The 72089-nt window shown below is 38.1% G+C and overlaps 1 protein-coding gene across 6 annotated transcripts; it reads left to right on the top strand.

Annotated features, from left to right (window-relative positions):
- The first annotated feature begins 1134 nt into the window (after positions 1-1134).
- FAM199X (family with sequence similarity 199, X-linked) lies at positions 1135-57995 on the top strand. Of its 6 annotated transcripts, XM_053657517.1 has the most exons (8): positions 1230-1319; positions 1394-1592; positions 25863-26082; positions 43574-43723; positions 43965-44126; positions 45472-45738; positions 49655-49821; positions 50131-57995. In XM_053657517.1, exons 2-8 carry the CDS (start codon positions 1396-1398, stop codon positions 50177-50179), a joined length of 1212 nt encoding a protein of 403 aa, XP_053513492.1. In that variant the 5' UTR covers positions 1230-1319; positions 1394-1395; the 3' UTR covers positions 50180-57995. The 6 variants fall into 6 exon arrangements, with proteins under 6 accessions (XP_053513494.1, XP_036996924.1, XP_053513492.1 ...); XM_053657519.1 differs by having other exon boundaries at positions 1135-1592; XM_037141030.2 differs by having other exon boundaries at positions 1307-1592; positions 49655-49863.
- The last annotated feature ends 14094 nt before the right edge of the window (positions 57996-72089 follow it).

The raw sequence follows: 72089 nt of genomic DNA on the forward strand, positions 1-72089 counted from the left end.
AACCAAGAGGCTTCTCTCTGAAGTTCAGTTTGTAGTGAGAAGTTCCCTGTGCAAAAATAGCTGCGAGGCTCTGCTTTTTTTTTTTTTTTTTTCCGTATTTGTTTGAGCCCAGTTAGCCACCAGGAGCCAGGCCGCTTAGTCCTCAGGTTTCACATTTTATATGATACGTGCTTCCTTTTACCAAATAGTAGCAGATACTTTTTAAAATTTTGCGTTCAGTTGGCAAAATAAGAAATTGACAATTTTGTGTTTCCCTCCGAATGTTTTAAAAAATGTATACACCTAAGAGATGGAACCACTTGTCTGGAATACAGAGAAAAGAGGAAGAACAGTATATAATCTCTAGTAAGTTGATTTAAATTAAACAAGTTAAGAACTCTTTCTATGGGAGCATTGGCAGTACTCTTTCTATGGGAGCATGCCTACGTCTCCTTTGAGAGTCAGGGAAGGCTTCACAGAGAAGGTAAAGTTTGAGCTGGAGCTTTAAGGATTAGCAAGGGAGAAACCGCAGGACATTCCAAGCAGAATGCAAAATGCAAGCCACAGCACAGAGCACAAAATAGCTCTACGTGTTCATCAGCTCTGAGTAGCCTGGTAGCCATCATCTATAATTCTCAGGGTTTGGTGACCTGAGATGAGGTAGGGACTATTTTTCTCTACTTGGCTCACTTTCCCTGAAGTTTATTGCACAGTGCTGGGCACACATATGCAGGAGCTCAATAAATACTTTCTGAATTGGGACAGGGTGATCAAGTGTGCTGGGAACCAGGGCATCTGGATTCTTTCTCACGCAACCACTGTGAGTCAAGTGCCTTTTCGAAGGTCTGCGGCTTGCTGTTTAGTAATCAGCCACCAGTGAGAAGGAGGAGGAGGGGTTTGACCTGCAGTGCCTGGCGTTTTAGCGCCTGGAATCCGTAACTGGCCACTTGGATGATGAGGTGGGCGGTGCAGCGGCGCAGGAGGCAAGGCGGTTCAGTTCCTCCTCCACTCCAGCAGGGGGCGCGGGGAGCGGCTTCCCGCTGTCCCCGCCCCGCCCGCCGCCGCCCCCCCCCCCCCCCACGGCAGACACCCTGCGGATTGCTGCAGTCACGGGTGGCTGCGCTGCGCTGAAGGGGCTGGGCTGGGTAGCAGCAGTGGCGGCGGCAGGCTGAGACCACTGCGGAGGCCACTGGGGACCAACTCGTTGGCAGCGGGTTGCAGAGGCCTGGAGCAGCCTCCTCACGCAGCGCCGCACTGCCGGGAGTTGTAGCTGGCCGCGGCGCTCAGCTTGCTGGTGAACTGTGGCTGGCACACCCAGGCGCGGCGGCGACAGCAGACAGGTTAGAGTGGGGGCAGGGGCGGACGTGGGAGCAGCTCGGGCCCAGAGAGGTAACCCGAGCCCCGACATCTCCAGCCATGTCCGACGAAGCGTCGGCCACCACTTCGTACGAGAAGTTTCTGACCCCAGAGGAGCCCTTCCCGCTTCTTGGACCTCCTCGCGGGGTGGGCACCTGCCCGAGCGAGGAGCCCGGCTGCCTGGACATCAGCGACTTCGGCTGCCAGCTGTCCTCTTGCCATCGCACCGACCCACTCCACCGCTTCCACACCAACAGGTATGTACCGCCGCTGGGGTAGGGGCAGATTGCCCACACCCCTACCTCAAGTCTGGGACCCGTGGGTCGTCTCTTAGCCTGGCGCTTCGCCCTGGGTCTGCACTTCCATATGCCCCATCCCCCACATTTCTCTTCTACCAGCGCTCATTCCCGGGCTCCTTCCCTCTCACCCTCCCTCTTTTCACCCCATGCCCTCCCGATCTTCCGTTCGGCCGGCATTTTACTCTCTTCCCCCATTCATTTTCTGACCTTAGCGACTCCTCCCTTCCCTTTCCCCGCACTCCTGTCTGTCCCCTGTGAATTCCAAACCCCATTTTTGATTTTTAACTGTTCTTGTTTCTTATCACCCGCAAAAGTTTAATCCCTTCCATTTCTGATGGCTCAAAATCAATCCATGGATTTTTTGAAAGGTGGCACTTTTAAAGCTATAATCTTAATTTCTCCCAATTTCTAACCTGTTTCACAACTTATTTCCACCCCTCCCCCATTTTTTGTGAAGCTGTAGGAAACCGGACAATTCTCTCTTTTCTTTCTTATTTATGAACTGTTTGCCTTCATGCTGTAGGCCCTCCCAAAATGTATAACCTTAATTAAATCCGGAAGATTCTTGATTCCCTCATGTAGTACATCCTTTGATTTGTTCCCAGGTGGAAGGATGGAGCGAGGCTTAGAATAGGCTTGCTTAATACAAATTTACCCGGAAGGTGCATCTCTTAACTGGTTTTATTAGAAGGGAGTATTCTGGAGAATTCTTTCATGCAAGCATGTAAGTGTTACACAGAATGTGGGGAGGTTGAAGATGTTTTATAGGTATTCCCAACCTTTTATATGTTCAAGATACATATGCAAAGGCCCGGGAGGGTGTGTGGAGAAAAAGAAAGGAGGAAAGGGGTTCAGATATGGAAAATATTGCAGATGAATTAAGGAATTTAGTTCTGATTTCTGATCCAGTTTATAATATGAGCATTAACAAATCCCTCCACATTTTAATGTCTTTTGTATGTTCCTTGACATCTCTTAAATCAGTCTACAGATTTACTGAGCTTATGCCAAATACAAGGAATGTATAAAACATGATTCTTACCTAAAAGACAGTTATGTAGTCTGGAAGTAAGGTGCGGTAGTTAAGCAATCATCCAGAACATTAGTATGACACATTTGGAAAGAAAGTGGTAGTAAACTGAAGCTCAGAAAGAAAAGACTAAGTTCAAGGTCATGAAATTGAGTTAGGCAAAACCAGGATTACTCCTTTGGAGCCAATGCTGAAACTTGGGAACAGAGCTAATGGCTCCAATGATTGTTACAGTTTTTTAGACTAACTCACAGAAGTCTATTTATTCTGTGAGGTAACTATAACATGAATGTCACATACTCATGAAATCAATTGTCCTTAGAATTTTTTGCATTGGAAAAGAGCATAAATTGAATACTTTTGCATACATTTGACATTTACATTTTGCAGCATTAGATCAAGTTAAATACACAGGAAGGTAAAATGATTTCATAATTAGCTTGCTCTGATGATGAGGGCAAGGGAGTATGGGGACAGAGCCTCAGGGTAAGCACTGCCAAAATAGGTTGGGATGATAGGGAGTGAAGGAGAAGAATACATTTCTTACCGCTTTCTCCTCCCCAGTTTCATTTGTGGTTTCCCACCACTTTTCTCAGAGACCATGGTAAAATCAATGTTGTTTTGCAGAATGGGGCAATGAAGATAGAGGGGGAAGTTTCTGTTCAGCCTCAATTTTTCAAGCCAAGCATTATTTTTCCTAGTTACTGCTTGCTTTTTAAAAACCTTCCTCACCTACCCTACTTTTTGTAAGGCTTGAAATGACTATAGGAGGTCTAAGGTATCTTGCTCTGTATCTTTTTCAGCAGAGATTAGGGGAAGCAGAATTAGCAATATTTGCAGCAGATGATTTTTCTGCCCTGGGCTACCATGCCTTCTAAATCTTTTCTCTTTCTGGAATGTTCTTTCTGCCTTCTTACCCCTTCTCATAATGGTGTTCAAGAGTACCATATGCTGTAGTTATTACTTTTCAAGGAGAAGCAAACAGCTAAATCACGTATATGGGCAAGGATTAGGGAGTACTTTTATTTTGGAGTTTTATGTGTCACTTTTTTTTATTCACATCACATCATTCACCAATTCAAGCAGGAATCCAAAAATCATATCTGTATAGTTGAGTACTGATATTCTACTTTGGGTTTAGTAATTATAAAGCAAATTTCATTGAAGGGACAAAGCTTGTCAGCAGTTAGACACTAGATTGACCTTTATTTTGCTTCTTCATTGTTGCCTGATAAGAAAAATTGGAAATTGTTTAAATAATGCTGTTGATAAGGGCCTTAGGATGATGACAATTCTGTACCTGTTCATTTATTGGACTTTGGGCTATATTTCCAACCTTCATTAACCAGGACAGTGAGGTGGTATTATTAATAATCCCTTAGGTTGAATTTTGTGGTGTTCAGGTTACAGTCACCTGTGACTTAGGTTGGTGTGTCACTGGTCTAGGTTCAGTGGAAAGTAAATTATGTGAACACAACCGGTTTTGTACAATTCACTTTCCTAGTAGTATCTTTTAGGATTTTATGACCAAATAAACATTGTCTGGAATTTTGGGAGAATGAATGAATTTCAATAAGAAAAAAACTTAAATATTAAAAAAATATTTAATTGATTATGCTATTACAGTTGTCCCATTGTTTCCTCCCCTTTATTCCTCTCGGCCCTGCACTTCCCCCACCAGCATTCCCCTTCCTTAGTTCACGTCTATGGGTCATACATGTAAGTTCTTTGGCTTCTCCATTTCCCATACTATTCTTTTTTTTAAATATTTTATTTATTTAGTTTTGGAGAGAGGGGAAGAGAGGGAGAAAGAGGGAGAGAAACATCAATGTGTGGTTGCCTGTGGGGGGGGGCGCTCTGCCCACAGGGCCCACCTGGCTGCCAAATATGAGAATAAGTCTACTAAGACATGATCTGCTTGGGGAGGAAACGTGGCCAATCTCTGAAAGGAGAAAGACCAAGAGCTTTTTCCTCGTTGGGCTTTTATTGGGTTCAATTTGCACAGGAATACAGGTAAAGCTCATTAATCATCGTCAGGCAGTAAAGATCAAACAATAGATAACAAAGAACTCTCAGGGTCCATTCTGAGTTAGGGTCTGTTAACTCAAGGGCTACAAAACTTTGGGAAACAAACTCATTTCCTGCTTGGGCCCTTATTTAATTGAGAGCATTCTTAGCAAAGCAGGTTTCAGAGGAGTTTATGTATTCTTCCTTAGGCCTGATCACCCTGGGGAACCTGCCCTTTCCAGCACAGGGCTGCACTGCCCTCTGTCATTGTTTCTGGCTTAAGTCAGGCAAGTGAAATAAGGCAGCCAAGAGGTTAGGAGACTTCTCAGACAGAATGAGGACTCAGGCTATGTCACAGCCGAGGGGCAAGGGTCCATCACCTCCTTTTGCTGTAGCCCCCCAAGTCCTTCCCTGGGGCCTCTCAGTGATCATGCCTGTCTTAGGTTGTTATCCCACTGGGGAATCTTACCCGTCCTTGGCTAACCGATCAAGCATTGGGGGCCAGTTATGGATGGAAGTAAAAGGAGCAGAAGCTGCACTCCTGCCAGGGAGATAAGCTTCATCTCCTTAGTGGCTTATGGTCCAAAGGTCTCTTACTCAGCCATACCCATGGGGGTGGGTTACAGCTTCGGAAACCAGGCAGGGCAGTTCCTAAAAGTTGCCTCTGGAGGGCCCACAAAGGGGACCTGGCCTACAACTCAGTCACATGTCCCGTCTGGAAATCAAACTGGTGACCCTCTGCTTCACAGTCTGGTACTCAATCCACTGAGCCACACCAGCCAGGGCTCCCATACTATTCTTAACCTCCCTCTGTCTATTTTGTACCTACCAATTATGCTTCTTGTTCCCTGTACTTTCCCCTCCATTCTCTCCCCTCCTATTCCCTGCTGATAACCCTCCACACGATCTCCATTTCTGTGATTCTGTTCCTGTTCTCGTTGTTTCCTTAGTTTGTGTGTCTTTTTTAGGTTCAGTAGTTCATAGTTGTGAGTTGTCATTTTACTGCTCATATTTTTTATCATCTTTTTCTTAGATAAGTTCCTTTAACATTTCATATAATAAGGGTTTGATGATGATGAACACCTTTAACTTGACCTTATCTGGGGAGCACTTTATCTGCCCTTCCATTCTAAATGATAGCTTTGCTGCATAGAGTAATCTTGGATGTAGGTGCTTGCATTTCATGACTTGGAATACTTCTTTCCAGCCTCTTCTTGCCCGCAGGGTTTCTTTTGAGAAATCAGCTGATAGTCTTATGGCAATTCCTTTGTAGGTAACTGTCTCCTTTCCTCTTTCTGCTTTAAGATTCTTTCCTTATCTTTAATTTGGGCAACTTAATTACAATGTGTCTTGGTGTGTTTCTTCTTGGATCTGTCTTCTTTGGGACCCCCTGAGCATCCTAGACTTGCATGACTATTTCCTTTGCCAGACTGGGGAAGTTTTCCTTCATTATTTGTTCAAATAATTTTTCAATTTCTTGCTCTGCCTTTTCTCCTTCTGGCATCCCTATGATTCAGATGTTGGAATGTATAAAGTTGTCCCAGAGGTTCCTAAGCCTTTCCTCATATTTTTGAATTCTCGTTTCTTCATTCTGTTATGGTTGAATGTTTATTTCTTTATTCTGGTCCAAATCGTTGATTTGAGTCCTGGTTTCCTTCTCTTCATTGTTGGTTACCTGTACATTTTCCTTTATTTCACTTGCCATATCCTGCACTCCTTCCTTCATTTTGCAACCATACTCAACCATTTCTGTGAACATCCTGATTACCAATGTGTTGAACTGTGCATTTGATTGGTTGGCTGTCTCTTCATTCCCTAGTCCTATTTTTGGAGCTTTGATATGTTCTTTCATTTGGTCTATATTTTTTTGCCTTGGCATGCCTGCTATGTAGTAAGTGGTGGAACCTTGGGTATTCACCAGGGTGGGGCAACCCATGTTGCTGTTTTGTGGCACTATATGTAGGGGAGGAGTCCCAGAGGGAACAGTGCTACTTGCTTGGCTCTTGGCTGGCTTTCAGTCACTTCCCCTGCTACCCGCAAGCAAATTGGGCCCTTCTGGTGCTGATTCCCGAGTGGGTGGGTTTGTGTATGTTCTAGGACCCTGTGGGTCTCCCCAGTGAACTCTCCTGTGAGGCTTGGAGTTTCTCCCTTTGTTGCTGCAATCCACAGAGGTTTTTACAGTCAAAGGTTTTGAGGCTTATTTCTCTGCACCGGAACCCTGGGTTGCATGGTGTGTCTCGCTTCCCAGTTGTTTCTCCCAGTTTATCTGCATGAGAATGTGGGACCACCTACCTGGTCCACCAGCTACTGCCTTGTTATGTGTCCTCTCCATCCCAGCTGCACCTCTCCACCCCTCCTACCAGTGTGGGTGAATGTTTCTTCTTGAACTCCTTGGTTGTTGGACTTCCATACAGTTGGATTTTCAGGAACTTCTGTTTTTTGTCTTTAGAGTTATTGTTGTCTTTCTTTTGGTGTGCAAGGGGTAAAGTGTATCTGCCTATACCTTCATCTTGGCTGGGAGTCTAAATTTTTAAAAAGATTTTATTTATTTATTTTTAGAGGGGAATGGAGAGAGAAAGAGAAGGAAAGAAACATCAATGTGTGGTCGCCTGTCACGTGCCCCCACCCCTGCTGGCAACCCAGCCTGCGCACCCAGGCATGTGCCCTGACCAGGAAGTGAAGCAGTGACCCTTTGGTTCTCAGGCCGGCACTCAATCCAGTGAGCCACACCAGCCAGGATTAAATATTTTTTAAATCGAAATGTTGATGTGGAATGTATATAGTGATAGAGACTTTCTTTTTGGTTTTGGTGACAGGATTTTTCTGATGTAGTTGTGGGTTTTCTCTTAGCAATTATTCACTGCAACCTCCACCATCATAAAAAAAAATGGATGTTTAGCAAATTTAAAATAATTATAATGCTACTGGTAGATCCTGTAATTGTGAGATGAGATGAAGGGGGTTAATGTGAACTTCTTGATGTGTTATTTTCTTCATCTTTCTGGAGTTCATTAGTACTTTGACACTGAACAATTGTGAAAAGTGTGTGGGAGGATAGTGCCTCACTTTTGTACACCCTATTGGCAGGATACAAAATGAGCTGTTGTATAAAGTAGTTACTCGTTTGAGTGATTTTAGAGCCCTGTTTTCAATCACCACTAACCAGAAAAACCCAAGACTACTGTGTTTTTTGTATCACCCACATTTTTCTATCTCATTATAGAAATAGAGGTATAGAAGAGCTGTGAGTTGGAGGTGAGAGAACCACGTTCCAGGAAGTGAGATAGGGTAAAGAGGCAGGAGGAATTTGGTTTGAGGACTTGTTGAGGTACGTTAAGAATGGGGATCAGGCTTTGGAGAACTACCAGGTTAGAAATGTAGATTTGGTAGTAATTACAACAGAAATTCCAGTAGTGTGACATGAGTGGAACTGTGGTTAAAACAGTTGAGACAGTAGATGAAACTTTTCAATAAATTTTGCAGTGAAGGGAGGAGAGGAGATGTAGTAATATTTCAAAAGAATAAAGATTTATTGTTTTCTTCCTTGTTTAGTTTTGTTTTTCCAGGAATGGAGATTTTAGCTCCTTAGAAGTAGCCAATAGGAAAGGGAGAAATTGAAAATACAAGAGAGGGTAGTATGACAGGAGATGGATGGGAGGAACTTAGAAACCCAAATGCAAGAAATGGCTTTAAAAATGACCTGGAATGTTTTTATTTTCAAGACTGTAGATGGGGTATGAGGGATGTGTAATGATTTCCAGACAACTGAGGTCACTGGGAGGAGAGTTGGGAATTAGCGTGCGTAGAGTTAGGGGGCTCATGTCATCTGGTCTCACTTGGGACCTTGGGGCTCCAGAGGAGTAGCCCAAGTCAGGGTTCTATGCGGAGTCTGACAGGGAGTCAGTGATGAATACTCATGATGTTAGGGGAATGTTCCCTGAGAATGAATGGTATAGATTTGGAATGATTTTCATCAGCCTTATAGAAGGACTTTATTCCACAGGTCTCAGTGGCTAGATTCTCATCTTGAGAGGTAATGGTTAGGTCTACCTGAGAGAGAAAGGGCTGCAAAGGAATGTATATTGTGCACATGCTTTTCTTTTTTTTCTTTTTAATTTTTTAAATTTAATTATTGTTCAAGTACAGTTTTCTGTCTTTTACTCCCATCCCAGCCTACCTCCCCCAGTGCTTTTTGTTCTTTTTTTAACTTTTTAAATTGTTGACAGTGTTACAAATGTCCTCATCCCCCATCCCTTTGCCCACCTCTACCCATCCTACTTGTCCCCTTCCTTCTGCCTATCAGTACACTGTTGTCTGTGGGTTATGCACATATGTTCTTCACCTAATCACTTCACCTTCTTTCATCCATTTCCCTTTCCTCCCTCCCCTCTGACAGCTGTCAGTGTGTTCCATGTATCTATGCCTCTATTTCATTTTGTTCATCATTGTATTTTATTCATTAGATTCCACATATAAGTGAAATCCTATGGTATTTATCTTTCACTGACAGGCTTATGTCATTTAGCATAATAATTTCCAGGTCCATCTGTACTGTTACAAAAGGTATGAGTTCCATCTTTGCTACAGCCATGTAGTATTCCATTGTATAAATGTACCACAGGTTTTTTATCCACTCATCTACAAATGGGCACTTAGGCTGCTTCCATATCTTGGCAATTGTAAATACCGCTGCAATGAAATATAGGGGTGCATATATTCTTTCTAATTGGTGTTTTGGAATTCTTAGGATATATTCCCAGAAGTGGGATTACTGGGTCAAAAGGCAGTTCCATTTTAGTTTTTTGAGGAAATTCCATACTGTTTCCCACAGTGGCTGTACCAGTCTGGGTTCCCACCAACAGTGTACTGGGGTTCCCTTTTATCCTCATCCTTTCCAGCACTTGTTTGTTAACTTACTGATTGTAGCCATTCTGGCAGGTGTGAGATGATACCTTGTTGTGGTTTTAATTTGCATCTCTCTGATGATTAGTGATGTTTAATATTTTTTTCATATATTTATTGGCTTTCCCCATTTTTCAATTGCATTGTTTGTCTTCCTGGTATTGAGTTTTATAAGTTCTTTATATATTAAGAACCCCTTGGATATTAACCCCTTATCTGGTATATCATTGGCAAGTATGCTCTCCTATACAGTTGGTTCCCTTTCCATTTTGTTGATGGTTTCTTTTGTTGTTCAGAAGCTCTTTAGTTTGATGTAGTCCCATTTGTTTATTTTTTCCTTTGTTTCCTGTGCCCTAGGAGATACATTGGCAAAACTGTTGCTACAAGAGGTGTCTGAGATTTTACTGCCTATGTTTTCTTCTAGGAGTTTTATGGTTTCATGACTTTCATTTAAGTCTTTTACCCATTTTGAGTTTATTCTGGTATATGGTGTAAGATCGTGGTCTAGTTTCATTTTTCTTGCATATACTAGTCCATTTCTCCCAACACCATTTATTGAAGAGACTGTCTTTGTTGCATGCTCCTCCCTCCTTTGTCAAATATTAATTGACCATAATGGTGTGGGTTTATTTCTGGGCTCTCAGTTCTATTGCATTGGTCTATATTCCTGTTCTTATGCCAGTACCAGCCTTTTTTTTTCCCCTTTGCTTTTTAAAAGTTTTTATTTATTTATTTTTAGAGAGAGGGGAAAGAGGGAGCAGGAGAGGGGGAGAAATGTCAGTATTTGAGAGAAACATGGATCAGTTGCCTCTTGCATGCTCCCAAGTGGGGACCTAGCCCACAACCCAGGCATGTGCCCTGACTGGGACTTAAAATGGTGACCCTTTGGTTTTTGGGCCAGCACTCAATCCACTGAGCCATACCAGCCAGGGCTTTTCTTTGTTTTTTTTCTTTTTAAACTTTATTTATTTACTTTTTAGAGAGAAGGGAAGGGAGAGAAAAAGAGGAAGAGAACATTGATGTACAAGAGAAACATCTCAATTGTTTGCCTTTCACAGGCCCCCGTTTGGAGGCCTGTCCAACAACCAAGTCATGTGCCCTTACCAGGTATCGAACCAGGACCCTTGGGAGTGAGGGATGATGCCCAACCTACTGACCCACACCGGTCAGGCCAGTACCAGGCTGTTTTGATTACAATGGCTTTGTAGTATAGGTTGATATTAGGTAGTATGATACCTCCAACTTTGTTCTTCTTTCTCAAGATTCCTGAGGCTATTTATGTCTTTTTTTGAATATTTGTTCCAGTTGTGTGAAATATGCCATTGGTATTTTAATAGGAATTTTGTTGAATCTGTATATTGCTTTGGGTAGTATGGACATTTTAATGATGTTAATTCTTCCAATCTATGAACACAGTATATGCTTCCACTTGATAGTTTCTTCAATGCCCTATAGTTTTCCAAGTACAGGTCTTTTGGTTAAATTTATCACTAGGTACCTTATCTATTTATTTATTGCTGAAATAGTAGCATGTGCTTTTCTTAATTTTACCAAAATACCATTGAAAGTCCTTTGTCTATTTATTATTAGTGAAAAACTTGTGGATAAATATTCTTGACTGTACCTTTCTTTTTTTTAAGAATATTTAAAAAAATATTTATTTTTAGAGAGAGGGGAAGGAAAGGAGATAGAGTGGGAGAGAAACATCAATGTGTGGTTGCCTCTCATGTGTCCTGTACTGGGGACCTGGCCTGCAACCCCTGACTGAGAATCGAACTGGTGACCCTTTGCTTCACAGGCCCGTGCTCAATCCACCGAGCTATACCAGCCAGGGCTGTACCTTTCTTTTTTGTAAATAAATTTGGGGCACCAAGCCTAGTCGTTGACTTAAAACCCATTTCATTGGGATTCTTTTCTACATTTTTCTTTTTACAGTATGGAGAAAGTCTCCTTTGTGAATAATGTTATGGTTATGGTTATAGCTAAGATGTTTGTCTTAGGTAGCTTTCTCTTAGTGGAATAAGATATAAAGGCTTTGTAAATTTGAATAGTTAAGTGCTGAGCACATGTACACAGTGATTTTTACACATTTGAAACTGACAGAACAGTCTAAAAGAATCATTCAAAGTTTTATTATGAAAACTCATAGAAAATTGTGGACATATACAAAACTGTAATGACCACTCGTGGTCCCTTTCACTAAAGATAACTGTCAACATTTTGATGTTGTTACTTTCTTAAACATTTTATTTTTCTTGCTTACACTGTTCCAATTGTTTCCTCATTTTTCTCCCTTTTCCCACCTCCATCCAGCCCTACTCTTCCCTCCCTAAGCCCATCCCCATATTGTTGTCCTTGTCCATGGGTTGTGCATATATGTTCTTTGTTAATCCCTTCACCATCATTGACCCTTTCACTATCTTTCACTACCCCCACCTTTCTGGAAGCTGTCAGTCCGTTTTAGGTATTTAAGCTTCTGTTACTATTTTGTTCCTTAGTTTATTGTGTTTGTTAGATTCCACATATAAATGAAATCATGTGGTATTTGTCTTTCACTGACTCACTTATTTGACTTAGCATAATCATCTCCAGGTCAATACATGCTGTTGCTAAAGGTAGGAGTTTCTTTCTTTTTTCTTTTTTAACTGCTGCATAGCATTCCATTATGTAAATTTACCATAGCTTTTTTCACTCATGTTCTGATAGACACTTGGGTTGTTTCCAGATCCAGGCTATTATAAATAAGACTGCTGTGAATATTGGGGATCACAGGTTATTTTAAATTGGTGTTTCAGGATTCTTAGGGCATAATTTTAGCAGTGAATTGCCGGGTCAAAAGGCAGTTCCATTTTTAGTTTTCTGAGGAAATCCCACTGTTTTCCATAGTGACTGCACCAGTCTACATTCTCACTAATAATGCACTAGAGTTCTCTTTGCTCCGCAACCTCGTCAGCATTTGTTGTTTGTTGATTTGTTTATGATGGTCATTCTGAGCAGTGTGAGATGATATCTCATTGTGCTTTTAATTTGTATTTCCCTGATGATTAGTGAGATGATTAGTGGTGTTGAGCATTTTTTCATGTCTCTGGGTCCTCTGTGTGTCCTCCTTGGAGAAGTGTCTATTCAATTCTTTTGTCCATTTCTTTTTTTTAAAATTAATTTTATTTAGTTATTTTTCAAGTACAGTTTTTTGTCTATTTTTTCCCATCCCAGCCTTCCCCGCCCCTTGCTCCCCACCTCCCTCCCATTTCCACCCCCTGTCCATTTCATAACTGGGTTGTTTGTGTTCCTGGTGTTGAGTTGTGTTAGTTTTTTGTATATTTTGGAGATTAAACCCTTGCCATATTTCTTTTTTTTTTAAATTATGTTGTTTTATTTGATAGTTTCAGATAGTTTTTCTTTTTTTAAATTTTTATTTAGTTATTTTTCAAGTACAGTTTTTTGTCTATTTCTCCCATCCCAGCCTCCCCGCCCCTTGCTCCCCACCTCCCTCCCAGTTCCACCCCCCCTAGTTCTCGTCCCTGTGTCCTTCCTATTTGTTCCTCCAAATCCCTCCCCCTTTTTCCCCTTAACTTCCCTTCCTTCTCCCCTCTGGTCACTATCCCCTTGTTCTCTATTTCAGTGTCTTTGTTTTTTTTTTTTCCGCTTGCTTGTTTGTTTTGTTGTTTAGCTTCCTGTTAAAGGTGAGATCATATGGTATTTGTCTTTCAGCACCTGGCCTATTTCACTCAGCATAATGCTTTCCAGTTCTATCCATGTTGTTGCAAATGGTAGTAGCTCCTTCTTTCTCTCTGCTGCATAGAATTCCATTGTGTATATGTACCACAATTTTTTGATCCATGCATTTACTGATGGGCACCTAGGTTACTTCCAACTCTTGGCTATTGTAAATTGTGCTGCTATGAACATTGTGGTGCATAGGTTCTTTGATATTGATGTTTTAGGATTCTTAGGATATAATCCCAGCAGTGGAATTGCTGGGTCAAAAGGCAGGTCGATTTTTATTTTTCTGAGAAAATTCCATACTGTTTTCCATAATGGTTGTACCAGTCTTCAATCACACCAACAGTGAACTAAGGACCCCTTTTCCCCACAACCTCTCCAACATTTGTTGTTTGTTGCTTTGTTTATGATACCCATCCTGACTGGTGTAAAGTGGTATCTCATTGTGGTTTTAATTTGCATCTCGCTGATAGCTAACGATATTGAGCATCTCTTCATGTGTCTCTGAATGTTCTGTATGTCCTCCTTGGAGAAGTGTTTGTTCAAGTCCTTTTCCCATTTTCTAATTGGGTTGGGTGTCTTCTTAGAGTGGAGTCGTGTAAGTTCTTTGTATATTTTGGAGATTAAACCTTTGTCTGAGGTATCATTGGCAAATATGTTTTCCCATACAGTTGGTTGTCTTGCTAATTTAATACTGTTTTCTTTAGCCATGCAGAAGCTTTTTATTTTGATGAGATCCCATTTGTTTATTCTTTCCTTTACATTCCTTACTCTAGGGGACATATCAGTAAAGAAGTTGCTGCGTGAAATATCTGAGATTTTCTTGCCAATGTTCTCCTCTAGGACTTTAATGGTGTTATGACTTACATTTAAGTCTTTTATCCACCTTGAATTTATTTTGGTGTATGGTGTAAGTCTGTGCTCAAGTTTCTTTTTTTTGCATGTAGCTGTCCAGTTCTCCCAACACCATTTGTTGAAGAGGCTATCTTTACTCCATTTTATGTTATTGCCCCCTTTGTCAAATATTAATTGACTGTAGAGAGTTGGGTTGATTTCTGGGCTCTCTGTTTTGTTCCATTGGTCTATGTGCCTGTTTTTATGCCAGTACCAGGCTGTTTTGATTACAGTGGCCTTGTAATACATTTTGATATCAGGTATTGTGATCCCCCATACTTTGTTCTTCTTTCTCAAAAGAGCAGCTGCTTTTCGGGCTCGTTTATGGTTCCATATAAATTTTTGAAGTGTTTGTTCTATGTCTGTGAAATATGCCATTGGTACTTTAATAGGTATTGCATCGAATCTTTATATTGCTTTGGGTAGTATGGACATTTTGATGATGTTAATTCTTCCAATCCATGAACAAGGTATATGTTTCCATTTGTTTGTGTCTTCCTTGATTTCGTTCTTCAGGGCTGTGTAGTTTTCTGCATACAGGTTTTTTACCTCCTTAGTTAGGTTTATTCCAAGATATTTTATTTTTCTTTTTGCTATATCAAATGGGATTTTTCTCTTTATTTCTGCTTCTGCTGATTCACTGTTGGTATACAAAAATGCCTTTGATTTCTGGATATTGACTTTGTAACCCGATCTTTTGCCAAATTCATTAATTAGTTTGAGCAGTTTTTGGGTAGAGTCTATAGGATTTTCCATGTACACTATCATGTCATCTGCAAACAATGACAGTTTTGCTTCCTCTTTTCCTATTGGATGCCTTTTATTTCCTTTTCCTGCCTGATCGCTGTGGCTAAAACTTCCAATACTATATTTAATAGAAGTGGTGAAAGTGGACAACCTTGTCTTGTTCCTGATCTTAGTGGAAAAGCTTTTAGTTTTTTCCCATTGAGTATGATATTGGCTGTAGGTCTCTCATATATGGCCTTTATTATTTTGAGAAATGCTCCCTGTATCCCCACTTTGCTGAGTGTTTTTATCATAAATGGGTGTTGTACCTTATTGAAAGCTTTTTCCGCATCTATTGATATGATCATGTGATTTTTGTCTTTGCTTTTGTTTATGTGATGTATTACATTTACTGATTTGCGAATATTGAACCATCCTTGCATCCCTGGGATGAATCCTACTTGATCATGGTGTATGATCTTTTTGATATATTGTTGGATGCGATTTGCCAATATTTTCTTGAGGATTTTAGCATCTATGTTCATCAGCGATATTGGCCTGAAGTTTTCTTTCTTTGTTGTGTCTCTATCTGGTTTTGGAATTAAGATGATGCTGGCTTCATGAAAAGAATTTGGGAGTTTTCCATCCTTCTGGATTTTTTGAAATAGTCTGTGGAGAATAGGGGTTAGCTCTTCCTTAAATGCTTTGTAGAATTCTCCTGTGAAACCTTCTGGTCCAGGGCTTTTGTGTGATGGGAGTTTTTTGATTACTGTTTCAATTTCTTTTGCTGTTATTGGTGTATTTAGATTTTCTGCTTCTTTTTCACTGAGGTTTGGAAGATTGTATTTTTCTAGAAATGTGTCCATTTCCCCTAGGTTTTCAAATTTCTTGGCAAAAAGTTCTTCATAGTAATTTCTTACAATGTCTTCTATTTCTGTGGTATCAGTTTTAATCTCTCCTCTTTCATTTCTGATTGTGTTTATTTGTGTCATCTCTCTTCTTTTCTTGATGAGCCTACTTAAAGGCTTGTCTATTTTGTTTATCTTCTCAAAGAACCAACTCCTGGATTCATTGATCCTTAGAATTGTGCTTTTAGTTTCTATGTCATTTAATTCTGCTCTAATCTTGGTTATATCCTTCCTTCTGCTTGCTCTGGGCTGTCTTTGTTGTTGTTCCTTGAGTTCTTGCAGGCGTAGGGTTAGGTTGTTTGAAATGTTTCTGTTTTCTTTAGGTAGGCCTGTATTGCTATAAACGTCCCTCTCAGGATGGCCTTGGCTGTGTCCCATAAGTTTTGGGTTGTTGTGAGATCATTTTCATTTGTTTCCAGAAATGTTTTGATTTCTTCCCTAATTTCATTCTTGACCCATTCGTTGTTTAATAGCATACCATTCAGTCTCCATGTTTTTGCGTGCTTTGGGTTTTTTTCTTTGGGGTTGGTTTCTAATTTCAGTCCCTTGTGGTCAGAGAAGATGCTTGGTATGATTTCAATTTTCTTGAATTTTTTGAGGCTCGTTTTGTGTCCTATCATGTGGTCTATCTTTGAAAATGTTCCATGTGCATTTGAAAAGAATGTGTATTTAGCTTCTTTGGGATGAAGGGCTCTATATATATCAGTTAAGTCCATTTCATCTAGGGTGTTGTTTAATGCCACAATATCTTTGTTGATAATTTGTTTGGAAGATCTGTCCATTTTTGATAGTGGGGTGTTAAAATCCCCTAGTATAATTGTGTTGCTGTCAATATCTTTCTTGAAGTCCTCTAAGATTTTCTTGATATATTTGGGTGCCCCTATGTTTGGTGCATATATGTGTACAATGTTAATGTCTTCTTGGTGGATTCTTCCCTTGAGTATAATGAAGTGACCTTCTGGGTCTCTCTTTATAGCCTTTTTTTGAAGTCTATTTTGTCTGATATGAAAATTGCTACCCCAGCTTTTTTTTCTTGTCCGTTTGCTTGGAAAACTTGTTTCCAGCCTTTCACTTTTAGTCTGTGATGGTCTTTTGTCCTGAGGTGAGTCTCTTCTAGGCAGCATATGTGTGGGTCATGCTTTCTTATCCATTGAGCTATTCTGTGTCTTTTGATTGGAAAATTTAATCCATTTACGTTTAAGGTTACTATTGATAGGTACTTATTCATTGCCATTTTTGTACCTGTGTTCCTCTCTTTCTCCCTCTTATCCTTCCTTCCCTTAAAGCAGTCCTTTTAGTATTTCTTGTAGAGCTGGTTTGGTGGAGGCATATTCTTTTAGACTTCTTTTGTCTTGGAAGCTCTTTATTTGGCCATCTATCTTGATTGAGAGCCTTGCTGGGTCAAATAGCCTTGGTTGTAGGCCTCTGGTTCTCATTACTTGAAATATTTCTTGCCATTCTCTTCTTGCTTGAAGTGTTTCCATTGAGAAGTCAGTAGCTAACCTTATTGGGGCTCCCTTGTATGTTATTTCTTTTTTCTCCCTTGCTGCCTTTAAGATTCTCTCTTTGTCTTGGAATTTTGCCATTTTGATGGTGATGTGTCTTGAAGTGGGCCTCCTTGGGTTCCTCTTGGTTGGGACTCTCTGTGATTCTTGGATTTGTGTGACTTTTTCTCTTATTAAATTAGGAAAATTTTCTCTCATTACTCGTTCAAATACGTTTTCTATCCCTTGTTCTTTTTCTTCTCCTTCTGGTATTCCTAGTATTCGGATATTATTACGTTTTATATTGTCTTGCATTTCTCTTAATCCCTCTTCATTCTCTGAGCCTCTTTTCCTTTTCTTGCTCTTTCTGTGAGATGCTTTCTACCTTGTCCTCCAACTCACTAATCCTATTCTCCGCTTCATCTATCCTACTTTGGAAACTTTCTAGTGTGTACTTCAATTGGGAAATTGTATTCTTCATTTCCTCTTGTCTCTTGCTGATAGTTTCCATTTCCTTTTTGATGTTTCTGTAGTTTGCAGAGAGATCATTATAGTTCCCCTGTAGTTTCTGGTAGTTCACTGTGAGCTCTTTGAACTTCGTAATAACCAGTGCTTTGAATTCACTATCTGATAGTTGATCAGCCTCTATTTCATCTAACATTTTTTCTGAAGTTTCTGCTTTTTCTTTCATTTGGGGATTGTTTCTTTGTCTTCCCATTGTTTGAGACTCTTCTTGTTAGTCTCTGCTTCCAAAATTGATCTGTTCTGAAACACTGGTTTTATGGTGTAAACTTCTGTGGTATGATCCTTGTGAAGTTCAGTGGTGCAGACTCCTTGAAGTTTCTTGATGTTCTTCATCTCCACCTACACTCACGCTGGTCCTCGCGCTGGTCCCTGCGTTGGTCACCTACCACTGCTGAATGTCCCGGCTCTAGTAGCCACCTCCTCAAGCACCCAGGCCCGTTACTACGGCAGTGGCACAGAGGCTGGGAATGTCCCGGCTCTCGTATCTGGCTCTCTCTACCGCCCAGGGCCGTCACAGGGGCTTGGAGTGTCCCGGTTTCCGTACCTGACTCCCCGGTGTCCAGTCCTGTCGCTATGGCAGTGGTACAGGATCTGCGAACGTCCCGGCTCCCATAGCTGGCTCCTCAGGGTCCAGGCCTGTCTCTATGGCGGCGTCACAGGGGTCTTAGGTGTCCCAGCTCCTGCAACTGACTCTTCCGTTGCCCAGGCCGGTAGCTATGGCATGGGTACAAGGGTATCCCTGCTCCGGTTCCTGATTCCTCTGTCTCCCAGGACCGTCAAAGGGGCTTGGAGTGTCCGGCTCCCGTACCTGACTCCCCGGCTCCCAGGCCTGTTGCTCTGGCGGCAGCACAGGGGCCGCGTGAGACCCAGCTCCAGTAGCTGACTCTGCCGCCGTCTGGTGTTTCAGTGTCGGTCACAGTCTCTGGTCTTTTAATTTCATAAATGCTGGGTAACCGATGGTTTATTGTGCTGTTTCTCTATAGATCTGCCAGGATTTTCACCCATGAGTACAGGAGCTAGTATCAGCTCCATCTTACTCCGTTGCCATCTTCCCAGCATCCTCCCGCCATATTTCTTTTTCTTTTTTTTTTTGCTTTTATAATATTGTTAAGACATATTTGTATATACATCTTTTTTCCAAATTTCTATTTCAGAAATGGGATAGATTCCTAGATTACTGAGCTAGATGGAAGGAACATTTTTAAAGCTCTTTTTAAAAAGATTTTATTTATTTATTTTTAGAGGGAGAGGGAGAGAGAGGGAAAGAAACATCCATGTGTCATTGCCTCTAATGCGCCCCCTACTGGGGACCTGACCTGCAACCCAGGCTTGTGCCCTGACTGGGAATGGAACCAGCTACCCTTTGGTTCACAGGCCGGCACTCAATCCACTGAGTCACACCAGCCAGGGCAAAGCTCTTGAGATACACACACACACACACACAAATAAAACCAATTGCTTTTCAAAAAATATGTCAATTTAATACTACCCCAAGTAGTGGATTAAAGTACTTCCTACCTTGTTTTTATCCACAATGCCTTTGGTAATAAAAAGGCATTATTTGCAAATTAAAAGGCAGTAGAATTAAAAACATATCTAATAGTAAAACATAGTATTTTTCTGTTTTGAATGATTGTCTCAAGTATGAGCTAGGTTTCATGCAATTGTTACTTTTTTTAATAAAGAAAAAGTGAAGAAAATTTTACCCTTTGCAACAGTATGGATGGACCTGGAGAATATTGTGCTAAGTGAAATAAGCCTGTTGGTTAAAGACCAATACTATATGATTTCACTTATGTGGAATCTAATGAACAAACTGATCTAACAAGCAAAACACAGACAGACTCATAGATGGAGAGCAGGCTGACAGCTAGTGGCAGGGGAGGTTAGAGGGTGGAGGGATTGAGCAAAAAAGGAAAAAGGACTCATGGACATGGACAACAGTGTGGTGTTTACTGGGGTGGGAGGATATAAGGGCACTACATGGTAATGGGAAAAATACATTAAAGATTAAATTTAAAAAAAAGAAAAAGGCTTCTAAGAATACCCAGAACCCTTTTATATCTGTTATAAAGTCATGGATCTGGAAAACTGAGGAACATACTGATTTTGCCCTAAGGTAAGAATGTAAAACCAATAGTTAACCAAGTCTGCAAAATTCCTGACTCCCTTGTTAGTGATCTGAACATAAGATTATTAAATATGGCATAGTTTTTTTAAGTTATTATTACACACAGAGGGAAATACACATTTCTATCAAAGTTTTGCAAGCTGAAAATGAATTCTCATTAAAAACAATTATCTAACAACTTTCCCTAGGACTTAATGTTGAACAGGTAAGTGAATTAAGGTTAAAAAATGTCATATGCAATTTGAAGACACGAGCAAAAATAATTTCCCCAGCACACAATGTAGATACAATCTACCTGTGTCCAGGATAGAACTTACGATTGCTTTTCATGGCTGCTTTTTTATAATGTCTTATTGTGTGATGTTGGCAATTTGGTGAATTCTACTATGTTTATTGATTTTTTTAATGATACTTCCTATCTAGCAAGCATGTGATGAAACTAGGCAATATAACAAGGTATATCCTTGGATTCTTAGATGAATTTTATAATTTGCCTATGTATAAAAGTTTGTTGAAATCTGCTTTTATATTTACTGAACTATAAAAGCTTAGAGTGTACAGTCTGTGTGTGTTTCAATGATTTAAAATTAGCTCAATGGAAAAGGTGCCATAGAATTTGCTGGGTTGCCTGAATTTTGTAAATTAAGGACTTTGGAATTAAGGACAGTCATACAAAATAAGAGGAATTAAAAAATGAAATGTTCAATTCAAGAAAAAACTGGATTTAATGATGAGAAACAACTGACTTATAGGTAAATAATAGGTTTTTCTTCAGAAAGTCATTATTTCAGTATTGTATTACTATTGGATATACTAAGTCATTATTTTAAGGATTAATTCTCTATGCTACTGCCAAAACTGAAAATCTATAGCTTTGAAGATTTTTAAGACCCAAAAGAAAAAAATTATAATCCTGTTACAAATATTACAGATGGAAGGTTAATATCCTTAATGCATAAAGAAGTCTTTACAAAATCAATAAGAAAACATTAACACAGAGAAAAATGCTGTAGCAAAACAGCTAATAAATATTTTAAATTTTGATCCTGTCAGTAATAAAAAATTAATAGAAAAATGTTTTTCTCCCACCCTCAAGCAAAAATTTTAAAAACGAAAATTCCAGCCTTGGGTGGTGTGGCTCAATGGATTGAATGCTGTACTGTGAACCAGAGGGTTGCCAGTTTGATTCCCAGTCAGGGCAAATGCCTGGGTTGCAGGCCAGGTTCCCAGTAGGGGGCATGTGAGAGGGAACCACACATTAATGTTTCTCTTCCTTTCTTTCTCCTTCCATTCTGCATTCTCTAAAAATAAAGAAATAAAATCTTTTTTTTTTACTTTTTTTATTGGTGTTCAAATACAGTTGTCTCCATTTTCCCACCACCACTTTCCCATGTCCTACCCATGCCCACCTCCTAACCTCAATCCCACCCCCCTTGGCTCCATCCATGGGTCGGTTCCTCATATGTGTTTATTTATGTCCCTTTCCCTTCTTTCCCACATTATTTCTCTCTCCCCTCCCCTCTGGTTACTATTCATTTATTTGTCAATTTCAATGTCTCTGGCTATATTTTGCTTGCCAGTTTATTTGGTTAATTAGGTGAGATCATATGGTGTTTGCCTTTCACTGCCTGGCTTATTTCACTTAGCATAATGCTTTCCAGTTCTATCCATGTTGTTGCAAAGGGTAGAAGCTCCTTCTTTCTTTCTGTTGCATAGTATTCCATTGTGTAAATATACCATAGTTTTGGGATCCATTCATTTACTGATGGGCACCTAGGCTGCTTCCAGCACTTGGCTATTGTAAATTGTGTTGCTATGAACATTGGGGTGCATAGATTCTTTTGAATTAGTGTTTCAGGATTCTTAGGGTACAAACCCAGCAGTGGAATTGCTGGGTCAAAAGGCAGTACCATTTTTAGCATTTTGAGGAAATTCCATACTGTTTTCCACAGTGACTGCACCATTCTGCATTCCCACCAACAGTGACTAGTGTTCTCTTTTCTGCACAACCCCACCAGCACTTATTGTTTGTTGATTTGTTTATTATGGCCATTGTGACACGTGTGAAATGATATCTCACTGTGGTTTTAACTTGCATCTCTCTGATGACTAGTGATGCTGAGCATCCTTTCATATGTCTCTGGGCCCTCTGTATGCCCTCCTTGGAGAAGTGTCTGTTCAGGTCCTTGGTCCATTTTTTAGTTGTTTTGTTTGTCTTCCTGGAGTGGAATTGTATGATTACTTTATATATTTTGGATCTCAAACCCTTGTCCAAGGTATCATTGGCAAATATATTTCCCCATAGAATTGTTCACTTTTCATTTTGCTAATGTTTTCTTTAGCTGTGCCAAAGCTATTTTCATGAAGTCCCATTTGTTTATTCTTTCCTTTATGTCCCTTGGTATAAGGGACATACTGGTGAAAATATTGCTGTGTGGAATATCTGAGATTTTCCTGCCTATATCTCCTCTAGGACTTTTATGGTACCATGACTTACATTTAAGTCTTTTATTCATCTCTAGTTTATTTTTATGTATGGTGTAAGTTGGAGCTCGAGTTTTATTTTCTTGCTTGTAGATGTCTACCATCTCCAAACGATATTTTGATTCTGCACACTTTGTTGAATATTAATTGACCATAGGGACTTGGGTTTATTTCTGGGATCTCTATTTTGTTCCACTGATCTATGCACCTGTTCTTATGTCAGAACCAGACTGTTTTGATTACTATGGCCTTGTAATATAGTTTGATGTCAGGAATGGTGATTCCAACTACTTTGTTCTTCTTCCTCAAAATTGCTGCAGCTATTCAGGGTTGTTTATGTTTCTGTATAATTTCTTTTTATGGAAAAGTGTTTGTTCTGTATCTGTGAAATATGTCATTGGTATTTTCATAGGGATTGTGTTGAATCTGTAAATTGCTTGGGTATTAGAGACATTTTAATGATGTTAAATCTTCCAATCTCTGAGCATCATATATGCTTCCATTTATTTGTGTCTTCCTTAATTTCTTTCTTCATTGGTCTTAATTTTCTGAGTATAGGTCTTTCATCTCCTTGGTTAGGTTTATTCCAAGGTATTTTATTTTTCTTGTTGCTGTAGCAAGTGTGATTTTCCCCCTGATTTCTGTTTCTGATATTTCATTCTTGCTGTAAAAAAAAGCTTTCGATTTCTGAATATTGACTTTGGATCCCACTGTTTTGCCAGATTCACTTACTAGATCAAGTGGTTTTTTGGTGGAGTCTATAGGGTTTTCTATGTATACTATCATGGCATCTGCAAACAATGACACTTTTACTTCCTCCTTTCCAAATTAAATGCCTTTTATTTCTTTTTTTGGGGGTCTGGTTTCTGTAGCTAGGACTTCCAATACTTTGTTGAATAGAAGTGGTGAAAACAGACATCCTTGTTTTGTTCCTGATCTTAGAAGGAAAAGTTTTAGTTTTTGCCCATTGAGTATGATGTTGGCTGTAGGTCTCTCATATATAGCCTTTGTTATATTGAGGAATGCTCCCTCTACTCCCACTTTCCTGAATACTTTTATCATAAATGGGTGTTGTACCTTCTCAAATGCTTTTTCTGCATCTGTTGATATGATCATGTGAGTTTTGTGTTTCCTTTTGTTTATGTGATATATTACGTTTATTTATTTGTGAATATTTTACTATCTTTTCATCCCTGGGATGAATTGCACTTGATCATGGTGTATGATCTGTTTAATGTATTGCTGAATGCGGTTTGTCGATATTTTGTTGAGGATTTTAGTGTCTATGTTCATTAGCGATACTGGCCTATAGTTTTCTTTCTTTTTTGTGTGTCTTTACCTTGTTTTGGGATTAGGATGATGCTGGCTTCATAAAAAGAGTTTGGGTGTCATCCCTCTTCTTGGATTTTTTGAAAAGTCTGTGAAGGATAGGGGTTAGCTTTTCCTTAAATATTTTGTAAAATTCTCCTGTGAAACTGTCCAGTCCAGGGCTTTTGTGTCCTGGGAGTTTTTCATTACTGCTTTGATGTCATCAGCTGTTATTGGTCTCTTCAGGCTTTGTGCTGCTTCTTTCAGTTTTGGAAGATTATATTTTTTAGAAATTTGTCCATTTCACCTAGGTTTTCAAATTTCTTGGCATACAGTTCTCTGTAGTAATTTCTTACAATCCTTTGTATTTTTGTGATGTCAGTTGTAATTTCTCCTCTTTCATTTCTCATTGTGTTTATTTTGGTCCAGTAGCTTTTTTTCTTGATGAGTCTACTTAAAGGCTTGTCAGTTTTGTTTATCTTTTCAAAGAACCAGCTTCTGGGTTTATTGATCTTTGGTCTTCATGCTGTTTAATGCTCTGATCTTGGTTATTTCCTTCCTTCTACTTGCTTTGGGATGTCAAAAAATAAAGTATTTTTTAAAAAAGAGAAAAAGAAAATTCCACCCTTGACTAGGTGGCTCAATTAGTTGGAGCATCATTCTGTACACCAGAAGTTTGTGGGTTCAATTTCTGATTAAGGCACATGCCTACTTAGTTTCCGGGTTTGATTCCCAGTTGAGGTGAGTATGGGAAGCACTGGATCTGTTAAGTTTGTGGTGAAATGAGCACTCATATGCTGCTTTGGATATCTAGCCATATACCATGAAAAATAGAGACACTATTATTGAAGAAGGTACAAGATACAAGAAACATTTTACATATGGCAATGATGGCTCAGTTCCCTTCAAAGTAGGCACCTTGAGGCCTCACACAGTTCTCCCAATCACCATCACCTGCCCTGTCCTGTTTTCCTGAATCTCATTGACAGTCTAAAATCTCTTCTTTTTGAAAGGTGACTTTAGTTTTGGGAAAAGCCAGAAGTTGCAGGGTGCCCAATCTGGGCTGCAGGGGGGCTGAGTCATCTGGGTGATTTGATGTTTCGCAAAAAAACTCTGCATGAAATGTGATGCATGAATGGGTGCATTGTCTTGATGAAGCTGCCAATCACCAGTTGCCCATAGCTGTGGCCTTCTGAATTATCCAAATAGTTTTTGTGGTGGAATGTTCAAGCTTAAGGCAAAATCTGATGCAGATTCACTGCTTTACTCACTCAGTCATTTTGAATGCAACAGCCACACAGTGCACATGCTCACTCAATGGTGTCTACAGCCCCCACTGACTAGTACAGTGAAGTCGTCATTGTTCACACATGTGCACTCTAGTCCACTCTCCTTGGATGCCAGGTTATGTCATATCGCACAAACCGTTCTTGTTATATTAGTAATGGCTGGACTTTTCTGGATAGACCTTGTATATGTTTCGTTTGTAGATAAAGGTTTTACTTTATCCTTCATTTAAATACTTTTTTTTAACATACTATATACCAAATTTTCTCAGACAGAGTAGGGAGAATAGTATAATTAACCAGATATACCCATTGCCCAGGTTCAGCAGTTATTCACATATGGCAGTGTGCTTTCTTGATATTCATACTGATTTATCAACCTTATGTTGAGACAAATCCCAGACATATTTCATTCATAAATATTTTACAATAATATGTAGTTGTACAAGATAAGGGCTCCCAGCATGGCTCAGTGGGGTTGGTCATCACCCTGCAAAACAATAGGCCCTCAGTTTGATTCCTGGTCATAGCACATGCCTGGTTTGCGGGCTAGGTTCTCAGTGGGGGGTGTGCAATAGGTAAGTGATCCATTGATGTGTCTCTCTCAAATCAATGTTTCTCTCCCTTCTTGTCTCCTTTACCTTCTCCTTTCTCTAAAAATAAATAAAATCTTTAAAATATAAGTTATAATCACAATATCATTATCTTACCTAAAATATACTGCCATTCTTCATAAATGTTATAAATATGTTATTAGTATCTTTCAATTGGGTGAATTCTGTAATTCCTGTTGTGATTTCTTTTGTGTTCTGTTTTTAAGGTGGAACTTAACTTCTTGTGGAACAAGTGTTGCCAGCTCAGAATGCAGTGAGGAGCTGTTTTCATCAGTTTCTGTTGGAGATCAAGATGATTGCTATTCCTTATTAGATGATCAAGACTTCACTTCTTTTGATTTATTCCCTGAGGGGAGTGTGTGCAGTGATGTCTCTTCCTCTATTAGCACATACTGGGATTGGTCGGACAGCGAGTTTGAATGGCAGGTAGATTTTGTTTTCCTTATATTGCCATCGTTACTTCCTAAGTAGCGTGGATTTCTATTTTGGTATTTTTATCTCTGTCTCAAAGCAAAATTCTCTAGTATTTATCCATTCCTACAGATACTCTGACATTAAGAATTAGATGAAGTATGTAGCCTTTATTTCTGCTAATGTATCCTTTAGGCTTCTGATGCTAATATTCTTTTGTAGATTTTCAAGTAACTTAATGCTTGTAAAATGTTCCAATTATTATGTATCATCAGTACCTTCCTATGTATGCATGAATCTAAGGAAATTTACTCTTTCTACATTATGATAAATAGCTTTTCATGTCCTTATAGGCACAGTATCCTTATGTCAGGGTCACTTTAACATCACAAACCACTACTATAAATACATAAATTTGAGTTCTGATATCAGAAATATCATTTCTCATTTTGTATTCTCTTTGTGTGTAGAGGTGTTTTTCTGCTGATAGTGTTTTTTCTTCTTGTGATATGCATATCACATAAAATGGCTTTATGGCAAATTGTGTGGAAATGCTGCCTGATAATGAATGCAATCTATCAGAAAACATAGATTGTGTTATTGCAACATCCATTTTCTGATTGTAAAAGTAACATTTAAAGAAGCTTTCCTGGGACTTCCGCCAAGATGGAGGCGTAGGTGGAAACACCTTGTGTCCGCGTACAACCAAATCTAAAAACAACAAAGTTTTAACAACAATAAATGCAACCAAACCATACAGAAAATCGACAATACAGAGTCCGAAAACAATGAAATGCTCGGCTAAACCGGTAAGAGGGGCAAAGCCAGCAGAGGAGCAGGTTGGCCAAAAAGATCCCCTACTGGGGTGGTGCGCAAGCAGCCGAAGGTGCGGATCCCAGGTGCAGGCTAGCTACGGGTGGACACAGGGAAGAGGCGTGGCTGGCTGTCTGCAGTCGGTCGAGCATTTGCGTGCAGATAAACCAGTCAAGAGATGAGCATTGAGACAGACCGCACAGGTCCTGGTGCAGGGCCGCGGGGATAAATAGGCGGGAGCTAGCAGTGGGATGGACTGGGAGAGGGGAGAGGACCGCCATTGCTCCCTCTCTGACCCTGCCCCCACATACAGCAACACAAATCAGCAACCTGGGTGGCCCCGCCCTGGTAAACAACTAAGGCTCCACTCCTCATACGTAACAGGCACAAACAGATCAAAGCATGGCTCAAGAACAACTCAGAGCCCCAGAGCCGATAAATCTAAGTGATGAAGAAACAGCCAAACTTTCAGATGCACAGTTCAAAACACTGGTGATCAGGATGCTCACAGAACTGGTTGATTTTAGTCACAAGTTAGAGGAACATATGAAGGCTAAACTAATTGAAATGAATGGTAATGCACAGGAAACCAATAGTAATGGAAAGGAAATTGGGACTCAAATCAAGGGAGTAGACCAGAAGGAAGGAAAAAAAAATGACCAAACAGAAAAGAATGAAGAAACAAGAATTCAAAAAAAATGAGGGGAGGCTTAGGAACCTCCAGGACATCTTTAAACTTTCCAACATTTGAATTATAGGGGTACCAGAAGGGGAAGAAGAACAGTCATGAGTGGAAACCTTATTTTAACAAATAATAAAAGAGAACTTCCCCGTTCTGGCAAAGGAAATAGACTTCCAGGAAATCCAGGAAGCTCAGAGAGTCCCAAAGAAGTAGGACCCAAGAAGGAACACACCAAGGCACGTCATCATCACATTAGCCAAGATTAAAATGAGAGAATCCTAGAAGTAGCAAGAGCTAACGGGACAGTCACCTACAAAGGAGTTCCCATCAGACTGTCAGTGGATTTCTCAAGAGAGACCTTACAGGCAAGAAGGGGCTGGAAAGAGGTATTCCAAGTCATGAAATCTAAAGACCTACAACCAAGATTGCTCTATCCAGCAAAACTTTCATTTAGAATGGAAGGACAGATAAAGTGCTTCTCAGATAAGACCAAATTCAAGGAGTTCATCATCACCAAGCCCTTATTATATGAAATGTTAAAGGGACTTACCTAAGAAAAAGAAGATAAAAAAGATGAAGTGAAAGGACAGCAGACTCACAGTTATCAACAACCACACCTAAAACAAAAGCAAATTAAGAGAACAGCTAGATCAGGTGTGAACCATACAAATGAAGATCACATGGAGGATTAGCAACGGGAGTGGGAGAAGGAGAAGAGGGGAGAAGGTACAAAAATAAGTAGCATAGACAGTAGATAGAAAATAGATAGGGGGGAGGGTAAGAATAGTAGGGGAAATACAGAAGCTAAAGAACTTGAGACACATGTTCATGAACTAAAGGTGGGGAAATGGTGGGGGAGGGGTGTGCAGGGTGGAGGGTAACGGAGGGGGGAATAGAACAACTGTAATGGCATATTCAATAAAAAAAAAGGAAAAAAGAGAAGCTTTCCTGTATTTAGCAAATGTTATAGTCAACAAATATGTGAATGCTTGATGTCTTTGAGAGCCATCACAATACTTAAAGTTATATTCCAAAAAGAAACTAAATATTACTTTATTTTAAACAATTTTCAGTTAAAATAATCTAGAATGAAATAAAATGAAAACTAAGATTTTCCAGGCCCCACTGCTGTGATTAGCATTCTTGCAGATATAAGTACGTTTGCATAGCACTAAGTCATACTTCAGCCACTGTTTGGCCCTGTGCTTCTTTCAAGTAATATATCTCATTTATTCTGATAGCCATATCATAAGTTCTCTAATAATATTTATTTAGATTGGTTTAAGTTTTTTCTTATTATAAACAATGTTACACTGAAATTTAAGAGGTTTAAAGAGGAAATAAATAATTCATTTTATGTTAAACACAATCATAAATAGTTTATTATCTATATTTTTATGTTATACATTCAAAGGTTTCCCTTTTATGTGTAAATATTGGGATAAAATTATATTTTTTAAAATTTAAAACACTGAGATAAAATTCAACATTTAAATAATTTTATAGTGCGCTATTCAGCAATTTTTAATAAATTCATAATGCTGTGCATCTATCACTACTAATTCCAGGACATTTCCATCACCTCAAAAAGAAATTCATGCCTGTTAAGAGACAGTCTCAATATCCCCACACCGATTACCTAGCAATCACTGATCTGTTTTATCTATGGATTTTCCTTTCTGGACATTTCATATAAATGGACTCATATGTAGCCTTTTGTTTTTGAATTAATTTACTGTGTGTTTCCAAGGTTCATCCCTGTGGTAGCATGTAACAGTAGTCCATTCCTGTCTTAGCTCAAGTTACTATAACAAATACCATAGTCTGGGTGGCTTAAACAACAAACATTCATTTCTACAGTACTGGAGGCTGGAAGTCTGAGATGAGAATGCCAGCATGGTCAGGTTCTAGTGAGGGCCCTCTTCTGGTTTGCAGATGGCTGTCTTTTGCTGTATCTTCATAGTGGGGGTTGAGGGGAGAGCTGTGATTTCTTTTTTTTTAATTTAGTTATTTTTTATCCCCTTATAAAGTCACCAGTCTCACCATGGGGCTCTACCCTCATGAATTATATAAACCTAGTTACCTTCCAAACCCCACCTTCAAATATCATCACATTGGGGTCTAGGGCTTCAAGATACAGTTTTTGAGGGGGAGGCATATACTCAGTCAATAGGAATTTTCTTCCAAGGCTGAATATTCCATTGATTGTATGGATACACTACATTTTGTTTGTTCATTTGTCAACTGATAGACATTTGAGTTGTTTCCACTTTGGGGCTGCTATGAACATTCAGGTATAATTTATTATATGGTTGTGTATTTTGAATTCTCTTAGATATACACGAGGACTGGAATTGCTGGGTCATGTGATAACTTTAATGTTTAACTTTTTGAGGAACTGACAAAATATTTTCCGAAGTAGCTGTATACAATTTTACATTTCTACAAGTGATACAATCATACCCCACTTAACAGGGATAAGTTTTGAGAAATACATTGTTAGGTGATTTTATCATGTGGACATTATAGAGTGCACTTACACTAAACCTAGATGTTATAGCCTACCACATACCCAGGCTGTATGGTGTGGCACTTTCCTCCTATGCTACAAGCCTGTACAGTGTGTTACTTTATAAAAACACAGATTATATCCACTATAGTGAAAATGATATAATCAAAAGGTGTGGTAAACAAGATGTATGAGGCTGCTGCCAGAGTAATATGACACACTCTTTTACAGAAAACTTTAAAAAAATCCTCACATGAGGATATGTTTATTGATTTTAGAGTGGTGGAGGCAGGGAGAGAAACACTGATTGTTGCCTCCTGTATGCCCCCTGATGGGATTGAACCTAAAACCTAGGTATGTACCCTGATGGGGAATCAAACGTGCAACCTTTTGGTGTATGGGATAACCCTCCAACCAACTGACTCACCTGGCCAGGGCTACAGCAAACTTTTTTAATGAGTAGAAAGTACACCATACAATAAAGCAATAAAAGTATAGTATAGTAAGTACATAAAACAGTAACACAGTCATTTATTATCAAATATTCTATACCATACATAATTCTGTGTGCTATATTTTTATACCAGTGGAAGTGCAATAGGTTTGTTGCCATTAGCATCACAATCAACACAAGAATAATGTGTTGTGCTTTGATGTTATTACTGCTAAGACATCACTAGGCAATAGGAATTTTTCAATTCCCATTATAATCTCATGGGACCACCTTCATGTATGTGGTCTGTTGTTGACTGAAAGTAATGCAGTGTATGACTGTGTGAAAGTTACGATTTCTCCCCATTCTTGGAGACAGCACTTTGTATTGTCTCTTTTGGTATAGCCATCCTACTGCTTGTAAAGTGGTATGTCATTGAGCTTTTGATTTGCATTTCCTTAATGACAAATGATGTTGAGCATCCTTTCATGTGTTAATTGGCTATTTTGTACATCCTTGGAAAAAATATCTGTTCAACCCTCTGCCCATTTTAAGTTGTATTATTCATCTTTTATTGTTGAATCGTAAGAGTTCTTTATATCGTATGGCTACTAGACCCTTATTGTATATAGGATTTGCAGAAATGTTTCCCATTCTGTGCATTGTCTTTTCACCTGATAGTATCTATTCACTTGGTAAATGTCCCTTGACACACAAAAAAAGTTTTAAACTTTTTTATTGAATTTATTGGGGTGATATTGATTAATAAAACCATGCAGATTTATTTAGGTGTTAGATCCATTTTTACTTACTTTTTGTATATGGTGTAACATAGGGGTCCAAATTCATTCTTTTGCATGTAGATGTCCATTTGTCCCAGCACCGTTTGTTGAAAAGGCTATATTCTTTCCTTGTCAAATGGTTTTGGTACCTTTGTGGAAAATGAATTGGTCACAGATGTATCGGTTTAGTTCTGGACTCTCAGTTCTATTCAATTGAGATATACTTCTATATATCCTGATGCCAGTACTATATATACTGTTTTTAATTTCCCTGGCTTTGTAGTAAGGTTTGAAATCAGGAAGTGTGAGTTTTCCCACTTTGTTGTTCTTTAGCAAGATTGTTTTAACTATTTGGGATCCCTTTTGTACTTCTTATGAATATTAGGATTAGATTGTCCATTTCTGCAAAAAAGGCAGTCTGAATTTTGATAGGAATTGTATTGAATCTATAGATTGATTTGGGGAGTATTGCCATCGTAACAGTGTTAAATATTCTAGTCTATGGACATGGGATGGAATGTCTTTATTTATTTAGGTCCTCTTTAGTTTCTTTCAGTGATGTTTTGTAGTTTTCAGTGTCCAAGTCTTGTATTTCCATGGCTCAGTTTATTCCTAAATATTTCATTAGTTTGCTGCAGTTGTAAATCCTGCAACTTTGCTGAACTTACTTGTTAGCTTTAATGGTTTATTTTTTTCTCTATGGATACTTTAGGATTTTCTGTATTTAAGATCATGTCATCTGTGGATAGAGATAGTTTTTCTTCTTTCTTTCAAATCTGGATAGGTTTTTTTTCTTGCTTGATTGCCCTGGCTAGATCTCTAGTACATTGTTGAATAGAAGTGGCAAAAGCAGGTATCCTTTTCTTTTTTCTAATCTTAGGAGAAAAGCTTTCAGTCATTTTTCTCACCATTGAATACAGTGTTAGCTGTAGACTTTTCATAAATGCCCTTTAACATTTTGAGAGATTTCCCTTTTGTTCCTAGTTTGTTCAGTGTTTTTATCTGACAGGGTATTAGATTTTTTCTAATGTTATTTCACATCTCTAGAGATAATTATACAGTTTCTCTCCTTCATTTTGTTAATATAATATACAATATTGAGTGATTTTTGTATGACTTACCTTGCATTCCTGGAATTAATCCTAATTGATCATGGTATATAAACCTTTAAATATGCTTCTGGGTGTTGGTTTTAGTATTTCATTGAGGATTTTTACATTCGTATTCATAAGGGATATTGGTCTATAGTTTTCTTCTTTTTTAAAAGGTTTTATTTATTTACTATTAGAGAGAGGGGACGGGAGGGAGAAAGAGATGGAGAGAAACATCAAAGTGTGAGAGATACATTGATCGGTTGCCTCTCACATGCCCCCCAACTGGGGACCTGGCCCACAGCTCAGGCATGACTGGGAGTTGAACCAGCGACCTTTTGGTTTCACAGGCCAGTGGTCAGTCCACTGAACCACACCAGCTAGGGCAGGGCTGAAGTTTTCTTGTGATTGTATGGCTTTGGCCTCATAAAATGAGTTATGAAGTGTCCCTAATAAGATTTTCTCATATAACATATACATTTTTTTCATGATCTTCATAATGGCTCTTTTAACAATTACATAATATTCCTGGTACTAGAGGTGCCAGAACTTGTGAAACCATTCCCCTCTGTACATGTGTTTAATTATGTTTCTATTAAAGTTAACACAGAAGTGGGCATCTATGTGTGGGTACCTTTTTATTCTTCAGTGCTTCATTTTTAAAAATTACATTTTATTGATTATGCTAGTATAGGTGTCCTAATCAGATTTTTCCCCTCTTTGCCCCCCTCCACCAAGATTTCCCTACTCCTTCTATCTCCCCACCATTGTCCATGTTCATGGGTTGTGTGTATAAGTTCTCTGGTTACTCCATTTCCTATCCTGTGTTTCCAGGTCTTTATATCCCCATGTCTATTCTGTAACTACCTATATATCCTTCTTAATCCCCTCTCCTCTTCACCCATTCACCTCCTCCCCCATCCCATCTGGCAGCCTTCTGGTAACTAACTTCTTTTCTCTTGCTTTTAAGAGTCTTTTTAAAAAATCTTTAACCTTTGGCCTTTTAATAATGATGTCTCTTGGAGTAGGCCTCTTTGCATCCATGATAATTGGGACTCTGTGCTTCCTGGACTTGAATGTCTATGTCATTCACCAAATTAGGGAAGTTTTCTTTCACTGTTTTTTCAGATAGATTTCCAATTACTTGCTCTTTCTCTTCTCCTTCTGGCACCCCTATGAGGCAAATATTGGACCTCTAAAGTTGTCCAAGAAGCTGTTTATACCATCCTCAAATTTTGGACCCTTTTCTTCTTTTTTTGCATGGTTGTTTTTTGCTTTCTTGTGGTACAAATCATTGATTTGACTCTTGGCTTCATCCATTCTACTGTAGTTCCCCTGCAAATTGTTCTGTTTTATTTAAAGATTTTTATTTCTTTGTTTTTAGAGAAAGGGGAAGGGAGGGAGAAAGAAAAGGAGAGAGATATCAAAGTGTGGTTGCCTCTTGCATGCCCGCAGCTGGGAACCTCGCCTACAACCAAGGCACGTGCCCTGACTGAGAATCAAACTGGTGACCTTTTGTTTTGCAGGCCCGTGCTCAGTCCACTGAGCCACACTAGCCAGGGCAATTGTTCTTTATTTCAATTTGTGTATCCTTCATTTCTGACTGGGTCTTTTCTTAAAAAAATATTTTATTGTTGTTCAAGTACAGTTGTCTTCATTTACTTCCCACCACTCCCCGCTTCCCCAACCATTTCCACGTCCCTCCCTTGCTTCCACCCCCTCTTGGTTTTGTCCTTGTGTCCTGAAAACCCTTCCCTCCTTCCTCCTCTTCCCTCCTTCCTCCCCTTCCCCCCCCCCCGCCACCTCCTCTTTGATTATTGCCAGATTGTTCTTAATTTCAATGCCTCTGGTTATATTTTGCTTCCTTGTTTGTTTTGTTGGTTAGGTTCCACTTAAAGGTAAGATCATATGGTATTTGTCCCTTTCTGCCTGGCTTATTTCACTTAGCATGATGCTCCCCAGTTCCATCCATGCTGACTCAAAGGGTAGGAGCTCCTTCTTTCTTTCTAATACATAGTATTCTATTATGTAAGTGTACCACAGTTTTTGGATCCATTCATTTACTGTTGGGCACCTAGGTTGCTTCCAGCCCTTGGCTATTGTAAATTGTGCTGCTATGAACATTGGGGTGCATAGGTTCTTTTGGATTGGTGTTTCAGGGTTCTTAGGGTATAACCTTAGCAGTGGAATTGCTGGGTCAAAAGGCAGGTCGATTTTTAGTTTTCTGAGATAATTCCAAACTGTTTTCCATAGTGGTTGTACCAGTCTGCAATCCCACCAACAATGGATTAGGGTCCCCTTTTCTCCACAGCCTGTCCAACACTTGTGTTTGTTAATTTGTTTATGATGGCCTTTCTTTCCTGTGTGAAGGGCTGTCTCAATGTGGTTTTAATTTGCATCTCTCTGATTGCTAGTAATGCTGATCATCTTTTTATATGTCTTTGGACCCTATGTATGTCCTCCTTGGAGAAGTGTCTGTTCAGGTACTCTGCATAATTTTTAATTGGGTTTTTTGTCTTCCTGGAGTGGAATTGTGTGTTCTTTGTATATTTTGGAGATTAAAACCTTGTCAGAGGTATCATTGGCAAATATATTTTCTTATATAATTGGTTCTTTTTTTTTTAATGCTATTCTCTTTAGCCATGCAAAAGCTTTTTATTTTGATGAGATCCCATTTGTTCTTACCTTTATGTTCCTTGATCTAGGAGACATATTGGTGAAAATATTGCTGAGAGGAATGTCTGAGATTTTCCTGCCTGTATCTCCTCTATGACATTTACAGTGTTACAGCTTATACTGAAGTCTTTCATCCACCTTGAATTTATTTTTGTGTGTGGTATAAGTTGGTGATGACATTTCACTTTTTTGCATGTAGCTGTCCAGATCTCCCAACACCATTTGTTGAGAAGGCTATTTTTATTCCATTTTATGCTTCTGCCCCCTTTGTCGAATATTGACTAGAGAAACTTGGGTTTATTTCTTGGCTCTCCATTCTGTTCCATTGGTCTATGTGTCTGTTCTTATGCCAGTACTAGGCTGTTTTTTTCTTTTTCTTTTTAAAGATTTTATTTATTTATTTTTAGAGAGAGGGGAAGGGAAGGAGAAAGAGAGGGAGAGAAACATCAATGTGTGGTTACCTCTCATGCGCCCCCATCTCGGGACCTGGCCTAAAACCTAGGCATGCAACTGGGAATCGAACTGGTGACCCTTTGGTTCACAGGCCTGTACTCTGTCCACTGTGCTACACCAGCCAGGGTGCAATGTTTATTCTTAGATTAGATACTGACAGAGAAAAAAATAGCTTCTAAGTAAATTATTTAGATAATTTATTCTATTTTAATGTGGACTATATATTAGATGACAGACCCATTATATCAATAATAGGACTGTCCTTAACAAATACACAAATATGTAAAAATAAATGGGTAAAAATTCTCCAAGTTACTCTCAAATAGTTTAGGAAATATATATGTATATATCCAGTTCTATAATTCTGTATATCTCTAATTCTATTTTTATTTAATTTATTTATTTTAATTATTGTTCAAGTATAGTTTTCTTTTACTCCCATCCCAGCCCACTGCCCCAGTGCTCCCCACCTCCCTCCCATTTCCACCCCCTTAGTTTTTGTCCATGTATCCTGTATACTTGTTCCTGTAAACCCTTCCCCTTTTCCCTTGAAATTCCCTCCCTTCTCCCCCCTGGACACTGTCAGCCTGTTCTCTATTTCAGTGTCTTTGGTTATAGTTTTCTTCCTTGTTTGTTTTGTTGTTTAGGTTCCTGTTAAAGTTGAGATCATATGGTATTTGTCTTTCACTGCCTGGCTCGTTTCACTCAGCATAATGCTTTCCAGTTCCATCCATGTTGTTGCAAAGGGTAGTAGCTCCTTTTTTCTCTCTGATGCATAGAATTCCATTGTGTAAATGTACCATGTTTTTTTGATCCATTCATCTACTGATGGGCACCTAGGTTGCTTTCAACACCTGGCTATTGTAAATTGTGTTGCTATGAACATTGGGGTACATAGGTTCTTTTGGAGTGGTGTTTCAGAGTTCTTAGGATAGAATCCTAGCGGTGGAATTGCCAGGTCAAAAACCAGATCCATTTTTAGTTTTCTGAGAAATTTCCATACTATTTTCCATAGTGGTTGTACCAGTTTGCAATCCCACCAATAGTGAACTAGGGTCCCCTTTTCCCCGCAACCTCTCCAACACTTGTTTGTTGCTTTGTTTATGGTAGCCATTCTGACTGGTGTAAAGTGGTATCTCATTGTGGTTTTAATGTGCATCTCTCTGATAGCTAGCGATATTGAGCATCTTTTCATGTGTCTGTGGATCCTCTGTATGTCCTCTTTGGAGAAATGTCTGTTGAAGTCCTTTGCCCACTTTTTAATTGGGTTGCTTGTCTTCTTAGTGTGGAGTCGTGTAAGTTCTTTGTATATTTTGTAGATTAAACCCTTGTCTGAGGTATCATTGGCAAATATGTTTTCCCATACAGTTGGTTCTCTTATTTTTTATTACTGTTTTCTTTAGCCATGCAGAAGCTTTTAATTTTGATGAGATCCCATTTGTTTATTCTTTCCTTTATGCCCCTTACTCTAGGGGACATATTAGTAGAAAGGTTGCTAAGTGATGAGATTTTCCTGCCTCTTCTAGGATGTTCTCCTCTAGGATTTTAATGGTGTCACGGCTTATATTTAAGTCTTTTATCCACCTTGAATTTATTTTTGTGTATGGTGTAAGTTGGTGCTCAAGTTTCATTTTTTTGCATGTAGCTGTCCAGCTCTTCCAACACCATTTTTTGAAGAGGCTATTTTTATTTCATTTTATATTGCTGCCTTCTTTGTTGAATATTAATTGACCATAGAGACTTGGGTTCATTTCTGGACTCCCTGTTCTGTTCCATTGGTCTGTGTACCTGTTTTTATGCCAGTACCAGACTGTTTTGATTACAGTGGCCTTGTAATACAGTTTGGTATCAGGTATTGTGATCCCTCCTACTTTGTTCTTCTTTTTAAAAACTGCTGCAGCTATTCAGGGCCATTTGTGATACCATATAAATTTTTGAAATGTTTGTCCTATATCTGTTAAATATGTCATGAGTATTTTAATAGGGATTGTGTTTTATCTATAAATTGCTTTGGGTAGTATGGACATTTTGATTATGTTAATTCTGATCCATGAACATGGTACATGCTTCCATTTGTTTGTGTCTTCCTTGATTTCTTTCTTCAGTGTTGTGTAGTTTTCTGAGTATAGGTCTTTTACCGCCTTGGTTAGGTTTATTCCTAGATACTTTATTTGTCTGATTGTTATATCAAATGGGATTTTTTGCCTGATTTGTTTCTGATATTTCATTGTGTATGAAAATGCCTTTGATTTATTAATATCGACTATGTATCCTGCTGTTTTGCCAAATTAATTTATTAGGTTGAATAATTTTTTGGTGGAGTCTATAGGATTTTCTATGAACACTATCATGTCATCTGCAAACAATGACAGTTTTGGTTACTCCTTTCCAATTTATCCTGCTCTGGTCCTCACTAAGTTCCTTGAGTATCCTTATAACCAGTGTTTTGAATGCTGCATCTGATAGATTGCTTGTCTCTATTTCATTTAGTTCTTTTTTTGAGTTTTGATCTGTTCTTTCATTTGGGCCACATTTCTTTGTCCCCTCATTTTGGCAACCTACCTGTGTTTTTTCTATGTATTGGGTAGAGCTGCTTTGACTCTGTGTCTTTGTAGTGTGGCCTAATGTAGTAAGTGTCCTGTAGGGTCCCGTGGCACAACCTTCTGTATCATCCAAGCTGAGTACTCAGGGTGTGCCCTTTTTGTGGGCTGAGTACACTCTTCTCTTGTAGTTGAGCCTTGGTTGCTGTTGTCAGATCAGTGGGAGGGATTTACCCAGGCCAGTCAGCTGCAGGGATTAGCTGTGATCACTGACCACCCACCTCTGCCCTCCATAGAGGATCGGCTGTGCAGGGGCAGGGTGGTGGGGCTCCAGTGTAGTCTGTAGCTGTCCACTGGGTGCGCTGGTCCTGGCGTTTCCCAGGTGGTGCAGGCCAAGGTCAGCACATACCTGTGTTTTCCCTGGCTCACCCTGCCTGAGCTGTAAAGCAGTCAGAGAGGGCTGCTACTTGTGTTGGGCTTGGAAATTCCCGAGCAAAGCAGTTGTGAGTGTTACCTGACTGCTGTTAGGGCTCACTGAAGTCAGCTGTTGCTTGTTTGATAGAATTTATGAGCCAAGAGGAGTCATTCATATGGAAAAGCAGCATGGATGGGCCCATAAGTTGGGCGGGGTGGACTCTCTGGGGATCTCCAAGATGGGACACACAGTGTTAGTCATGTTGATGGATTCTCAGATACGGCACCAGCCTACCAGTTCTGTGGGTGGAGGATTCAGCAAAGGGACAATGACCTGTGCTTATCCTGATGTCAGGCACTTCAGTTTCTCCCTTTATACCACTGGTACCTCTCAAGCTGCCATCCCTGGTGCTGGAGCTCAGAGAGAATGAGTCTGAGTAGGTGAGTTCATGTGTAGGTTCCCCAAGAGGAACTGCTTAGGGCTCCAGCAGCCTCTTCCACAGACTCAATACCCACTGTTTTCACAGCCAGAAGTTGTGGGGACTTAAATTTCCTGGCTCTGGAATTCCTGGCTGGGGGCCTGGTGTGGGTCAGGAACTCCTCCCTCCTGAGATATCCCTCCTGAAGTTTATCCACATGGCCAGCCTGGTCCATATCTGCATCCCTCCTACCAGTGCAGTGCAAATGGATATGTTCTTTTTTTTAAAAATTCTGTAGTTGTCAGACTTCTATTCAACTCTATTTCTGATGTTCCTTAGTGATGGTTGTTCTATATTTTAGTTGTAATTTTGATGTGGTTTTGCGAAGAGACGAACCATGTTTGCCTACGTTGCTATTTTGCCCGGAAGCCTAGTACTTCATTTTTAAAGCTTACACTGTACTTTACAATCAGAATACAAGGATTCTTAATAAAATGTAATTGGGGTTATTCAGAGAAACATTTTTCTGCTTATTTCATGTGATTTATTTAGAGTTCTTATAATGTTGCAAAGTGACAAGTATTTTTTAATCGCTGACCTTTTCAGTCATTTCATGAGGAGTTACAGTGGGGAACTGACCTCAGTCATTCATTGTTAATGTGCATGACTGACTAGAACACTGGAACAAAAATCAGGCCTGCCTCAGGAATGTGTTTTTCCACTTATGAAATTGGAGTACAGGTACTCTGTTGCCATGAATGTTTGCTAGTTAAATATGCTGGAAAGGTTTAAAATGCTCTCCTGTTTTTGTAGGACCTCCTAATAATGGCAGTAAATTACCCAAGAAGTTAATTACAAATTATGTGTTAGGATTAATATAGAGTAAAAATTGTTGACTGTAGTTTGAAAATTTGTGTTACTGCTCTTGTGATTAAAAACTGCATTTGTTTAAATCTTTTCAGCAGATGTTTCAGTTACTACTGAAGTAAATATAAATGATTCATAGATTCAGGGAATATAATACTAACTACTTAATAAGGCAAAATTTTCACCTTAGAGTGAAGTATCATCATAGTATGAGAAATAGCTTCAAAGCATTTTACTTTTTTTCTTTGATATATATAGTAGTCTTAGAACTTGAGAAATTATTTTATTGTTGAGCAGGAAAGCATAGAAAATTTAAAGAGTGAGTAATTCAGTTGTCATACTTGAAACCTAGAGATGCAATTCAAAATTATGTATCAGCTATCACAGAAATGAACTTACTCATAAAATTTTGCTGTGTACTGTAGAAAATACAGAAGAGATTTGATTTAATAATTCTCTCTGTGTCACAGTTACTGATTATAATATAAATATACTGGTTGTTGTTGCCTGTGGAAAATATGGGATCAGAATTATTAAGCATTTTATCCTGAAATACTTAATATATTATTAGTTATAAAATGGAAAATTGCTTGTCTAATGAATATACAGGAGCCCATACAATTAATTGCATTGTACATCTGCTGCTCTCATCCCATATCTCCAGTTGACTACTTTTGCACTTGGATGACCTTATTATTTAATGCTAACCTATTATCTGATGCTGAGTCCTTGATCAGTAATGAAATTTCCAATAGTGTTTCTGTGGGGAAAAATAGACTCTGCTTTGTGACATGTCTTAGAGTGTAGTGCAAAATGAGTATTATCATTTCAAAGGACACTTGTACTTGCCTCTTTCATTTTTTACTGTGAACTCTCCATATCCCAAATTGCATTCTTCTCTCATTCCAAAACCTTGCAAGGCAAGATGTCCTTGCATAGCCAGAAGCACTGGACTTGTGTCCTACTTTGGATATTTCCAGTAACTGTGTGACCCTCTCTGGGTATCACTTTTCCTTATTTTTAAAGTGAGTGTGTTGGACTGGAAGATCTATAACATTGCTTCAGAGTTTTTTTTTTTGCTCTAAAAATTGATTTGTTTAACTGCATTACCCTGGATGGGTTGTGTGACTATAATGTTGCCAGCTTTCTTCTGGTCTCACGTTGATCATGTATTACCCTTATCCATTCAGTTAGAGTAAATAGCCTTGTAAATAGTTTTTATTCAAAATTTTCTCTTTTCTCATTTGTCTTTCCATTTTGTCTTACCTTAGTCCAGGCCTGGATCACACTATAGCTCCAGTTTGATCTAGAGCTCTAGTTTGGAAACTAAATTTCCAGTCTTTCCTCACTCTCTTGTCACCCCATACTGCTTTTTAACTCATCTTCCTTCAAGTTGCTTCTACTTAGGAATTGTTATTGGCTTACTTCCACATATCATGTAAGTTTTTGTTTCTTCTGTTAGCTTTCAAATCCATAGCAAGATTTTCTGTTTTAATCATATTGTTTTCTTTAACTTAATTCTATGTTTTCCCATCTGTTTTACTAAATTATTCTCCTTACCTGAGTGCCTTTTCCTTTCCCCCTTCTGCCATATGAGATACTACCTTGTGAAATTTAACCCAGACACTTCAGTAACATATGACATTCTCTGAGGGTTTGTGCTAATTTTTTAAGGATGCAAAACCATGGCAAGAGATATAAAAGCCAAAATACGCCTGTTTATTGAGTGTTACCTATGTTCCAGACATGTGATCTAATTGAAACCTTTCAACAATTCTTTGAGGTGGATGGCATTAATCATAACTTCCACTGAAGATTTTGAGGCTTAGAGAAGTGAACTAACCTCCACAAAATCAAACGGCTAGTAGGCAATGGAGCTGGGATTTGAACTCCATTTGGGATCTTTTTACTTCTCCCTAAAAAAGTGGGCAAAGAATCATTAGCTGTCTTCTTTACACCCTCTCCCCTGCAGCAAACACATAAACTTAATTAAAGACACAGATTTAAGTGCTTAACATAATCTGGCACCTATCATATATTTGCTGAAGATTTAGATGGAAATTTTTCTTAAATTTGGAGAGTATAGATATTTTGAGAGTTCCTTTCTCTACCTAATTTATCAAAGGAGCTTGAAGTAGAGGAAGCCTTTCATCTGATGAGTGTCTCATTTTCTTTTAGGAACCCTAGGGAGATCTTTAATAGAGTAATGTTGTGATTTAAAGTCTTTCAAAGAGAAAACAGTAAAGTGTTTTCTTTTTTGACATTAAAAGCTGAAAAAGAAATGACATTTGTGTGTGTGTTTGTTCAGTAATCATCCTTTCATGACAGTGACTAGATAACATAAGGGCTAAGGGTAAGAATTCAAGCAGTGTTGTTAATGAGATTTTAAAGGAAGTCATACAAATTGTTGGAAGTTACTTATCAATGACTGTCAAAGTGAAGATATAGTTTTGAAGAGTAGTAGCTAACTTGGACAGTTTCCTTTTAAACACCATGGTCACTGTACATCGTGATCAACCCTATTTTTCTGGTTTCATTCCTGTTTTGTATGTGATTGACTCTCCAATACCTGCTCCCTCGTAGCTCTCCTAAGCTTTAATCCTGCACCTTCATCTCGCTGCTACATCTTTCCATTTGTGACCTGTCATCTCAATCCTAACATTCATAACTTTCTATATTGTATAATTATATGTTTATGTCATTGTATTATGTTCCTGAATATAAAGTTCTTTTGTGAGGATCATGACTTACACTCCTTTGAATCTCCTGTACCCATTATAGTGCTGTGGGTACAACAGGAAGCCAAATATATGTGATTACAATAATCTTCTTAGCAAAAATACCTTTTTTCTTTTGGTAACTTCAAAAGCCCTAGTATTCATCCAGAGTCGTTATAATTGCAAAGTCTATAGGACCAAACAACAATGATGACAAGGTTCTGTTTTGTATCTTGTAAAAGCAAAAGAATTATCTTTGAAAACTGTTAGGTACTTTTTGTTTAAGAAAATGTTTTCTCTTTTTTGATGAATGACTTAAACACATTTATTTAAAATTAAGTCCATTCTGAGTTTTGAAGGTGATGGACATGTGTCTGTTACCTTGATTGTGGTGATGGTTTCAGGGTGTATGCATGTGTCCAAACTCATTGAATTGCATATATTAAATATGTTATAGTTCTTTGTGTATTGGTTATAAATCAATAAAACTTAAAAATTCATTCTCACTGGCTTTTAATAGGTAATACAAAATTATAGCACATATTTTTGTTGTTCATCTTACTTTAGACCAATTTGATTTTCTTGTATTTCTCCTTTGCCTATACATTGTCTCTTACCTTTCCCCCCCTAATTTTTCTTTTATAATACTTCTGGGCTTTAAAGGCATATTTTAAATTATTTTATTTGTCTTGAGGTTGTTAATACTAAAGACCAGAGGACCAGGACCATGATTTGTCTTTTTATTCACAGTATGTCTAGCACAGTGTCTGGCAGATCACTCAGGTCTCCTGAGATGGAGACCAATGTTCCTATTTCATTATATTGTGTGAGCCCTTACGATTTACTCTCACGTTAGAACTTTAACAGGTTTTGATTATGATTTGAAGCTTTTGGAAACTATCATTGAATAAGTGACTTCATACAAAGAATATATTGATGCTGCTGCACTGTCTCAAATGGGTCTGAATCAGAATTAATGTCTTCTGATTCTGTATTTGTCATTAGTCTTTTATTTAAACACAGCAGTTGTTAATAATATAAAGTATGTTGTGGTATTTAAAATGTATTTTTAAATGCTTTCCCTACCCTTTTCTCCTTATTTTTATAAAGTTACCAGGCAGTGACATTGCCAGTGGGAGTGATGTGCTTTCTGATGTCATACCCAGCATTCCAAGTTCACCTTGCCTGCTTCCTAAGAAGAAAAACAAGCACCGGAATTTAGATGAACTTCCTTGGAGTGCAATGACAAATGATGAGCAGGTAGAGATCTCAGCATTCTTAATTAAAAACATATATGTGGAGAATATGTGAAGCTCAATTTGCCTGTTTTAAAGTCATGGGGTAAATGTGGATTGCTTAGTAAATCCGAATTTGAGCTATAACTAATTGTTTTATAGGGATCAAATATATTAAGTGCTTTGATGTTTAAACCATTATAAATGAGACACTGAACAATCGGAAGTTTTGGCATTGATCTTGTTTATAATTTTTCATCACACAGGTGGAATATATTGAGTATCTGAGTCGTAAAGTCAGTACTGAGATGGGTCTTCGGGAGCAACTAGACATTATTAAAATAATTGATCCTTCTGCTCAAATCTCTCCTACAGACAGTGAGTTTATTATTGAACTTAACTGTCTCACCGATGAAAAACTGAAGCAGGTATGAGAATATACAGATTCAGCTAGTGAAAACAACATTGTTTTATAACATGTATACTTAAGTAATTGTACGTAAGTACATATATAATTAAGGTCAAAATCAACACTGTGAAATGTAGTATTAGAAAAACTATGGTAATATTTCAAAATATGTGGTTTGAAGAGGTTTTATGTATATCTCGCCTGGCAGGACCTTTTTGGGATTATGTGGGTCTAGAACTTGTTTTTTAATTATGTATGCTTTAAAACTTACACCATGTTAGGGATGGTTACACTAAAGTATACATTTATTCTAATTCAGCTTACAAAAGACTGATTGACAGAATGAAAATACTGATTATTGAGAGGTATACTTGACCATCTGAACTGAAGTATTTGAGTAGTCTTATGGAATAACTGAACTTGGCTAGGATAAAATGTAATTAATTTCCTTCTGCTATTCTGAAATAGACATTTCTAGTATCTTCTAAATACAGTCTTTACTGCTGAGTTTTTGCTGGTACTTAGGTTCTACTTGTTAAAAATGTTTTGCATTTATCATCATTTACAAAACATTTTTCTCATTTCAGTATTTCTCTCAACAGATGTACTATAATTTTCTATATTATAGTATGGTATATTGGAACATAACTATATTCCAGCACATTTTTCATTAGTATGGTAAATTGATGACTTGCATTTGAAGGCAGGTACAATGGACCCCTAACTAAGATTTATGAAATGCCCTAAAGTTAGTTATAATTAGCAATTTACCTAAATTGTCTTTAGTGGAGGCCTTTTTATTTATTTATTTATTTATTTATTTATTTATTTATTTATTTATTTATTTAAAAGATTCTATTTACCTTTAGAGGGGAAGGGGAGAGAGGGAGAGAAATATCAATGTATGGTTGTCTCTTGTGTGTCCCATGCTGGGAGCTGGCCTGCAACCCAGGCATGTACCCTGACTGGCAATCGAACCACGGTTGTTTGGTTCACAGGCCCGTGCTTAATCCACTGAGCTATACCAGTGCCAGGTAGTGGAGACCTTTTTAAAAGTCTCATCTATTTTATTTTATTGTTAGTCATTCTCTCTGAGTGTTGTTATCCCATATTCCTAAATTCTGGAGGCCAGTAGCCTTCCATTTACTGATTTTATTTTATGTGCTTTTAAAATGTGGCTCCATAATATGTATTCTAGAGTTTTAAACACTGTCAAGAAGTTTCTTTTTGTCCTTATTTCTTCCTATGTATATCTGTAACACTTTTGATAGTCTTTTAAGTACAACACTCTTTTTTTCTCCAATGTTTTGAGGGTAAAATGTCAACTAACAACATTAACCATTTTTTTGTCTGCATATTCCAAGGTGAGAAACTATATCAAGGAACATAGCCCTCGCCAGCGGCCTGTGAGAGAGGCCTGGAAGAGGAGCAACTTTAGTTGTGCAAGCACCAGTGGAGTGAGCGGTGCCAGCGCCAGTGCCAGCAGCAGCAGTGCCAGCATGGTCAGTTCTGCAAGCAGCAGTGGGTCCAGTGTTGGAAACTCTGCTTCAAACTCCAGTGCCAACATGAGTCGAGCACACAGTGACAGCAACTTATCTGCAAGTGCAGCAGAGCGGATTCGAGATTCAAAAGTAAAATGTCTAATCAATACAAAACTTTACCTTTCAATATTAACATTAGTACTTCCTCATATAACTTTTTTGAAGAATTAACCTTACTCTGCTATCTAGATGCTTATGGGTTTTGGCTTTAATTTTTTTGTCGTCCATTCTTTTATTTATTATACCTATGCAGATCTGTTTTATGTATAATATTTGGTTCTATCAAATAATCAGGCCAAGACATTCTATTGGTAATATTCCCCAAAATAGATTCAGGTAAAATAGATCTTTGTGCATTTCATGGACTAGCAAAACTTGAGACTTCATTACTGATTTCAGTTTTGAGGCTATACACACAGTTCATAATAAACTGGGTTAAGGTGATAAAAGTGGGCTTAAAGAAACCACAGGATTCAGAACAATTAAACCGTGTATTTTGCTTGTATTAGAGCCACAATATGAACAGCAAATTGCGTATATGGCATAGCTCTTTTATTTTATTGCGGGGAACTTCTCTGACAATGAACTTCGTGGCAATTGAACAAAGCCCTGTAGGCTGAGTACTTTGAAATGCTGCTGTGACCTGCAGCCATAGCATTCAGCTTTATCTTATTTTTGTGTCTATTTTAAGTAAGATAATTGATGGAAACAATGAATGCGTCTCAGGAATGTGATACTGACTGCAACTTACTACTGAGCAGATGTAACTATATTGCTGATGCTGTTCTCCATTAGCTCCTAAGACTGTTCTGTCTTTGGTGTGTGCTGAATGTTTTCTTTTTCTTTTTCTTTTTTTTTGATATTTTATTATTTATTTTTTTATTTATATTTTTTTTAATTTATTTTTTTAATTGATTATGCCATTACATTTGCTCTATTCCCCCCTCCCTTCCCCTCCACCCTGCATACCCCTCCCCCCACCATTTCCCCCTTTAGTTCATGAACATGTGTCTCAAATTCTTTAGATTCTGTATTTCCCCTACTATTCTTACCCTCCCCCCTATGTATTTTCTATCTACTGTCTATGCTACTTATTTTCTGTACCTTCTCCCCCCCTTCCCCTCCTCCCACTCCCCTATTGCTAACCCTCCATGAGATCTTCATTTCTATGGTTCTGCTCCTGATCTAGCTATCTTCTTAGTTTGCTTTTGTTTTAGGTGTGGTTCTTAATAACTGTGAGTTTGCTGTCCTTTCACTGTTCATCTTTTTTATCTTCTTTTTTCTTAGATAAGTCCCTTTAACATTTCATATAATAAGGGCTTGGTGATGATGAACTCCTTGAATTTGGTCTTATCTGAGAAGCACTTTATCTGTCCTTCCATTCTAAATGAAAGTTTTGCTGGGTAGAGCAATCTTGGTTGTAGATCTTTGGTTTTCATGACTTGGAATACCTCTTTCCAGCCCCTTCTTGCCTGTAAGGTCTCTTTTGAGAAATCAGCTGACAGTCTGATGGGAACTCCTTTGTAGGTGACTGTCCCCTTAGCTCTTGCTGCTTCTAGGATTCTCTCCTTCATTTTAATCTTGGCTAATGTAATTATGATGTGCCTTGGTGTGTTCCTTCTTGGGTCCAACTTCTTTGGGACTCTCTGAGCTTCCTGGATTTCCTGGAAGTCTATTTCCTTTGCCATCTTGGGGAAATTCTCCTTTATTATTTGTTCAAATAATTTTTCAACTGGTGGTTGTGCCTTTCCCCCTTCTGGTACCCCTATAATTCGGATGTTGGAACGTTTAAAGATGTCCTGGAGGTTCCTAAGCTTCTCCTCATTTTTCTGAATTCTTATTTCTTCATTCCTTTCTGTTTGATCATTTTTTTTTTCTTCCTTCTGGTCCTCTCCCTTGATTTGAGTCCCAATTTTCTTTCCATTACTATTGGTATCTTTTGTATCCCCATTCATTTCAATTAATTTAGCTTCCATATGTTTCTCTAATTTGTGACTAAAATCAACCAGTTCTGTAAGGATCCTTATAACCAGTGTTTTGAACTGTGCATCTGAAAGACTGGCTATTTCTTCATCACTTAGGTCTATCGGTTCTGGGGCTCTGAGTTGTCCTAGAGCCATTTTTGGTCTATTCGTGCTGTTAAGTGAGCAGAGCGTAGCCTTAGTTGTTTACCAGGACGGGGCGACCCAGGTCGCTGGTTTGTGACGCTGTGTGTGGGGGCGGGGTCAGAGAGGGAGCGATGGCGTTCCTCTCCGCTAGCCCAGCGCATCCAGTCACTCACACGCCTCGGGCTTGTTTATCCTATCCTAATTGTGCGAGCCTGCTGCACCGCGCGGGTTTCCCTTCTCACTGGTTTCTCCGCACGTAAATGCGCCTCTTCCCTGTGCGCTCCGGCAGCCAGCTCACTGGCGATCAGCGCCCTTGGTTGCCTGCGCGCACCGCGCACCGCCCCGGGAATTTTTTCTTGCTAACCTGCTCCGCTGCTGGCCTCGCTCCTCGTACCGGTCCAGCTGAGTATCTAGTTGTCCTTTGGACTCCGTATTGTCGATTTTCTGTGTGGCTTGGTTGTGACTGCTGTTAAAAATAGTTGTTCTTAGATTTGGTTGTGCACAGAGGCGAGGTGGATCCTCCATCTACGTCTCCATCTTGGCGGAAGTCCAGGTTAATCTGAATGTTTTCTTAATGTTGTAGTCTTAAATGTTTCTTCTTAACCCTTTTAAAAATGTAATAATGCTCTTTCTAATTTCTGTCTACTGTTTTCACAGTCGAAAAAGTTCTGTATAATATTATTGGGCATATAAAATAGACATTAATATAAGTATATGTATGGTTTTGTGATGCCTAGCAGGGGAGTTCAGTTCTTGCAGTGGTAACAGTGTGGAGCCAACTTAAGGATGATAAGGGTATCTTTATAACTCTTTGCAAACCAGTGGTGACTAAAAGATACACAGTGTTTCCTTCTCTGGCTTTTAGGGAAATAACAGAACATAGCCAGCTTTGTTGGTTGCCATGGCATTCCTCTGGATATGTGGTCATTCCTTTTTAGCATTGTGGCATCCACCAACGCGAGCAACAAATGGTCGGAAACTTTCAGGAGTTTAAGATGGAAGTTTATTGGCCAAAGCTTTACCTTCACAGGGGCAAACTCTCTAGGTGTCCGGAGACACGGTGCCCAGAAAGGGCTGCAAATGAGAGTCGTGCCTGGCGCTTACAGCCTAGGGTTTTTATTGGGGTGAGCAAGCAAGCAAATACAGAAGCAGACGTAGCCGTTAGTGATTGGCTATCTCCAGGGAACACACATGGCTATGCTTTCTGCTTGCAGCAGTGGATACTTTTCTGCAAAGACAAGGTCATGCACAGGCGGTTATCTTGTTCAGCACTCTTTGTACTTTCTGTATTTTCTATCTTCCTTGCTGAGTCTGGAGCCTGCCTCGGGTTCCTTGTTCCTCTTGGCTACTTTTATCTAATTCCAGGCCTAACAAGCATCAGTTTATCAGTGACAAGGAATAGACTGCCAACTGGGTTTCTAATAGTCTTTTAAGATGGTATTTGCCTAATATGGAAAATACGTGATTCTTTTCCAGTCAGAGTAAAAGTGCTTGTGCTTTTGGATAAAAGGCATCTTAAAAGCATAAGCATTAGAGATTTTGGAAATATTCTCTATATTCATATTAAGTATTGTTCAGTATGTGTTCATGCTGCACAGATACCAATGTACTTTAATTTGATATTTAAGTCTTTGAAATGAATGGTTATCCATAACTAGTCAAAATGATCAAGTTTTAATCTTTCCTATCAGAAGATTGGTCAAGTACCATAAAAATAGAATCTTGAAGAATTGTTTTCTAGTCTAAGCCAGTGACTCACATACTGGAACCAGCCTCACAGTGCAGAGGAATTTGAACATCTCTAAAAATTCTGAAAATACAGAATTTGTTCTATAAAATACTTAGGGTGGATACTTCAGAACTTACCCTTACTAATTTAGAAATTTTTATTTTGACAGAAGCGATCCAAGCAGCGGAAGTTGCAGCAGAAGGCCTTACGCAAGAGGCAGCTAAAAGAGCAGAGGCAGGCTCGGAAGGAGCGGCTCAGTGGTCTCTTCCTTAATGAAGAAGTGCTGTCCTTGAAAGTGACTGAGGAAGACCATGAAGCAGATGTAGATGTTTTGATGTAATAAGGGTGAAGTTACCAGCATTCTTCCTAAGCATTAAAGTATTCTATTCTTACTTGTTTATGTGCCTCTTGACCAAACTTTTGGTTAGGGCTGTGCTGATATAATAATAATTTAGGCCAGTGGTTCTCAACAGGTGGTCCCTGGGCCAGCATCTTCAGCATCACTTGAGAATTTGTTAGAAATGCATACAATAGGGCCCCACTTCAGATGTAGTGAGTCAGAAACCTCGGGGGAGGGGGTGGGGGAAGACCCAGCATTATGTTTTAACAAGTACCAAGTTAATTCAGCCTTTTTTTTTTTTTTAGTTTTCACCGAGGACATTTCATTGCAGAGAGAGAAACATTGATACATTGATACATTGATGTGAGATAGAAACATGGACTGGTTGCCTCTTGAAACACCCCAGTTGGGGATCAAACTCACAACCTAGGTGTGTGTCCTGACCGAGAATTGACTCGCAACATTGTGGTCCACAGCATGAAGCTCTAACCAACTGAGACACACCTGTTAGGACTGTGCACACTAGTTTTAAGAACCACCAATTAAATAAATGTTTTGACTGTTTAAACTTTAATGTGGTTAAATGGGCTTTTTAAAATACTAGTACTTTTACATTTAAGAAGATTCCAAGGTATTGCTGACAAGTAGTTTATTATGTTAGTATATATATGTACATGTGTAGAGATCATCATTCAGTTTCCTTAATGTTGTGATTTCTTAGTTTACTTTTTGTAAAGGGCCATAGCATAATTTTCAGTTCCTAGGGGAGATCTTTTTTTTTGAGGTTGTGAGGATGGAGTGTGGATTGCTGTTTATAGTAGTGCCTTCATTATGTTTAGTACTATCTGTTTTCATTCATTATTATTAACTCAAAGATATAAAAACAGGCCCTACTATCTCTCTTCTTAGGTTTGTTTTTGCTTTTCACTTTATGTACATTTAGAATCCTTTCTGTAAGTAATGACTACTGAGGAAATAATGTTAGTAATTGAATTTTAGACTTGATGCTATGTTGATTAATATTCAAATGTGAAAGCAATTGAACAAGACAACCCATTGTACTTTTTCACTGCTTTCTGAAGTTTCAGGCTGTGAAACTGTCTTTAAGGCAAAAGAATATCTTAAGTTCTTTTTGTAGGTCATTTTTTCAGCACATCTCTAATTTTTAAATTTTTGGTATAATAGCTTCTGGCATATGAACAGGTTAATGTTCAAAACTAACTAAAGAAAACCCTTACAGTTCTCCTAAGCTTCTGTATAAATTGGTAGAAATACATAGAGCAGTGAGATAATAGGAAAAAAAACCTTTGCTTGTTAGCTGTTAAAGCAGAACTAATTTTAAATGTGAAATCATGGAGTTTCTTTAAGTGCTCTCAAGGAGAGTTTTTATGAACATTCAAAAGTAGTGTGATTCCTTTTCTTCTACCACACATCTTTAATCATTCACATGGGCTAAAAGAAGAAGGAAACTGATACTACTGACAATCAAGCCACTTTCTAACTTTCATAATTTTCATTTTATTGTAGATAACTTGGAAGGTAATCATGATACTATAGGAGTTGTAGTTAGTATTTTTAAAACTAGAGTCAGGTTGATGGGAATGTCTACTTTTTAAAAAACTTTTTATTCATATCAAGGAATTTGTAAAGATAAAGAGTAATGACTTAAATTCATAATTTAAAATTCTTTATCCAAATATAAAGGTGTAACCTTTGCTTACAGTCATGTGTTTTGAAAATTTGATTTCATTGTGGATTTTTGAAGGTTAAAAGAATTGAAACCAAGGAGAGGATAAAAATTGTTATGTTGTAGCTTTGCTGAGGTCTGTAATATATTGAAGACCATTAAATTGATACTTAAATTTTACTAAAATAAAAGTTTATATGTGTATGTGGTTATTAGTTGGAGTAGTCCTTCTGACTTTCCCCTTACCCTCTCTTTGGTGCTCCTAACCAGGTTAGAGGCCCCAAAGAGAGCTTGGAGACAGACCGTAGAATACTCTTGAGGGAGATGGGGAAGCTCATCCTCATTGTGTTTTCCCTTTCAAGTATAGGGAGAGTAAATGTAAAGAAGAGCAAATATAGCTGAATTCTCTGTCTGCTCTTGTCAAAAGCAAAATTGTTCTCTTTACCTACTCTTCAAGGAAAACAGTACCCTTTTGGAGACCATAGAGCAGAATTTATCTGTTTAATACTTAGAAACAGTTTAGTTCACAGTGACCAGTAAAAGGAAATCCTAAACAGGATTATCATGTAATAAGACTAATTCTTCTTCTCTCCCAACAATCACATAGTCTTATTACCTTAGATTTAACTTAAGTCACTATTAAATAAGTTTACCAAAGTACCCCAAAGCCAATTTTAAAACTACATGAAGTTTTGAGAGTTCATAGTAAAGTATGGCATGATATTTTATGTAAATCTGAATGAACTGTCTTTATGGTTCTGTAAATTAGAAATAGCCCATAAAGTTGGTTTGGAAGAGATTGTAATGCTTCCTCTGATTAAAAGAATAAAAGTAAAACAATTTGGGATTGCTTATGATTGAAGAGGGAGATTACAAAGTCTTTCTCTATCCCCTTAAAAAAAAACCATTATAAAAATATAAAAAAATTCTTATCTTAGTCATGTAGATAATTCAAGTTTGAATTATTTCTTTTTTGGAATAAGTAGTAACTTATTCAATCTGGTATATCTTTGAGTTCAATTTAAAACAAACACAACTCAGTTTTTTTTTCTTTCTAAATATAAGCCCTAACTAACCAATTAGTAAAAATGTGAGATTTATTTGCTCCGTTGTCAATTCTCCTGCTTTAAATAATATTAATGGAGAGCATGATAAAGTCCTCTCAGATTTATCCAGAGACATTTTATTAGAGCTCTTGTGTTTATGTCAATTATATCTCAATAAAACTGAAAAAAAGAGATGTGAAAGTCTGTGAGTCCCCATCTCAGCTTTTTAAAGTATGAGCCTTGAGTTAAACAAAATGGCATGTTTTTTCCTACAGTTTTGCAATGGAATCAAAGTAAGGACAGTGTAATCAGTATAATGCATAGTGAGTGGAGTATAAAGGGCTAGTTCATTATGTCCCAACAAGACCTTAGAGCAAAATAACACCTTTTTTCTTTGAGACTTGTCTCGTTTTTGTTAGGCTGTGGTGGTTTTGTCCATTTCTTCAGTCCTTTGAGATAACTGAATATTGCTGAATTAATCCCAGAAACTGACTTGTAACTTAATAACTTCATGGATTTGGTGGACATCTAATTTTTACAGAGTTTTTAAAAGTGCTAAAGCCCCTCATAAATGAAAAATTTCAAGAAATAACACTATAAAGGAATACAGATTCTAATGAACTTTAAAAATTGAAATTTATCAGATGTGTTCATATTTATGCTAAAAATGTTATTACATGACAAATATAGAAGTCTGGTTTCCAGATTCTGTAGCAGAGATTTTTGTTTGTGGCTTAGTCCATATAGCCTCATGTGCCTTAATGGTGAACTCTGTACTTCTTGTCAGTGTCAGGCTTTTCCAAAGTAAAAAATAATCTAAATGTTGCAATTTGTTTTATAGAATGTTCATGCTATTGGATATCAGTAAGGAAAGCCATTAAATTGAACCAATCAATGTTAATAGTAAGTATAAGAAACCAAAACCTTCAGATTTTAAATTTCATTTGCCTAACTTTATTTTGGCCCATCTTGGTCATTGAAGAACACTGAAAGTTATCTAAAGTATATCTTAATGTATTCTTTTATTTTTTCTCATGAAAAACATCACATATCAGCATTGTGTTTAAAACCAGACAAACTCTCAGTTTGTCTGGAAGGATAATTATCTGGAAGGATAATTTTTAAGGCAAAAGTACTTCAAGAACAGATTATATAGCAAGTTGATTCTCTTGTTAACTTTAGGGATTCTTTGTATTTATTTGTATAATAAATAGCTGGAACACTCCTCTCCCCTTCAACAAATTACCTTTTAGCACTCCTATCTTCAAGCAAAATTTTTGCTTGGAATCGGGAGGGAGTTACTTAAAGTCAGTGTACAGTTAGCAAGGGTTGATGAGAAAATTCCCAGTGGCATTCAAATAATGGTATTGATGGTGAGCACACTGACATTCAACATGTCTAAACTTAGAGGTAAATTTAATTCTTTTTTCCTAATGTATTTTTATTTTTTAGTATATTTTGTTGGTTATGCTTCTATAGTTGTCCCAATTTTTATTCCCTTTATCCCCCTCTTTGCACCCCATCACGCTCCAGCATTCCCCTCCACTTAGTTCATGTACATGAGTTGTACATATAAATTCTTTGGCTTCTCCATTTCCTATACTATTCTTAACCTCTCCCTGTCCATTTTGTACCTACCATTTATGCTTCTTATTCCCTGTACCTTTTTCCCCATTCTCCCCCACCCCCCTCCCCACTGATAACCCTCCATGTGATCTCCATTTCTGTGATTCTGTTCCAGTTCTATTGTTGGCTTACTTTTGTTTTTGTTTTTTAGGTTCAGTTGTTAATAGTTGTGAGTTTGTTGTCCTTTTACTGTTCATAGTTTTTGACCTTCTATTTCATAGATAAGTCCCTTTAACATTTCATATAATATGGGCTTTGTGACGATGAAGTCCTTTATACTGTATCCAGTAAAACTATCATTTAGAATGGAAGGGCAGATAAAGTGCTCCCCAGATAAGGTAAAGTTAAATTTAATTCTTAAAAGGAGTATTAGTTAGAGAATAAGTGTTTGTATAACATGTACTGTGATATCTTTGGGTTTGTTTTAAGTCTTACAAAGTAAGATAAATTTTGTCTTTACAATGAAATTTTGCTAAGTGGGTAAGAAGCATCTGAGACAGATTTAGATCTAAGCTTCTCTGTCACCATAGTAGCTGGAACATAGATCCTTAGCACGCTTAATTCTTATTTCTTTGGAAAACAACTTACTTATCCCAAAATGCTTAGAAGGAGCTCAAATTCCTCTAATTAGCTTGCTATTAAGAGTAAGGAAGTTGCATGGTATAGCTGGAAATCTGAGTTGACTCACTAAAATTTTATTTTCATATTTTTTCTAATATTAAAATTATTTTCAGCCTTCCTCACAATTATATTTTAAATTAAGGTTATTAATGTTTTAACCTAGTTTACATTATGGTAAATTAATTTTTAATTTGACATTCATATTTAACTCAGAAAAATGGTTTGTTCTCATATTTCAATATGTAGTATTTTTTCTTTATTGTTAGGTTTCTGTGTTACATCTTTGGTCAATGGAGTCTATAGAAATATGTGCTCTTTTCAGTGGTAAGGGATGGGAGTAGAAAAGAAGAGAATTGCTGTAATTATACATATGCATTTTGATTGTATAAAGGTAGCTGTAGACTTAATGTGTATAAATGATAAGTTAACATTTACATATTTTGAATTGTTCTAAGGAACAGTAGGCTGAAGCCATGGCTTGTTTTGTGGAGCTGCTTGCTCTTTAATGGTAGCTGACCAATTGGGTTTAAGTTGAAACTTGGAGTAGGTTATCTAGCTCTTCCAGCTCATGCTTATAGGAATAGAGCAGACCTTGTCTGTTCCCTGTAGTGGATCAATTTAATTTCCTTTTTAAGTACTCTAATTTAGATACAGGTATTATCCATTTTAAATCTTTGTTTTGGGAATTTAATAAGACTTGTCAAGAATTATTAAAAATAAATGTAAGTATATGTAAAATTTTCACAGAAGGTTTAAAATTTTCCATTTTTTGGTTCAAAGGTTAGTTCTATAGCATCAAATATTGTAACCAAAGCAAGCAAGAAATCTACTTGTTTGGAGACTCTTAAATGCTGTAATATATCAGATTGTTAATCAGAAGTCCCCCCCGTATTTGTGCTAAATGTATTATTATATTAATGCACTTTTGTATATATAACTGTCTTCTCTACATTCTGTAATTACTTAGTGTACAAAAAAAGCTGTTTTTCCTGAAGCTGTGAGGGAAAAAGAATAGCTGCAACACACGTCATTTCAATTTTGAGTTCCTTCTTGTACTTGAAAGTAGTAGTTCAGTAATTAAATCTAAATGAGTATGTATGGTTGTAATTAAAACTGGCAGTGTGGCAGAACTGTCTTTTGAAACTGAATAACAGAATGAAAAGAGTTGTTTTGGTTATTAAGAACTCTTGTAATGTGTTAACTCTTTTTTTCTGGGGTGGGGGGAATGTACCATGAGGTTTTTACAAACCCCATTGCTGTTTAATCCACTCCTTTTCATGTTTCATCCAGAAAATTTCTCAAGAGAGAATTGCTCTCTTTTCTTTTGCTCACAGTTTGGTTAAGGCTTCATAGACTTTTGTTCTGTGAAAGCCCCAATTTTCCAAATTTCATTGGCAAGTCATTTTTTTCTGGAGAGATCAAATTTCTAGAGAGATTAGCATTCACAGTAAGTGAAAATTAGGTCCAACTTTTGCTTAAAAATCAGATCTACTTTTCATATATTGATCTAGAATCTTTTAAAATTATAATTATATAAAAGAAGTATCTGTGAGCAGTTTTACGTATACAGAAGCAATTCAGCTTTTCAGCAGCAACTTTATCTCTTGCCACTAGAGGGAGGTGTGGTTCTCTCCTTCAGAAAATGTCTTAGCTGCTCTTCCGTTTTCAATTTTAGAGGTTGAAATCAGCCTCATTCTCAGAATTCCTTTTGTGATAGTAAATACGTTCATTTAGCAATCTAAGGTGAGTTAATTAAGCTTGTGTAATAAATCCCAGTCTTATTAATGTTTTTCATAATCTTCAATTTTTAATAAATGTTAGATATTAAGTGAAGAGTGTGTGTGTGTGTGTGTGTGTGTGTGTGTGTGTGTGTGTGTTGGGTATTTTAGAGCTGTGCTATCCATTATGGTAATCACTAGGCACTTGTTGCTGTTTAAATTAATTAAAATTTAAAATTTAGTTCTTTGGTCCCTTTAGCAACACTTCAAGTGCCAAATAGCCACATATTGCAAGAAGTTACTTAATATATTGGAAACCTCAGAGTACAGAACATTTCCATCATCGAAGAAAGTTCTGTTGGACAGTGCTGATTCTAGAGATTTGATGGCTTACATAGTGACTGTTGCCATTTTACCAATGAAAAGTAATCAGTGGCTCAAAACTGCTGCCCATAATTAACCGTCATAGGTAACTGATGAGAGAGGGACAGCAAGCTATATCAAAGAAGTGTCAATTTAGTGATCATCTCTCAGAGTGCTTCTTTATTCTTGTGATGTGAGAACCTTAATAGAATCACTGTTACTTGGGTCTGACAGTATCCTGCCCTGTCATTATCAGTGTGGATCTTATGGTAAGTGGGATGTTTATATTACATTAGTCATGTTTTTTAGTAATAGGTTGATAATACTAGAGTGAGGTAAATTTCCTCTTTGTAATAGTGAAATAACATTTTGAACATTCCAGTTTATTCATTTGATAATCAGAATCCTATTGTATGCTTATTTTTCTCTTAAAAATAGCGAGAAATACTTCCTGCTTCGTCATAAAAATTTTTCCAAGTAGGACAGTAAAATGAATCCCCACATACCCACATCCACTTTAGCTCTTCTCTCATGGCCAATCGGATTTCTTTTACCCTGTCACCCATTGACCTTATCTAAAATCCTGATGATACTAAAGTGAAATCCAGGTGACATATATAATTTTTAAAAATTTCAGTATCAGATTTCTAAAAATAAGGACACTTTTGTCTTATACTTACCTATGAAATCATCATCATACCTCCATAAATGATTCCTTATGTTAAATATGTATTGTACTTACTTGGCTTGGAATCAAAACCTAATCATTACACTTATTAATTTGCACAGTCACTCTGCATTTGTTAGCAATAAATTATTGCTTGATAAGACCTGATGGTGTGTCTTGAGCACATTTTCACTGAAAGTGAGATATCTATTGCTTTTTAAAATAAATTCCAGTAATTTTCTTTACTATGTTGTTATTAAAGTCATGGTCTAATTTCAGTAACAGGCAGGAATGAGGGAAGTAACTGTTCAAGATAAGTTGAATGAAGTATTTGCTGCCTTACCTACCTCTGAGTCCAATTTTTTATTATTTTTTAGCCAAAATTGGCCCACATGGTAAAGATTTGAATACCTAGTATTTATAAGGAGTTTTTCAAAGGTATATGGACAGATATAAATAAAAGTATTCTTTTGTTTTTTAGAAATTAAGTTTAGGAAATCTGTTTTAACAGATATGACTGAGACTATTGCTTTTGATTTTATATTTTAAGTTATTGAAGCTTATACTTTTCAAATAAATTATAGAGTTTGAGAGCTTGGGAGGTTGTTTAGCTTGGTGGATGTCAAACTTGAGTGTGACTCAGAATCTCCTAAGGACTTGTTAAAACACAGATAGCCAGGTCTCACTTCCAGAATTGGTCTGGGGTGAGGCCTGAGAATTTGAATATTTAACAAGCTTCTAGATGATGTTGATGCTGCTGGTCCAGTGAACACACAGAGAACCGCTGGTGTATCCTCTTTGTTCCCTGCCTGCATTTTACACGTGAGGAAATTTATAGTAACAGGAAAGTGACTTCTTTGCCCTAAACTGGTGAGTGACATAGCCAAATCAGAATCCAGATTTTAAGGTTCCTTAATCACAATCACACTGTAAGTCCAGTGCTTTTCCTATTGTGTGTTTGTTTCCTTCAGATCACTTGCCTTCAAGTGATTCCTCTGAGTCTTCTCTGAACATTTGGGTTTTCTTGGTAGTGGTAAATTATCTGCTTAGATGAGAAGTTTCTAAATTGTAGTCTTGGGATTAAAATTATTGGCAAAAACTTTTTGCCTGCTGATGTGTTTTTCTGGGGAGGGCTCTATCTCTTTTTATCAAGTTCTCAAATGAGTTTTCTTCCTCCTAATGGCTACAAGGACTCTCCTTTTAAGGGCAATTGTGCTTTTTGGAAATAACGAACGACCATTTGGAGACTAGTGGTTAATGTGGGTGAAAAAGCTAGAAATCACTACATTTGGTCAGTGAGGTGTGATTTTACATGTGGTTAGACTGTTTTTCCTTTGCAGCCTAAAAACTGGCTGTGATATATATATTAAAGGAAAGAATTCCAGAAATATTTTGGGCAGTGACAGCATCACTGGACTAGGTGTATCATGATAACATGGAATGAAGATGTTATTAATTTGGATGTATTGGCTTACTGATTAAAAAGTCTTCATTATTTTATAATCATGACATGCATTCTAGAGAAAAATCTTCCACTAATGTTTGAGGAATATTGGGTTAGATTTCATGAAATTGTTTGTGAAACCTGAGATAACAGAACTAGATGGTAATCTAAAAACTTGAAAGATGCAAAGACTTTTTGATTTAATGGTCATTAAGCCAGTCTTTATTTTTGCAAATGAGAAGTTTGAGGCTAAGAGAGATGAAGTACTTCATACAGGCCCTATGACTGAATGATGACAGATTCAGGACTAGAATCCAAGTCTCTGGAGCTATAAACTAGAGCTCTTTTCTCTGTATCACACTGCTTTATCTCATGCTGCTGCTTTTCATGGTGGTTTGGGAGAAACCACCTTAAGAGTTTGGTATAAAGCAGTGGTTACAGTGTGGATCCCACACCAGCAAAATTAACATCACCTGAGAGCTTATAATAAATGCAAATTCTCAGGCTCCATTGCAGACCTATCGAATCAGAAATTCTGGGGGTGGGACCCAGCAACCTGTCTTTTAACAACCCCTCCCAAAAAATTCTGATATACAATCAAGTTTCAGAGCCACTAGTATAGAATAAGGAATCTCTACTCTGGCTGAACATGAGAATCATCTGGGGACCTCTTAGAAAATAACGGTGCCTAAGCACCATCACCCTCAGTAACTGAGAAGTTAAAATTAGATCTTAGAGATGAGGCCTGGGCATAAATTGTTTTATAATAAATACTTTAGAATAATTTTAGATTTGTAGAAAAGTTGTAAAGATAATACAGAAAGTTCATGTATACCCATTACCCCAATACCCTAACATTATCATCTTATATAACTGTGGTACATTTGTCAAAACTAAGACATTAACATTGGCACATTACTATTAACTATAGACTTTGTTCAGATTTCACTTGTTCTTTTACTAATGCTTTTTTTCCTATTCCAGAATCTAATCCAGGATCCCACATTGCATTTTATCATCATGTCTCCTTAGCCTCCTCTTGTCTGTGACAGTTTCTGTCTTTCCTTGTTCATGATCTTGATAAATATTAGAAGAATTGACCAGGTATTTTGTGAAATGTTGTCCCTCAGTTCAGGTTTGTCTGATGTTTTCTTCATGATTGACTGGGGTATTGAGATGTGATGAGGATTACCATAGAATGGTGAGGTGCCATTCTTATCACATCATCCTGACAGGTACATACTGTCAACATGACTTAATACTAGTTATGCTAACTTTAAGTACCTGGCTAAGGTAGCATGTGTCAGGCTCTTCATTGCAAAACTACTATTTTTCCCTTTCCATACTCTTTGGAAACAAGTCATTCAGTCCAGCCCGCACTCAAGCAGGAGAGGGGAAGTAGGCTCCACCTCTTAGAAAGTGAAGTATCTACACATATTATTGAGAATTCTCTGTGGAAGATTTGCTTTCGCTTTATGCATTTATTTGATCATTTATATTAGTATGCATTCATAGGTATTTATGTTTTGGGTTATAACCTAACACTGTGTTCTTTATTATATTCAAATATTTTCAGCTTTGGACATGGGAACTTATAAAGTTTGGCCAGTCTCCCTTAAACCTATTCTTATTTTGTATTTTGAGCATTGTATTTTCTGGTACCACATGATACTCCAGCACTAGAATCAGCATTTCTACAAGGAGCTGGGTACCTCTTTTTACAAGCTGCTCAGATGATTTTTATGCAGGATAAGTGTGGGGACTACTGATACTGAGAGTGAACCATATACTTCTGTAAGTCTCCTAACGCCATGATCAGAAATATAATAAAGATTATATATTTAAAAAATGTAGTCACCTTTGATTCAGTCCTCCTCCTTTTATTTTCATGTTCAGCCTTTTCACTAAAGCTGTTTTCACCTTGGAATCCAGAGCAGTGCTTTAAAAGCTTTAATTTACATAGGATCTTGTTAAAATGCAGATTCTGATTCAGTAGGTCTAGGGTCAGAGTGTAAGATTCTGTAGTTTTAGCAGATATTCAGTTGGTATGAATGCTGTCAATGCATGAACCACATTTTGAATACTGAGGGTCAGAACAAAATTCAGACAATTTAGGACACAAGAGCCCCCATGGTCTGGTAGGCCCCAATCTACTTTCCAGGGTGATCTTCCATGACTTTTTTCATTTACACTCAAAACAACCAGCTTACTCTATATTTGTAGTATCTGCCTTCTGATGTGGCCCTCAAGGATGATGGCGATGCAAGTCTTTGTTTAATCCACTTCCTTTTGGTGTGGGCTGGACATAGTGACTTACTTCTAACTCTTAGAATATAGCAAAAGTGAAGGAATGTCACTTTTGTAATTGTAAAAGATTGACCTTTGTCTTGTGCTCTCTCATCTTGGTGGCTCACTGTGATGAATTAAGTTGTATGTTGTGACACCATGCTCTGTGGAGTGGCCCAAATGGCAAGGAACTGAGGGACAACAGCCAGTGGTATAACAGCTCATGAGGAACTGAAGCCTAACAACTGTGAGTGAGCTGTGAAGTGGATCCTTCACAATGGAGCTTTGAGGTGACTGCAATCTGGTGAGAGATCCTGAGCTCAAGCACCCATCTAAGACTTGTATATCTTTCTGACTCACAGAAACTGAGATAATCAATGTGTATTTTTTTCTTTTTTAAAGTATTTTTATTGATTATGCTATTACAGCTTTTCCAATTTCTTCCCCTTTATCCCTTCTCTGCCCTGCCCCTCAACCCTCCAGCATCCCCCCCCCTAAGTTCATGTCCATGTGTTGTACATATAAGTTCTCTGAGTCCTCTGTTTCCTATACTGTGGTGGACTCCGGCCAACAGAGTCCGCCTGTTGTGGCTGACGGTGAGAGTGAATGCACAGGTGACAACAACCCTGTGGAGAAAAAGGGAACGGCACAGCTGCTCTCTCAAGGGGAGAGTGCCTATGAATGCCTCGGTCACTCTCAAGGGGAGAGCGTGTCGACCCTTACCTAGACAGGCTTTTATTGTTTTCCTCAGGTCTTACATCAGAGAAAGATTTATTACTTATTACATAGAATATTATTGTCTACAGGTACAATCAATGAAATGAAAGTAACATGTGGAGGGAAATGGCAATGAGCTGATTAGCTCTGTCTTTGGGAAAATTGACACAAGCTTTGGATATTACCTTGAAGATAGACACTACACATTTGTTGTTTTAGACCAGAGTGATGAAGTTTTAGCAAGAGCAAGCTGTCCCTCCATGTGATGTCCTTTTCTCAGATTCTGTTACTCGTCAGTTGTTTGCTTAGTTTTTTTATTGTTTTTCTTCTTTTTTAGGTTAATTTGTTGATAGTTGTGAATTTGTTGTCATTTTACTGTTCATATTTTTATCTTTTTCTTAGATAACTCCCTTTAACCTTTCATATAATAATGGCTTGGTGATGATGAATTTCTTTAACTTGACCTTACCTGGGAAACACTTTCTCTACCTTCCATTCTAAATGATAGCTTTGCTGCATAGAATAATCTCGGGTGTAGGTCCTTGCCTTTCATGACTTGGAATACTTCTTTCCAGCCTCTTCTTGCCTGCAGGGTTTGTTTTGGGAAATCAGCTGATAGCCTTATGGGCACTCCTTTGTAGGTAACACTCTCCTCTTGCTTCTTTTAGGATTTTCTCTTTGTCTTTAATCTTGGGTAATTTAATGATGATGTGCCTCAGTGTGTTCCTCTTTGGGTCCAACTTCTTTGGGACTCTCTGGGCTCCTGGATTTCCTGGAAGTCTATTTCCTTTGCCAGATTGGGGAAGTTTTCCTTCCCCAATTATTTGTTCAAATAAGTTTTCAATTTCTTTCTGTTGTTTTTCTCCTTCTGACACCCCTATAATTTGGATATTGGAATGTTTCAGGTTGTCCCAGAGGTATGTAAGTCTCTCTTCACTTTTTTGAATTCTTGTTTCTTCATTCTATTCTGGTGGACTGTTTATTTCTTCCTTTTGTTCCAAATCCTTGCTTTGAGTCCTGGTTCCTTCCTGTCATTGTTGGTTCCCTGAATATTTTGCTTTATTTCATTCTGGGTATCTTTCACTTGTTTTTTCATTTTTTGATCAAGCTCAATCAGTTCTGTGAGCATTTTGATTACCAGGGCTTTAAATTCTCCTGATAGGTTGGCTTATCTCCTCATTGCTTAGTTTTCTTTCTGAAGTTTTATCCTGTTCTTTCATTTGGGCCATATTTCTTTGTCTTGGTGCTCCTGATAAGTTGTAAGGGTGCAAGGCAACCCTCTTTGCTGCGCTGCTGTGCTGCCTGTGGGGGAGGGGTCAGAGAGGGAACAGTGCAGCTCCCCTGCTCTAATGCACTTTCCAGTGGACTCTTGTGCAAGACTGGGAGTTCCCCTCACTGTGGCAACCCCTGCCATAGTCCACAGTCAGTTCTGAGGCTCAGTTTCAAATTCAGCCAGCCCTGCCCACAGGTCCACCACCTCATCTGTTTTTCTGAGCTGACCCACACAATCCACAACCTTACCGGTATGGCTGTTCTGATTGACTTTTTCTTTAATTCCTTCGTTGTTGGAGTTCCATGCAGTTTGATTTTTTGGCACTTCTGGTTGTTTATTGATTTTAGATCGATTGTTATCCTCCTTTTGGTTATGTGAGGAAGTTAAGGGTTTCTACCTACGCCTCCATTTTGGCCAGAACTCCCTGTGTATTGTTTTAAGCTGGTAAATCCTGGGGTAAATTGTGCAGCAAAAGATAAATAATATATAATTTACTAAACATATTATGAAACGACTTCCAGTTACATCCTTCTTATCAAGGAAAAGAACACTCGATGCTGCTTCCTCAGTCAGTTAGCAGTATTTGTTGGATGCCTACTACCTGTGAGGCACTGTTAAGACCTAGGGGATAAGTACTAAATAAGAAGTCACAGTCTCTTCCATCACACAGCTTACATCCTTTGGCATTGGTTTTCAGGGTTTCACAAAAGAAGGGAACTAAGATGCATTTCATTAAAGAAGAGCTATACTTAATGCTAAGAAAGTAAGAAGAAAATAACATAAAGAAGCTATTATAAGCCCTGAGTGGTATGGTTCAGTGGATTGAGTGCCAGTCTGCAAAGCAAAAAGGTCACTGGTTCAATTCCCCAGCAGAGCAAAACTCTGGTAGGGTTGAGGACAAGGTCCCCAGTTGGGGTTGTCTGAGAGGCAGCCAGTCAGTGATTCTCTCACACATCGATGTATCTCTTTCTCCTTCCCTTCCCTTCTCTCTAAGTAAATTTTTTCTTTAAAAAAGAAGCTACATGAAAAGTTTTTCCACATTGGCATTTTTATCATTTTGCTACAGAGTAGTAGAAACTTCATTACAGACTGGCATAGGCCACGTTTAGGCATTTTAAAAGTCCTAATTCTAGTGCATTTTAAGGCAACCCCTATTCCTCTTTATTCAGGTGTATTTTCCTAAGCAGTACTAAAATATTCATTGTACCTTTACTTAGTGTGTATGCCATTATGCCTTACAATTAGGGAGGTTTATTTGTTTTTTCCACTAGACCTCATTTTCATTTTTATATCCCCATGGTTTCTTGCACATGTGCAAAGAACTGGCTGATTTAATAATAATAGCTTTGTTAATCTGGGATTACTGGAGACTTTAATGCAAATACAGATATTTTTAAAAATCCAGGACCACAGTTACTCATTTCCTCTTAAGACAATATTTAATGAAACCATGGATACTGTTTGTTTCTTTAAAAATCCCTGTTTTTTGCATGACCTAAAATGATTTAGGTGATGATAATATTACTTATTAAGGTTACATGAAATTCTGCATAGTAAGTTTACAAGTTCTAGTCATTGCAAAATGAGCTAAACCCATTTATAAACTGATGAAATGAAGATACTTTTTATTTATATAGTTTGATTTTTTAAATTAAACTTATTGGAGTGATATCAGTTAATAAGATCATGTAAGATTCAAGTGTACCATTCTATGATCCATGACCTGTATATTGTATTGTGTGCCCACCACCCACAATCAAATCATCTTCCATCACCATATATTTGCCCTTGTTTACCCTTTAATACCCCCCCAACATTCTTCCCTCTGGTACTACCATACTGTTGTCTGTGTTAATGAGTTTCAGTTTTATATAGCACATATGAGTGAAATTATATGGTTCTTAGCTTTCCCTGACTGACTTACTTCCCTTAGCATAATATTCTCTAGGTCCCTTCATGTTGCAAATGGCGGTATTTCATCTTTTCTTATGACTGACTAGTATTCCATAGTATATATGTACCACATCTTCTTTATGCAGTCCTCTATCAAAGGACACTTTGGTTGTGTCTGTGTCTTGGCCACCATGAATAATGCTGCAGTGAACACAGGGGTCTCTATATCTTTGCAAATAAATGTTTTAGAGGTTTTCAAATAAATACCTGGCAGAGGGATTACTGGGTCATAAGGATTCCTTTTTCCCCACAACCTCTCCAACACTTGTTATTACCCGTCTTGTTGATAATAGCCATTCTAACAGTTGTGAGGTGGTATCTCATGGTAGTTTTGATTTGCATCTCCCTAAATGCTAGTGAGGTTGAACTTTTAATATAATCTGTTGGCCACTTGTATGTCTTTTTTGGAGAGGTGTCTGTTCAGGTCCTTTGCCCGTTTTTTAATTAGATTGTTTGTTTGCTGTAAAGTTGTATGAGTTCTTTATATATTTTGGATATTAAACCATTGTCAGAGCTGTTATTTGCAAATTTCTTCTCCCATTTGGTTGGTTGCATTTTTGTTGTTGGTTTATTTTGCTGTGCAGAAGCTTTTTAGTTTGATATAGTCCTATTCATTTATTTTTGCCTCTATTTCCCTTGCCTTGGGGGGGGGTCAAATTCATAAACTGTTCTCTTAAGACCAAGGTCCATAAGTTCAGTACCTTTGTTTTCTTCTATGTAATTTATTGTTTCAGACCTTATATTTAGGTCTTTGATCATTTTGCATTAATTTTTACACACAGGGACTAACTGCATAGTTTTATTCTTTTACATTTGGCTTTCCAATTTTCCCAGCACCATTTATTGAAGAGGCTTTCTTGTCTCCATTGTATGTTTTTGGCTCCTTTGTCAAAAATTATTTGCCCACATACATGTGGTTTTATATCTGGGCTCTCACTTTGGTTTCATTGGTCTGTTTGTCAGTTTCTCCATTAATATCATGCTGTTTTGATTATTGTAGCTGTGTAGTATAACTTGAAGTCAGATAGTGTGATACCTCTGGCTTTGTTCTTTTTTCTCAGGGTTGCTTTGACTATTCAGGATATTTTATGGTTTCATACAAATCTAATGATTTATTCTATTTTGTTGAAAAATGACATTTGGATTTTGATGGGGATCACATTAAATTTATATTACTTTGGGTAATATGATCATTTTAACCATGAAGTTACCATAGACACCACAGAGATACAAAAGATCATACTAAAAGACTACAAAATACTACATTAAATTCACATTACTGTCACTAAATTCAGTAATCTGGAAGAAATGGTAGGTTCCTAGAAATTTATAACCTTCCTATACTGAATCATGAAGAACTAGAAAATTTGAATAGACCAATTAACAGTGAAGAAGTTGAAACACCATAAAAAAAAAACAAACAAAATAAAAGTCCAGGACCAGATGGCTTCACTAGTGAATTCTACCAAACATTCAAAGAAAATCTGACACCTGTTCTTAATCTCTTCCAAAAAATGAAGAGGCAATGCTTCCTAACACATTTTATGAGACCAACATAACTCTGACACCAAAACCTGGCAAGGATAACACACAAAAAGGAAAACTGCAGACCAATATTTCTGAATAAAGGTGCAAAAATCCTAAGTAAAGTACTTAACAAATTGAACACATCAAAAACTAATAATAGGGACTTCCGCCAAGATGGAGGTATAGGTGGATGTGCCGTGCCTTCTCACACAACCAAGTTTAGGGACAACTAAATATTAGCATCAGAAAACACAACCAGAACACGGAAAATTGAACTTTTCGGAAGTCCGTTAACAACAAATTCTTCAGCCCGACCCGTAAGGGGCGAAACCGGCGTCTCGTGAGGGGTTGCACAGGAGGACTCAGTCGGAGGGACCCAGGCACAGAATCCAGACGCGCGAATCCAGACGCACGGGTTCCAAACCCAGGATTGGACCTAGTGAGCGACTGAGCAACCCACCGGGTGAGCCACTGCTGAGGAGACAGTGGGGAGGCGGTGCTGCGTGTTGACTGCGGTTGCCTATCTGCGGACGAGCGGACAGGCGAGGGAGTGGGCGGTTGGACCGGGCCGGCGGTCCCCGTGGCATGCGGCAGTAGAGGGCGCCGCCATTTCCCCGCTCTGACCACACCCCCACATACAGCATCACAACCCAGCGACCTGGGAGTCCAAGGCGCCGCTTCTCACATTTAAAGGGCCAGAACAGACCAAAAATGTCGCAGGAAGACCTCAAAGCCCCAGAGATAAATCTAAGCGACGAAGAAATAGCAAAACTCTCAGACGCACAGTTTAAAACACTGGTCATCAGGGTCCTAACAGATCTGGTTGATTATAGCCACAAATTAGAGAAACATATGAAGGCTAAACTAAGGGAAATGAATGGAATTCCACAGGAAACCCATAGGGATGAAAAGGAAACTGGGACTCAAATCAATGGAGTGGACCAGAAGAAAGCAAATAATGGCCAAACAGAAAAGAGTCAAGGAGCAAGAATTCAAAGAAATGAGGAGAGTCTTAGGAACCTCCAGGACATCTTTAAAGGCTCCAACATCCGAATTATAGGGGTACCAGAAGGGGGAAAGACACAACCACCAGTGGAAAAATTATTTGAACAAATAATAAAAGAAAATTTCCCCAATCTGGCAAAGGAAATAGACTTCCAAGAAATCCAAGAAACTCAGAGAGTACCAAAAAAGTTGGACTCAAGAAGAAACACACCAAGGCATATCATAATTACATTAGCCAAAATTCAAATGAAGGAGAGAATCCTAGAAGCAGCAAGAGCTAAGGGGACAATCACCTACAAAGGAGTCCCCATCAGGCTGTCAGCAGATTTCTCAAAAGAGACCTTACAGGCAAGAAGGGGCTGGAAAGAGGTATTCCAAGTCATGAAATCCAAAGACCTACAACCAAGATTGCTCTATCCAGCAAAACTTTCATTTAGAATGGAAGGACAGATAAAGTGCTTCTCAGATAAGATCAAATTCAAGGAGTTCATCATCACCAAGCCCTTATTATATGAAATGTTAAAGGGACTTATCTAAGAAAAAGAAGTTAAAGAAACATGAACAGTGAAAGGACAACAAGCTCACAGTTATTAACAACCACACCTAAAACGAAAGCAAACTAAAAGAACAGCTAGATCAGGAGTGGAAATATAGAAATGAAGATCTCAAGGAGGGTTAGCAACAGGGGAGTGGGAGGAGGAGATGGGGGGAGAAGGTACAGAAAATAAGTAGCATAGACAGTAGATAGAAAATAGATGGGGGGGGGCAAGAATAGCATGGGAAATATAGAACCTAAAGGACTTGAGACACATGGACATAAACTAAAGGGGGGTAATGGTGGGGATGGGGGGGCCGGGTGGAGGGGAATGAAGGGGGGAATAGAACAACTGTAACAGCATAATCAATTTTTTAAAAGTTATTAAAAAAAACTAATAATACATCACAATCAAGTGTGGTTCATTCTAGAGGCACAAGGATGGTTCAGCATATGCAAATCAGTCAGTGCAATATACCAAATTAACAAAACAAAGGATAAAATCATATGATTTTATCAATAGATGCAGAAAAAATTAATCATGATTATGATTAAAACAATAAAATGAGTATATGAGGAATGTATCTCAACATAATAAAGGCCATATATGACAAACCCTCAGCCAACATTATACTCAATGGTGAAAAACTGAAAGCTTGTCCTGTAAAATCAGGAACAAGACAAGGGTGTCCACTCTCACCACTCTTTTTTTTATTATTAATTTGGGCTTTTATTTATTTGTTTTCCTTTTCTTGCATTTTTTTTCATTTTTTAAATTTAATTATTTTTCAAGTACAGTTTTCTGTCTATTTCTCCCATCCCAGCTCACCCCTCCCCCATGCACCCTACCTCCCTCCCATTTCCACCCCCCTTAGTTATTGTCCCTGTGTCCTTTATACTTGTTCCTCTAAATCCCTCCCTTTTTCCCCTTAAATTCCCTCTACTCTCCCCTCTGGTCGCTGTCCCCCTGTTCTCTATTTCAGTGTTTTTGGTTATATTTTGCTTGCTTGTTTGTTTTATTGTTTAGGTTCCTGTTAAAGGTGAGATCATATGGTATTTGTTTTTCAACACTTGGCTTATTTCATTCAGCACAATGCTTTCCAGTTCCAAGGATGTCCACTCTCACCACTCTTATTCAACATAGTTCTGGAAGTGCTAGCCAGGACAATAAAGCAAGAGAAAGAAATAAAATGCACCCAAATTAGAAAGGAGGAAGTAAAACTGTTACTCTTTGCAGATGACATGATTCTGTATACGGAAAACCCTAAAAACTTCATGAAAAAAAACTATTTGAAACTATAAACAAATACAATAAAGCTGTAGTATGCAAAATCAATGCACAGAAATCCACTGCATTCCTGTGTACTAATAAATTTCAGAAAAAGAAATGAAAAAAACAATTATTTTTGCAATTACAATAAAAAGAATACAAAACCCAGGAACAAACTTAAAGGATGTGAAGTACCTATGTATTAAAAAACTTCAAAGCATTATTAAAAGATTGAAAAACAATGAAATAGATATGCTATGTTAATGGAATAGAATAATCAACAGATAATTTTTAATTTAAATATATTGGGATGACACTGGTTAATGACAAAATTAACCAATTGTTTCAGGTGTACAATTTTATACTACAACATCTGTATATTACATTCTGTTCTCATCACCCAGACTCCAGTCTCCTGTCACCATATATTTGACTCCCTTTACCCTTGTCATCCTCTCCCAAACCCCACCTTAAGGTTGGTAACCACTGTACTGTTGTCTGTTTCTATGAGTGTGTGTGTTTTGTTCATTTTGTTGCTTTCTGTTTTATATTTCACATAGGAGTGAAATCACATGGTTCTTGTCCTTTTCCATCTGACTTATTTCACTTAATATGATACTCTCAAGATCCACCCATGTTGTTAGAAATGGTAATATTTCAGCTATTTATGGCTGAGTAGTATCCCATTTGTGTGTGTGTGTGCATGTGTACACCAAATCTTTATCCTTTCATCTGTCTAAGTATACTTAGGTTGTTTCTATATCTTGGCTATTGTGAATAATGCTGTAATGAACATAGGGATACATACCATCTTTACGAATAAGTGTTTTCAAAATTTTCAGGTAGATCTCAGGCTGGTGTGGCTCAGTGAATTGAGTGCCAGCCTGTACACCAAAAGATCACTGGTTCGATTCCCAGTCAGGGCACACACATGCTGGGGTTGTGGGCCAGGTCCCTAGAAGGGGGTGTGCAACAGGCAACCACACATTGATGTTTCTCTCCCTCTCTTCCTCCCTTCCCCTCTCTCTAAAAATAAATAAACAAAATCGTTTAAAAGCTTTTTTTCAGGTAGATAACCTAAAAGAGGATTGCTGGATTATATAGTAGATTTATTCTTAATTTAAAAAAAATTTTTTTTATTGATTATGCTGTTACAGTTGTTCTATTCCCCCCTTCATTCCCCTCCACCCTACCCCCCGTCACTACCATTACCCCCCCTTTAGTTTATGACCATGTCTCAAGTCCTTTAGATTCTATATTTCCCATGCTATTCTTGCCCCCCCCATCTATTTTCTATCTACTGTCTATGCTACTAATTTTCTGTACCTTCTGCCCCCTTCTCCTCCTCCCACTCCCCTGTTGCTAACCCTCCTTGAGATCTTCATTTCTATGTTTCCACTCCTGATCTAGCTGTCCTTTTAGTTTGCTTTTGTTTTAGGTGTGGTTAATAACTGTGAGTTTGTTGTCCTTTTACTGTTCATGTTTCTTTAACTTCTTTTTCTTAGATAAATCCCTTTAACATTTCATATAATAAGGGCTTGGTGATGATGAACTCCTTGAATTTGATCTTATCTGAGAAGCACTTTATCTGTCCTTCCATTCTAAATGAAAGTTTTGCTGGATAGAGCAATCTTGGTTGTAGGTCTTTGGATTTCATGACTTGGAATACCTCTTTCCAGCCCCTTCTTGCCTGTAAGGTCTCTTTTGAGAAATCTGCTGACAGTCTGATGGGGACTCCTTTGTAGGTGACTGTCCCCTTAGCTCTTGCTGCTTCTAGGATTCTCTCCTTCATTTTAATTTTGGCTAATGTAATTATGATGTGCCTTGGTGTGTTCCTTCTTGGGTCCAATTTCTTTGGTACTCTCTGAGCTTCCTGGATTTCCTGGAAGTCTATTTCCTTTGCCAGATTGGGGAAGTTCTCCTTTATTATTTGTTCAAATAAGTTTTCCACTGGTGGCTGTGTCTTTCCCCCTTCTGGTACCCCTATAATTCGGATGTTGGAGCCTTTAAAGATGTCCTGGAGGTTCCTAAGACTCTCCTCATTTCTTTGAATTCTTGCTCCTTGACTCTTTTCTGTTTGGCCATTATTTGCTTTCTTCTGGTCCACTCCATTGATTTGAGTCCCAGTTTCCTTTTCATTGCTATTGGTGTCCTGTGCAATTCCATTCATTTCAATTAGTTTCGCCTTCATATATTTGTCTAATTTGTGGCTATAATCAACCAGTTCTGTGAGGATCCTGATCACTAGTGTTTTAAACTGTGTGTCTGAGAGTTTTACTATTTCTTCATCGCTTAGATTTATAGGCTCTGGGGCTTTGAGATCTTCTTGAGCCATTTTTGGTCTGTTGGTGCCCTTTAAGTGTGAGGAGCGGAGCCTTTGACTCCCAGGTAGCTGGGTTGTGATGCTGTATGTGGGGGCATGGTCAGAGCGGGGAAATGGTGGCACCCTCCGCTGTTTTGGGTTGCTCGGTGAGGAGTAGAGCCTTAGGTGGTTCACCAGGGCCGGGCCACTCAGAGTTGCTGGGT

The sequence above is a fragment of the Artibeus jamaicensis genome, unplaced genomic scaffold (assembly GCF_021234435.1).
Source record: "Artibeus jamaicensis isolate MK-2021 breed Jamaican fruit bat unplaced genomic scaffold, CSHL_Jam_final scaffold_461, whole genome shotgun sequence".
Taxonomy (NCBI): domain Eukaryota; kingdom Metazoa; phylum Chordata; class Mammalia; order Chiroptera; family Phyllostomidae; genus Artibeus; species Artibeus jamaicensis.

Coding starts and splice junctions, on each gene's coding strand:
- FAM199X (XM_053657519.1), top strand. CDS start 1,396: ATGTCCGACGAAGCGTCGGCCACCACTTCGTACGAGAAGTTTCTGACC. Junction 26,083..43,573: donor ACAGCGAGTTTGAATGGCAG/GTAGATTTTGTT, acceptor ATTTTTATAAAG/TTACCAGGCAGTGACATTGC. Junction 44,127..45,471: donor CCGATGAAAAACTGAAGCAG/GTATGAGAATAT, acceptor GCATATTCCAAG/GTGAGAAACTATATCAAGGA.